The 72,089-nt window shown below is 39.3% G+C and overlaps 3 protein-coding genes across 5 annotated transcripts in view; 1 reads left to right on the forward strand and 2 right to left on the reverse strand.

The window, feature by feature from the left end:
• Positions 1–15,995: 15,995 nt before the first annotated feature.
• LOC105928353 (zinc finger protein 62 homolog) lies at positions 15,996–32,428 on the reverse strand. The gene is made up of 7 exons (XM_036143567.1): positions 32,168–32,428; positions 29,274–30,095; positions 26,883–27,720; positions 26,274–26,390; positions 20,831–20,985; positions 17,211–18,668; positions 15,996–17,119 (listed from the first exon to the last, which is right to left on the reverse strand). The coding sequence occupies exons 1-7, from the start codon at positions 32,337–32,339 to the stop codon at positions 16,089–16,091; spliced, it is 4,593 nt and encodes a 1,530-aa protein (XP_035999460.1). The 5' UTR covers positions 32,340–32,428; the 3' UTR covers positions 15,996–16,088.
• A 4,538-nt stretch (positions 32,429–36,966) lies between these two features.
• Positions 36,967–50,358, forward strand: naaladl1 (N-acetylated alpha-linked acidic dipeptidase like 1). Its single transcript, XM_036144030.1, is given in 19 exon segments — positions 36,967–37,300; positions 37,789–37,961; positions 38,091–38,212; positions 40,288–40,407; positions 41,742–41,934; positions 42,060–42,153; positions 42,232–42,336; positions 43,793–43,878; positions 43,961–44,080; positions 44,172–44,254; positions 44,257–44,335; positions 44,704–44,771; positions 44,889–44,980; positions 46,435–46,528; positions 47,420–47,501; positions 47,660–47,833; positions 48,093–48,180; positions 48,259–48,351; positions 48,863–50,358. Coding segments are annotated over 19 exon segments (2,244 nt in total). The 5' UTR covers positions 36,967–37,100; the 3' UTR covers positions 49,041–50,358.
• A 4,189-nt stretch (positions 50,359–54,547) lies between these two features.
• Positions 54,548–72,089, reverse strand: part of LOC105928374 (protein FAM214B) — a 35,693-nt gene continuing 18,151 nt past the window's right edge. For all 3 annotated transcript variants that reach the window (XM_036144033.1, XM_036144032.1, XM_036144031.1), the window contains 9 exons: positions 66,970–67,158; positions 66,633–66,805; positions 63,615–64,961; positions 60,199–60,257; positions 59,709–59,802; positions 57,569–57,727; positions 56,228–56,296; positions 55,827–56,032; positions 54,548–55,638 (listed from right to left, as the gene is read on the reverse strand). In XM_036144033.1, coding sequence (XP_035999926.1) covers positions 55,485–55,638; positions 55,827–56,032; positions 56,228–56,296; positions 57,569–57,727; positions 59,709–59,802; positions 60,199–60,257; positions 63,615–64,799 — 1,926 coding nt within the window. In that variant the 5' untranslated portion in view covers positions 64,800–64,961; positions 66,633–66,805; positions 66,970–67,158 and the 3' untranslated portion in view covers positions 54,548–55,484. The remainder of the gene's footprint in view (positions 55,639–55,826; positions 56,033–56,227; positions 56,297–57,568; positions 57,728–59,708; positions 59,803–60,198; positions 60,258–63,614; positions 64,962–66,632; positions 66,806–66,969; positions 67,159–72,089) is intronic.

The following is a 72,089-nucleotide window of genomic DNA, read 5'->3' on the forward strand; positions in this document are numbered from 1 at the left end:
CGCTAAAGATTAAGACGGATTCCTTACAGAATGGAAAACTGGGAATACATGGGTAAAGGCGTGCTCGCACAACAGAACTGCTTTCACAGCAAAAAGGAAAGTGGACTGAATTACCACCCATGGAACGAGTTGCATATGCAAACTTCAATGGTAAACGGACAGCAAATACAACACGGCGTCATAGCATCACTGTGCTCACGTGTCGATTTGAAACCAAAACATTTTTCATGAGATCTAATTACTTGTATCTAAGAGAGAAAGGAAAAAAAAATAAGTTAATAGACAAGAATCAACTGCTGAATCTAGTGTCGTTTTGCAGGGCTTATTGTCAGATCGTCACGTCTTTTAGCCATTCTGCTATTACACAAATTAATTTGACCAGTTTCGTGTTTTGTCGGATCGCAGAGATGTTGCTGATAGCTAATGTTTTAACTTTAGTTTTAAAACATAACCTAAATAGGTGGTTTTTCCTTAGTTTTCACACAGTTTTTTTTTTCCTTTGTTTATTTGGTTGGTTTGTGGCTTTGTTTGCAAGCACCAACACTCCCAAGGACACCCAAATTTCTAATTTCTGTAAGCAAGAGTCTTTTTTTCAGCCTGTTCATCAGCAAAAGATGGGAAAGGACGTTGTGTGGTACGTGGCAGGTTTTATTTTGGGTCATATTTTATATCATAATTATATCATAATTAAAAAAAAATATAGACTTTACCTGTAGGATTTTTTTTTTGTACGAGAATTTTTTTTGCAGTTTCTGAACCTCAACATTTTAAAACATCGGTACACCTTGTCAGCAATGTTTCATGACTACATCCTTGTCATTAAATCTTAACCTTTTGGAGAACAGCATTCTGCTCATGACATCTGGAGACAAAGAAATATTTGAGCATAAATAAAAAACAATAGTGGGTTGTTTGGTTTTTTTGCCAGACACCACAGAAAATATGTTCAGTTCCAAAGGTCTTATTAAAGATGTTTTTTACCCAATGTATCCTTTTGCACAGATTTCCACAATCTTTACAAAGCATCTTTGTATCTTCTAATAAACATCCATATAAAATATTAAAGACTTTAAAGAAGCACTCTCATAAGATGTCTGACATCTTTAAGATATCGTTTCATACTGTATTATATAATTTTATTGCTCCAACAGTGTGACTTATTATTTGTGTTCCCAAGTCGTATTTTCAGAGGTACAAGTTGGAAATTAAACAAGAATGTCCCCTGGAGGTGGAATTCCGACTGGGAAAGTCGGCCCTCTCCTGGTGCATTCGATTTTTCTCATTAGTTGGGGCGTTCTGCAGGGACCACATTTTATTCCCTGCAAAACAACATACCCTAGTTCTGTGAGAGCTGTGGAAAACTCAAACCACAGCTCGTCAGTTTCGCTTTTCTACAGCAAATAAAATATAATTTTTATTTGGAGAACTAATTTACTTGATTTTGAGGGTAAAATGTTCCAAAAACAAGCTGCGAATCAAACAACAGCAGCATTGAGAAGATGGACTTATGTGTTTATGATAAAGAAGAATATATATAAAAAATTACAAAAAGGCCTTGTAAATTTAACCAAATTCCAGTTTCGGCATGGATTGATGCTTTAAAGGTAAGAAAAAGTGGCGTAGACATAATTTCTTCTGGTCCACACACACACACACACACACACACACACACTTAAAACAGCTGGCCAGGCTAAGTGATGGCAACAAGAGTTCATTTGAAGACAGGGATAGTCTTTGATGTTGTGTCAGTTGGTCAGCCAGGCGACACCTTAGCGAGCCCAGAGATATTTACAAGCTCTCCAACTCACTTCTTCTTCCCCACACACACTCTAACAGAGATGTGTGGAATGCCAAGGATAAGGCATTTTTAAGTCAAAGCAAAAATGCATTTAATTATAGAATTCATAGACCCAATATCTGTGCAAAGTGAAAATTGTTCGCTTTGGTTTTTTTTTTTTTCTTGAGTAATTGGTTTAATCTAAACAAAAGACCAGAACTAATCTGTGCATCTATCTTTTGACGCTTTTTTTTTTTTTCTCTGAAACTATTTCTGAAAACTGAGTTTGAGGCATCATATGCTGATCAACTAGGGAACCGGTGCCCCCTGCTGGTAAACACAGCTCCCTGAGATCATTGTTTACAGAAAGAACGTGTTAGACTGTGATAGAGAATCTAAAATTTAAGTCTCAGTTCCTTTCTTGTTTTGTTTAGTGCTTAAATAATGACATTTTAATTAGAACTGTAATGAGTATAGAGGAGTTAGAGTCAGGGGCACACCTCTGATCCTCACAGGGGTCAAAACCTTACATAATAGGGCCAAATATAAGCACACACCTCAACATTTAGTCAAATGTCTCTTATTTTTTTTTTTTTTTATTTTTTTTTTTTTTTTGTCTCTTATTAATAAGTTGCATTTGTGATTTGTAGCCATTAAACAATCTTCTGACATAACTCTGGCTGGATATCGGACCCACTCCTCTCAGCAGAATCACAGTGAGTTTGTTATCTGGCACAGACCAGGTTTTTAACCATGGTCCTCAAACCATCGACACGCTCTAGGTCTGGTCTTTAGGTGGGCAGATCTGGAGCTTTATGCCGATTCATTCATCGTCTAAATCCGCTAATCCGTGCAGGGCCGTTGGGGGCTGGCGCCTAGCTCCAGTGGTCACTGAGCGAGAGGCGGGGTCCATCACATGGCAACACAGAGACACACATTACAAACAGCCATGCACACCTAAGTGCAATTTAGATAGACCGATTAACGAACCTAATAGTGGGAGGAAGCCAGAGTACCCAGAAAAAGCTGATTGTGTTGGAATCATCCGTCTGACCCAAGCTGTCTCCCTCAGATAAAAAAGGAATTGGTTAGGACGTCCAAGAAACAACACAAGACTCAAGCATGCCAGGCCCTGGAAACCGCTGGGCCGCCTGTGTCACAGTCCTGCTGTCACTGCCTGAGAGGGTGCTGGTGGAGGAAGAAGCTCCAGCTTTCCAAATCCATGCCTACAAGCTGGACTGTAACTGAGATTGTTCTGGAGAGCAGCTATAGTGAATCAAAAGAACTAAAGTAAATTATATTATATGAACCCCGGTTTTTAATTTGTCATCAGCCATTAAATTATGTAAAAATGTTGATTGAATTAAACACAAGTGAAGGTTATAGTGAACTTTACTGATTTTTTTAAAATATTTTCCATGATTGAATAAATATTTTTAGCTGATATAGATCTTAGCAAAGTGTTAAGAATTACATTTTCTTTATATTCATCTTATCTTAACAAGCTGGTTTTGGTATTCTTATCATGACATCTTTTTTTCATGTTTCCTCATCTCAATTAATTTCTTATTGTCTGGCAAATAACGTTGATTACAAGGTTCTGCTTTAAAATATGGCATAAAAATAATAATAATAATGATGATAAGATAAGATAAATATGCTTTAAACCAGACAATATACAGTACAACTCATATCTAATTTCCATCTGCAATCAAAGACACGCAAAAGATAACCACTGCACAATGAACACTACAGGAAACAACAGGCAACATAATACCAATTTACAATAAAAATTAATTTGAAAAAATCTAATAAAATAAATGAGACACATTTATTAACATTATCATCCTCATGGTGCATGGTGGCAAGATAAATATGGACAACACATATATAAATATTTTCAGTTATTAACGAACTGTGAAAAGCAATACAAATATGCCTTACCTGAATGGCATATTTTTCTTGTCTTTCTCATTTACGGAGTGGATAAATGAAACAAGCCTCCATGTCTTATTATTTTTTTAAATCAAAGGAAGAGGGAGTCTCGGTTATTAATTTCATCACTTTCAGATCAACTTTAAAAAGTGGAGTATACGTCAGGAAAAAGCTGCACTTACGTTTCCCTTGTTGGAACTGTCAGGGATACCAGTAATATTTGCGTCCAGTGAGTTTGTAAAAAAAAAAAAAAAGAGAAAAGAATAGAATTCTCTGATGTGGGAATTCAAATTAAATCTTGGATTTTCCCATCTTTCTTTTAAAGAGATTCTTTCTAAGGTTTCCACCTGATATTTCGTTCTGTCAAGCAACGGATAATCATGGGTGAATGTGAGGTGGAGCAAAAGATTAGATCATAACAGTGCTAATATTGTTAATTATTCTAAAAGGGAAAACAACCAAAACGTTAAAAGACCAGTGTTTGTTTGTTTTTTAAGTTATGACAGTTTAAGTTTGCGTTTTCTTAAATTCCAACTATCTTTCTTCAAATATGATTTGACATTTGTCTTATTAGAAAATTGACAGAGAAGAACCTCATTTTAGGAGAGAACGATAAGAAGCCTGATGGCGTTCACATCCATGACACAGGAAACAGAACATTGGACATCTCATCAAACAGTATGAAATGAATTTCTTTAAAGAGAAACAAGTTAGTCGTTAAACTCTCCAATAATTAGACTGCTTCACATGTTAAAACAAAACATTATTTTCAACTAGTGTTATCGCGCTGCACTAAAGCAAACACCCTGAAAGCAGCAGGCATTGGTATTCTTGACTAGTTGTCAAAGTAATGCCTCTTCTCTTTCTCTCTCCTCTCTGCAACGACAGCTTCCACTCAGGATTTAAGGGTCCGACGATATTCCTGTTGAAGTCTGTCTAAATTATTGCAGTGATTGAGCTGCAGTTGGAGTCCATTTTTTATGTTTGAGCTCAGCCAGCCAGGATGAATTAGGAGCACCTTCCTCCCACAGCTCTATGTCACTGTTATATACTTCTACCATTCCCACTCCTATAAGACCCACATGATCCCATAGAAATGATTGTGTCTTATTTTGGAGAAACTCACACCTATGTGCTCTCTCTCTCTCTCTCTCTCTCTCTCTCCTCGTACTCTATCTCCAATGCGAGAGAGAAATAGCTGAGGTCCCATGCGATTCTATGCCTAGAGCGTCAGCGTCAGCGCGCGCGCTCTCTCTCTCTCTCTTCGTCTCTCTCTCTCTCTCTCTCTCTCTCTCTCTCTCTCTCTCTCTCTCCCTTCCTTCCTTCCTTCCTACCTCCCGCCAACCTTCCTTCCTTCGTTATATACTAATAATGGGTTTTCCCTTCATTATCTATTCATGTTATTTGTTTTTTTTTCTAAATAATATTCTGTTTCATTTATTGGATGGCCATGCTCCTTATTTTCAAAGAGTTTTTTTTTTTTTTACTCTGATAATTTCATAACAATAATAGTAATGTCTTATTTGGCCTCTATGCTATTACAGTCTTTGATGTTGGCTTATAACTTCTGACCAAATGCTGCAAAATTGAGTTAATTGTATAATGGTAATGGAAACAATGATTTTTGTTATCCATTGTATTATTTTATTTTTACTATTATTTTATTCTCTTAGTTAGTTAGTGAGTAAGTTAGTTTGTTAGTTAGTTATTTGTTCCCAATGTTAATACAGATAATTTGTTAATACAAAATAAAAAAAAATAAAAAACTGTTGCCATTTATGTCAGACAGCATGAAAGAAAAAAATCTACAGTCAAAGCTAAATACTAAGAAACAGAAAAACCAAGGACGTGTTCTCATTGAAAACATCAGAACTTTGTACTTACACTGTACCAGATGCTTTGCTGCAGTTTGAATGCAGCGTTAACTTCAGACGCGGCCAACAAAGTCTGACCAAAGGTTTGAGGCGTACAAGTCCTCAAAGCCAATGGACATGATGCACCTGTCACACAAATGTAACATTTACCCCCCCCAAAAAAGTACCACATCTGTGAAAACGAAAGCTCGGTTTTAGAAAACCCGGATAGCTTCTCAGACAAAAAGCCAAGTAAACAAAGCCCAAACAAAACTGGTGCACCAAAATTGGTATGTTCCTAGCCATGAAATTATAAGGTAACTTCATAGTTTATACAGCTATAAAAACAAAACTGTGCCCTGCTGCTTCATGAATACTGTGGTTTTCAAAATTGGGTCCCTAAGAAAAGCTCAATACCTTTCTGTTAATTTGTGCCCCTTTGGAAAGCCTTTGATTAGGCCACTGTGGTGGCATGAACGTTTATAAATGGCTGGGTTGGTAACAGAGGGAGCGCAAGCGCGTTGGGCCAGAATGAGTGCGGTTTTGATTTGGAGAGCGTGCCAACGTTCCAGCCAATGCTAATCATCGGGAAAAGCTTGTGAAAACCACGATGGATTTCACAGACCCGATTTTTGAGCTTGGGGTTTCATCACAAATCCATTTAAGCTTTTATGCAATTTATTGAAACATAAAGATTCTTTTTTATCTTTTTATTTGTCCAGCTTGGATGAATAAACTTATGGGAAAGTATTATAGTATTATATATATATATAAATACTCTTCTTTTATGAACCTCAAACTGCACATGTGTGTGTTTTTTTAGAGACAGGATGAGTGTGGTGTATTGTTAAAAAATGTGTGTGGGGGGGGAGCTGCTGCTGCTGGCACCAGTAGGAGAGAGCAGCTCTGCATGCAATGCTCATCAGCGTACAGTCCGATTTGCTTGGTGTTAAAGAAAAAACAGAGAATTATGTAAGAAATGTAAGTTTGTCCTGCTCTCCTGAGCATTTATTGGAATTATCCTGAACCTCCACCAGGTCTTGTGTTTGGGTGTTACAAAGAATACCGGGTTCAGAACAGAATTTTTTTATTGCCTATTTGTCCTTTTAAAAAGTGCAGTTTAAATACCAAACATGATTTCCAATTTTCTGTGTTAAGTCCTTGCCACATACTGCAAGATTTTGCCATCTTTGTTTTCAAGATTTATCTTGAACTAGAAGAGCTGGCTCACAAAGTAGAGGGATCCATATTTCAGTAAGAGGCTGGCTGTTTTGACTTCTGACTTCCATAATTCATGTACCGGGATTTCCTGGCATATCCTGTTTTTGCCACTATCCAAACAGAGCATATAATCACAAGCTGTCATGTATGGTGGTGGAAGGCTGACTAAACGGGCTTGTCTTGCAACCACAGGACCTGAGTACCTTGCATTGACCATGATCTCCCCAGTGCACCAAAGTATTACAAAGTCAAATGTTAGCCCAGCTGTCTGACTGATAAAGCTTGACTGAAATTGAACGATCAAAGCAAAAATGTACAAAGTGTTGCATAAAAGCAGCAAAGAGCAGATGTGCGGAGTCGAGTCGTTTGACTTAAGATTCGACTCCGGTGACAAATTCATAGACTTTAAACTCAACTTGATGAAGTTATAAAAGTCTTCGGACTCGAATTGGAATTTTAAACCAGTGACTCGTGACTTTACTTCGACTGAACCCCGCTGACATGAACAGACCTGTTCTTTTTCCGTCTCTCTTTGCAGGTGAAGAAGCAGACTGAGGATGTATAGTTCTCTCCCTTTTCTCTCCTCTTTCTCGTTCACCTTTTCTCCTTTATTTTTTTTCTTCTACCTTCTTGCTTCAGTGTCCATATAACATGAAATATTCCCTGCATTACTTATAATAAAGCTTCCTGCGTGTATAAATCAAGCGGAGCACTATGGCGAATGCGGTAAGTCTCCGCTTGTGAAAGTAAAAACTGTTGGGCTCTTTTTGGCATTAAGACAACAATTCGTATTCTTACATTGCCAGACAGGACACTATTAAGAAAGAAAAAACAGACTTGAAAAGACCTGATATTTTACACCAAACACAAAGTGTGTTCCCAAGAAGAAGAAGAAGAAGAAAAAAAGCACCAGAAACGCAATTATGAAACTTTGTCAACCCTAGAAATGGTGAGGGGAGGCCTTCCAGCGCCTGTATCAACATTAAATACAGGAAGACCAAGGAACATTCTGAAATTCCTGATTCTGAATTATCATGGAAGCAGCCAACAGACCCTTGCTACCTCTGGAGGAGCTGCTGAGTTACCACTCAATTACATCTACACTATCATTTGGCAATTATGGAAATAAGAAAGCCAATGTTAAAAAAATGGCACGAGAAATCCCACATGTAGTTTGAAAGAAGGTGTTCTTGTGAGATAAGACCAAAGCTTTCTGGAACATGTGCAAAAAGACTGTGTGCGGGGGGAGAACGCTGAGTATGTTCACAAACGAAGCAAACCTCACTGTGAACCTCGCTGTGGCAGCTTCACGCTGCTTTTCTTTAGCAAGGACGGGTAAGCTGGTCAGAGATAATGGAAAACGTCATGGAGCTAAATTCAGGGCAAACCTGGAGGAAAACCTGGATTTAGTTTGAGCCTCTTTCAAGAGAACTGCTTTTCATAGATGCTGGACACATACCCCAAATAGACGTATTGATTCAGGGGAACTGAATACAAATACATGCCACAGAATTATTTTTTTTTATTGTTAAAAAAAATAAGAAAACAGTTTTGATTTTCCTTCTACATAAAAACGATGTCCCACTTTGTCTTGATCTTTTACCATAAATCCCAAGAGATAACGTTGATATTTAAAAAACAATCTGAAAATGTCCAAAGGGTATGAAGACTTTTGCAGGATGCTGCGTTTCGGCTGTCTTTTTCGTACTAGATCTTCGATCGTCTCTAAGCCACTGACGCATCTCCTCCAACAGCCTCATCCTTGATCTACAGGGTTATGGGCATTCAAGGTGATTCCAAACATTTGCCTGCTGGAAATTGATATGATGGCGGCGGTCCGAGTGGAAGGCTGCAGCCAGCTGCACAAACACAATCTAGGTGATTCATGAACCCACCTGGGAGCTGCTTGTAGTCCAAACTGACAAAGGACCCACTGCTGCTCTGGAGGCACGACTGGGTGATTAACCGCTGCAGCACAGCCTGATAAATAAAAGGAGAGAGGAAGGTGGGTGGTCTCACACACAGATAGCTGAGCAGTTTGGGCTACTTCTTCCACACAAACCCCCTCTTATCAGTTTGTATCACTTTGTATACGCGGTACTTTGAATGCTGTTTATATACAGCTAAAACTATGGGACAAAGATCCAGTAGCAACCTCCAAACTGGCAGCCACAAGTGTATGTTTCATTAGAACACAAATATAGCGCCTTGCAAAATCTATTTATAGCCAGCCCCATTTTATTTTATTTTTTTACTAATGCAACAATATTTGGCACCAAAACAACATATGCATTGAAAAAAGAAAACTGTGTGCCAGAAAAATGACAATGTGCCTGAAAACAGCATTGTCAAACATGGTGGTGGCAGCATCATGCTGTTGTTTTTTGTAGCAAGAGACAGGGAAGCTGCTCAGCGTCGTTGCACGGCAATCATGGAAGCATACATGAAGATGCAAAAGACTCGACACCACATCAGATGTTTAACCTTCGAGCAGAAATACAACCAGAGCTACAACTGAGCGGTTTAGAGTGGCCCAGTCAAAGCCCAGATGAGATCAAAATGGGAATCAGTAGCACTATCTTTCTCTGATACAGCTTGATCTATTTTGTAAAGAAGAATGGGCAAAGATTTCCACCTTTAGATGTTTAAAGATGGTAAAGACATGACCCAAGAGATCTGCAACTGGGATTGCAGCATAAGGAAGTTCTACTAAAGTCATTGACTCAAAGGGGCTGAAAAGATACTTCAAAACTATTTTCAGATTTTCATACCCAAAACATTTTGAAAACTATGGATCTTTAAAATAATTTTCTTGCCCCTTCTCAATCATGTGCTACTTTGAGTTGATTCATAATATAAAACCCCAATAAATCAATGATACTAATACTACTACTACTACTACTACTAATAATAATAATAATAATAATAATAATAATAATAATAATAATAATAATAATAATAGGGGGAATATTAAAAATGGAGTAAATCTTTTTTGGGAAATCATTCTTCAAAAAAAACTAATCTGCCCTTCTGGTGAGAATGAGACTGAGGCAAAATCCTTTGCAGTGATACCACACCAGCAGGCCAAAATTATGTTAGTGATACCTTTGGTGAAAAACCATGATTGTGATAAATACAATATTTGCTCTCACAATTACAAAGCAGGCATGTACTTCTTCAGCAAACTCGAGGGATACCATCTTCCGGAGGTTTTCTATCTTGGATTTCATGTCTGCAATTTAAACAGATTACAATGAATTGTATCCAGGCCAATAGTTCACAAAGCTAAAACCACACATTAATCTTTGCATACAGGTGTCACCCACAGACTAGTCTGGACCAAAACCGACATCCTTTAACTGTCTAAACATGTTGGGTCCTCACCAGGAATAAATACATGTTCAAATCATTTCATCTGGCAACTTTTTTCTGGAAAATATTGAAATGGGGATGAAAATTCTGTTCTTTATCACTTCATTTTCATTTCTGTAATTCTGATAGCAGTAAGAAAGTGATAAGTCCATGTTTTGACGTATATTTTGAAAGAAAACAGATATTATGGAACTTAAAATTGAGAATAGTTTGATCTTAAGAGTCCTATCTTGCTCAGTTATTTTAAAATTGTTACACAGCTCATTTCGTGTGGGGGTTAATTATCAATTTATTCACATATAAAATGAGCAGATGAGTTGAATGAAGACCGAAACTAAGACAGAAACTAAGCTGAAACTCATTATTTGTTTTTTTCCTAGGACCTTCTTTCTGGAAGAAATAGTGTTACAAACTTTGCCACTTGGCAGCCCTGAAAGCAACATCTAAAGCTGAATTCATTTAAAGTTATTGATCTTTACTTTGAATCAGTTAGCTGAGGTGCGTAAGTGTATGTGTGTTGGAGGGTGAAGCGGGATGTTCAGGACATCATTTTCCAAAGAAGGATTGTTACTTACTAAAATGAAGGATGTTCCAGTCAGCCGTGAGCATTCTCTTCATGAGAATGTCAAAGATCAATGTTTTCTGAAAGAGACTTCATCAGATCTGCTGAAATGGTGGTCGCTACAAATAATAAATTTACGTTCAATTTCTCTTAGGGAAATAACGTTTTTTTTTTCAATTTAACACCCCAAGCTGATATCTTTGCTATTTTTAGGGAGTTCAAGGCCCTGTAATTTGCACCGTTCTACACTACTTCTATTAGTTTTAGACAGGTTCTCAGAGGATCTTGACAACTCTCAAAACATTAACCAGTTTTTTAAAAAAAAAAAAAATAAGAATTGAGATAGTAAATCTAGTTTACTCTCACCAAGCCCATTAAGATTTGAAAAGCTTTTTTATTCTTTGTAGAAAAAAAAAAAAAAAGAGAAAAGGGTGCAACCTTATATAGAACCACATGGGGGCAGAATGGGGCCATGACTGATGCATCCTGCTTACCAGTCTGTTGTTAGGAAGAGCAGCACACTTTAAACACATTAGGGTCTGTAGTCTGCAGCATTTTATCATTTGACCCCACATGTAAAATTTCCTTTATAATGCAAATGTTTAAACAGTCCCTGAATTTAACTCGTATTTTGTATTGTATTTTTGCAGAGGCGTGGATAATTATGCTTATAGAAGCTAAATGTCTTGAAATGATCTGAATGTTTACGTCATTCTGCAAGCATAAAATTCTGCTACCATTATCATTTTATACTGAGGGTGTGGGTAAATTACTGCTTTTTTTTAAAGTGTTTCAAACCACTTTCAATGATGTTTCCTGTGCTGACAGTCAATCTGCTCACTACTTCCTGCACTGTGGAAACGAGCTCTTTACAGATCGACTTCCGCAAACCACCATCAACGCTTATTAAAAAGAAGAACTTGCATTTACTTATCCAAATACAAATGTATTTTTAGTCCTTCCAAAAAAGTGTTAGCCCCACACAAACAAGCTAACCTTATGAGGGTCACGTCGATCTCATCTCACAGAACTCTTAAAAAAAGAGGATATATAACTTGTCAAAACAAAGCGTTAGAATACGTTATCAACGGTGACGTATTATTTTTGAAATAACTGTTACATAAAAAAAAAAAATACCACACAGTTGTCAGAGACTTATTATGTTGCTGGCTGAACACAGACACACAAATGACTAGAGTCCTATAGGGTCTAAATTGATAACATCAACATAATTTAGGAGTTATGAGAAGTCCTAAAGCCAGTATAGGTTTAGGATTTCATATAAGCCATTCTGAAAGCATGCTAGGTTTTTAAATACATTTTACATAAATTTCATTACGGATGGTATTAAATAACATACTGCTCGCTCAAACAAATTGCTAGAACATGGTATATCAAAAATATTTTAATTTTTTTCCAAAAACTAGAATAAAGCAACATCTGAAAATAGACATTTTTTTCCCTAAGACAATCATTTCTGTGGATTCAAACATTTCTCATAAGCTTAAAAAGCACAAAAAATGAAACTGATTCCATCAACGTCTCCTCCTGTTTCTCTCCTCTGAGTGCAGAACTGATCCATCAGTCTCAACTTTTCAGTTGTTTAGTCCAACATTCTCTATTCAATACATTATTTGATGACAAAACCAAACATAAAGAGATCTGAGATCTTTGACAAAATCTCACACAAGGAAATTCATGAAAATCGTTCAATGTTAAAGCAGAGGTGGGTAGTAACCAGTTACATTTACTCAGTTACATTTACTTGAGTTCATTTTTTAACAAATATACTTCTGGAAGTAGTTTTACTGTACCATACTTCTTACTTTTACTTGAGTAAATATTATCACTACTCTTAGTTGAGTAAAATGTCTGGCTACTCTACCTACTTTGAGTAATTTTACTGAATAAAGAACAAACTTGTTTCAACCAAAAATGCACCAGAGACACATCTACAGTTTATATTAAGCTTAGACTTCTTGTATGTACACAGGATTTATTGTTTTAATGTAATCTGCTGAGGAAATTAATGTAATCTGCTGAGCTCCTAAAGCCATTTACAGGTCAAATCACCATAAAGCAAACATTAGATATTATTATTGGAAGTACTTTGCACTGTCCTAACTTCACTGTATATACATTAACTGCTTGGTTTCATAAGTTTTAAGTTGAAAAACATTGTTTAGAAAAGTGTTTCTGAGTTTGTCACTTTGTAATTGTTAGTTTGTAGATGTTTTATTAGTCGTTAAATTGCCAGAATTTGTACATGATTTAACTACATTACATTCATTAAATATCAAATCAGTCGTTAGAAGTATTTACTCAGCATTGAGTACCCTTCTTACCAAATATTTTCTTACTCAGACATTTTTTGGTTGGGTATGAGCTGAATATGTCGAAGTAGTGCTACTCTTACTTGAGTAACATGTCTGGTTACTCTACACACCTCCGGTCAAATGTGGTCACATTGTTAAAGTGCTGAACTGATATCTTACACAAGCATTGAAAAAACAAATACAACATGACACATACATGACGATGGGCCAAAAGCCAATGAAAAAACAGGAGTTTTCAGAGCACATTAAAGAACATAATCCATAAAGCTGGTTCGCTGACCTGAGTGAACGAGAGAGGCAATGTAATTGTAAAAGCCCAGAGAGGTAAGGCCATTTAAAGATTTAAAAACGGATAACAGAATCTCAATATGAACCCTAAAATGAAGCGCTGAGAGGCTAAGACGGGAGTTACATGCTTTCTCTTTTGTATACTAGTTAAAAGGCATGTCTTTGAGACACCAGGGTAAAGGAGTTACAGTAACCAAGGCATGTTCTGAAAAATGCATGTATTACTCTTTCAAAGTCCTGCTTTAAAAGAACATCTTTTATTTCAGTCGTCCCAGTTGATAAAAACTTGATTTTATCAATATAACTGGATAAAATTTATCAATATAACTGGATAAAAACTGGATTTCCATTGTCCATTTTCACCCCAAGGTTAATGACAATAGGTTTTATGCACTGAGCCTGAGGGCCAAGCTCTGCAGAGGACGACCCACTGGACACCTGGGACTAAAAAGCAAAGCCTCCGTCTTTCTGCCAAGTTAAGGCACCAACGATGACTGCATAGAGTGGGAGTCGTCTCGTTTAAGGGCAACATCAAACTGACAGTTGTCGGCATTAAAATGAAAGGCACATCTCTGCTTCTTAAAGATGTTGCCCAAGGGAAGCAGACGCAACAAAAAGCAGAGGGACCAGAACGGACACCTGCGGGACCTCGCAGTAAAGGGAAACTGAGGGAAGATTTAAAACTGCCCAGGCAGGTAGGACCTCAACCAGTCAACGGCAATGTCTAGAGTACCTTTAAAATGCTCTAAACAAGATAATAAAATGTTGTGATCCACAGTACCAGACGCTCAGGTTTGAAGTCCGATATAAAAAGGATCAAACAACTTGCCATAGCCTATAGTAAAAGGAATATCATTAAAATCCCTGAGCAGTGCAGATTCTGTGCTGTGAAGGGACTTAAAAATAAGCTGGAAGACCCCAGGAATATTATGTACAATTAAAAACTCCGTCTGTATATAAACTAGTTTCTCCAATATTTTTTTTTCTAAAGATAAGGCAGTTTGGAGGTTGGTCTAAGATTTGACAGCACGTTTGGATCCATGCTGGGCTTTCTAATCAAAGGCTGCACTGTGAGGATTTCATACTGGCCCATGCCTGGTCAGATTCTAGAAAGCTGACAAAAACTGAAGGAAACACCTTTAAAAAAAATAAAAATACAATCATTATTACATCAGCAACTGAGATGATAATCCGTTAAAGTAAGATTTGTTTCTCATTTTTGGTATCATTTTCTTTTAAAAGCTTCTCCAGGAGCAAAGCAAATAATTCTGTCACATCTTTGAGATAAACCATATAATTTAACATTTGAACAAGGTTCCTTAACATTTTTCATGTAAAAATTCAAAACCTTTCCAGACTCAAAATCACAGATTCTCAATCATTTATGTTCATTTAAAAAAAAAAAAAACCGCGATACTAAAGGTTCATTATGAACTTACAGCAGATATTTCTGCAGGCAGTAGCCTTTAAATATTTAAATACGGAACCTGGAAAAAACTAAAACTGTAAGAAAGAAACAAAGGAAAAGAAGGACGGGGTCACAAAAAAGGGAAGAGGGAAGGAAACAACGAAAGAAGGAAGGAAGAAGAGGCATATGGAAGGATATACAGAAAAGATGGGAAAATGGACACAAAGAAGCAAAAAAAAAAGGATACAATAAATGACAGCTGATGGAAAGAGGGTAACAAAAAGGACAGAAAGAAGAGAGGTGGAACACTAGGAGAGAGGTGAGAAGGACAATGAGGTACTAATAGACGAGGAAGCAAACAGACATGGAAACAGAGAATATTGTCTGGAAATACAAAGTTTCCCATAATCTTATTTTCTTTTTCAATACTTTGAATACCTGGAAAATTCTGAATGGGAGTTCTTACTTTTTGAGACTTTTCCAGACTGTAGGAATGTTGTTTCATAGCTGAACTGTTAACAAAATAATCCAATCCACCACTAAGCCTTAGCTGCCTGATATCTGGTGACTTGTCTCATGGTTTTCCAATTGCCATGTAGACATGTTTTAAAGGAGACATATCATGCTTTTCAGTTCTTCCTTTTCAGATAGAAAACATAGATGTGGTCTATATCAAGTGGAACTGCAATGCTTTGGTCTGAATCCCTCGTTAATTTACCCCCACGTTCCCCGTTTTTACCCCTTATCTGAGGTGCGTCTGAGAGCAACTCGTTTTGGTGCCGTCTCTTTAAATCTAAAGGAGGCACTTCCCGCCCCTCCCCCTCAAAGACGCAGAGCGTTTCCACTCCACATCATTCAAACATTTTCGTAGTATGCTGTGGAACAACGTAATGAACAACTGATGACTTATCCACCTGTAACTTCCGTATCCTTCAGCTTGCACTACAAAATAGTTCGGTTCCACAGTCAATACTGTGACGTAATTGGTAAAAAAAAAAAAAAAACGGAACTGAAAACTAAAACGGCTTGAATAAGATGACTCAAATAGAATATAAAGGTCTACGAAACCTCTGGACTGACTACATTCAACTTTTCTGCACTCCTGGAGACTGACTACACAACAAAACGCATTTAAGGGCTAAAAAGTGGATTTCGCATAAGTCTCCTTTAATTCTAAAAAAAAAAAAAGTAAAAAACAAAGCAACTGGACTTGTTTTTCGTAGTTGAAGACGTTTCGCTTCCTCTCCAGAAAGCTTTCTTACTTTTTTTTGGAATGACCATGACCTGGATGACTGAGAATCTTCACCAGCAAGTCCCCTTTAACAAATCCAACACGTTATTCAGTGGAGTCCTGCGCTTCACCCGAGTGGACGCGCTTGTGTTTGTTAAGCTTAGACCAGGAGGAGAACTCCTCTCCACAAGTAGAGCATTTATAAGGCTTCTCGCCCGTGTGCATCCTCATGTGGCCCTTCAGGTCGGTCCTGTGGCCGAAGTTTCGATCACAAACGGTGCACTTGTACGGCTTCTCGCCCGTGTGCGTTCTGATGTGTCTCTTCAACGTCGTCCTGGTGGCGAACTTCCGCTTGCAGTACGAACACTTGAAGGGCTTCTCCCCCGTGTGCACCCGCTGGTGGTTTTTGAACGCCGAGGAGTCGGCGAACTCCTTGCCGCAGTCCTTGCAGGTGTACGGCTTTTCGCCGGTGTGGATCCGCATGTGCTTCTTCATGTTGACGCAGGAGCTGAAGCTCTTGCCGCAGGTGTTGCACTGGTACGGTTTTTCCCCCGTGTGGACCCGCACGTGCAGGTCGAGGTTGTAGCGCCGGTTGAAGCCGTTCCCGCAGACGTCGCACTTGTAGGGCTTCTCGGCGGCGTGGATTACCGAGTGCTTGTTCAAGTCCCAGCTCTCTCGGAACATTTTCCCGCAAGTGTCGCATTTGTAGGTCTTGGCGACCGTGTGGGACTTCATGTGGAACTTGTAGTTCTTGAAGTTGGACATTACTTTGCCGCACCTGTCGCACTTGTAGGGGTTTTCCGCCTTCTCCTCGCCGTCGCTCGACCCGCTGTCGTCGGTGTTGGAAAGCGGCGGGTCGGGATCCTGGTTTGATGTCGTGTTCTCTTTGCTGTGTTTGTCGTGGTTTTTTGTGCGACTGCTCCTGGACGACGTGGAGCTTTCCTCTTTACGCAACCTTTTTTGCGGCGACTCGGAACCCTGACCATCTCTGTCGCTATTACTCGACGTTGCCTCTTTGCTTTGGGCGTCTTCACTGTAACATTTCCTAACGGTAGTTCCGCAGCTTGCTTCTTCCGGGGCTCCGATCACTTGATTTATGTTTGGGCTTAGAATGCGAGGCGGCCTTTTTCCCATCGCTTGATGGTTTACTTGCCACCGTTTCTGTTTTCTCACCGTTGTCATTCTGTGCCATCTCAGAATCTCCAGTAGAAGCTGCCTTGGCGTCACCATGTTCATCGTTCTGTGCCGAACTTAGTCTCCGATTGGATGATTCTTTCTCCTCCTGGGGTTGTATATTCGGCTCCTGATCTGTACTTTCGATAGGGGTGGCCTTCGCGCCGTCAGATCTCTGATTCTGCATCGGCTCAAGAGTTGAACAGGATGCGTCATCAATGGCTGCGGAGCTAAGAGTTTTATCCGTTACGGATCTTCCACTTTCCTGTCTGTGTTTCTTGTGCGGTCTTCCTTCAGAAGTTATTATCTTCCCATTTTTTGACTTCTTTTTTAGTGATGGATCTGTACTTCTATGCGACGAGGTCCTCTCCTCTTTCTGTTTTTTCTTTGACACGTGTTCCCTCCCATCAGCCGATGTCACTGACTCTTTGGTACTGCCCTGGCTTGATGCTTGTTCCGTGCTTTTGGTCGGTGATGCACTCATATCCTGTTTTTTCTTGTGTGACGTAGGCTCAACACTTTCCGTTGATGTCGATCTCTTGTCACCTCGATCGCTTGCGCTGAAAGCTCTCCTTCCATCTCCACCTTCTACCCTCTCAGCTGCGGCTGGTGTCTCGCCTTGACTTTCGTCATCTGGTCTTGGCGCAGTCAGGATGGGAGACGCCGGCCTCCAGTCAGGATTTTCCTCAGGTTGAGTGGCCTCAACACTTCTAGTTAACGCAGGATTTTCATCTAGAACCATATTCGCCTCTGGTTCACAGTTTCCTCGAGGTGCTGAGATATTATTGTCACCTGTACACGTCCTTGCTTGTGCGGACTCGTGGCTGGCAGTGGGTGCTGGGAACCCGGCGTCCATGGTTTGTGTTAGCTCAGGACTGCCGATCAACAGCGTGCTCTCAACGTTATCTTTCTCCAGCTGTGTTTGCTCTGTGATGCTGGCTGGTGTTACATTTAAATCATCAAAGCTCATATTTAGAGATGGTTCGGGGCTCATGCCGGAGAGTGCAAACGCACTTTCGTCAAAGATGTCCTCGTAATTTGCATCTAAAAAGGCATCATCGAATGTTTCCTCTGTTGTGGCTAATGCCTGGCTCCTCTCAGCTGAAGTTGGCTCTGTAGGTTCAGCTGGGGACGCCAACCTGTGGTCATTTAGGGTTTCAGCTCTACCTGAGTTTTGAGAGACTGGTTGCTCAGTCCCCGACCACGTCCCCTCCTTAGAGCCAGACTCTACTCCTGTGTTTGAGCTGTTAAATGAAGGATCTTTATTTGCACTGCTCTCTTTTTCAGGACCCGATGACTGGGACTGATCACCAGAGGCATTTGGATCAGAGGCTGAAGTCACCCTGGAGGCTGAGGCTTCTTGCTGCTTCGGAGGCTGCGGTCGTTCCTGGCTGATGCTTATTTCCTCAAGCTCATCTTTAATCTGCGCAGTATCTGGCGGGAACCTGAACGCTCCACCGTTACTGCCTTGCTGCTGCTGCTGCTGCTGCTGATTTAGGAGTGCCTTTATTTCTAAAAAGACAAAAGAAAAACATGAAAATAGAGAAAAACTGGAAATGTTTGATCCTATGTTTACTTAGGCTAAATGAAAGCTAAATGAAGCAGCATTATTTTATTTAAAAAAAAAAGGGATGAAAAAAAAAAGTTGGCCACATGAAAACTCAAAGGTTTTAGTCAGAAACTGAGCTTTGACTGGTCAGCAGTATATCCGGCTAATCCTAACGCTAGGACAGCACACAAAGTAATACATGGGTTGTAAATAAATATTATTTTGGCTGTATGAGTTTTCCAGTTCAACTCAGGATCAAGGGCCAAGGCATGCAATATTTTCTTTGTTATAAATGTAAAGTTTTGTAAAATAGTTATGCACTTATGGATCTCAACAATTTTGTTGTGCTTGTTTTTGTTCAATCCACTGGAAACCAATAAAAATAGAACAAATGCAAAGCAGAAAAGCAACTTTATGGGTGAGTCTTGGAAGGAGCCATTATCATTGTTATTATGTTACAAATTCAAGATGTTTTTTTTATTTATTGACTTTCTTCTAGTTAAATCCCAAAGGTTACTCTGATCACTCAGTTTCTCTTTATATTTCATATAAAAAGTTGGACCAAATACATTACTGAAAAACACGGTTTTGAAATTAAATAGTATGACGGCATTACCACAATTAAAAAAAAGATAAATATACAAAGTTCAGAAATAAAATTAAAATAAAAATAACAATAGAAATCAGTTGTCCTACCTGCTCTGGGAGCTTCTAACATTCTTATTTTAAAGATGTATTTACTACAAAATCAGACATACGCTTCACATCTAAAGAGCCTGTTTCTAATGAGAATGCTGAAAGCAAAATAAAACATTTCCGCTTTGGGATTTCTTTAACGGGGACAGGGAAGCTGGTCAGATGATGGATGGAGCAAAATACAACTCCATCCTGAAAGAAAACTTCCAGGACTTGAGGCTGGGGCAGACGCTCACCATCCTGGAGGACAAAAGCTTCAAAGATACAGCCAGAGCTACGATGTTCACATCTAATCATTTGTCAGAATGGATGGCTCAGTCAAAGTCCAGCCCTGAATCTAATGGAGAATTAGTGGCATGACTGTTGCTGTTTCCTGATGATCTTCATCCAATCTGGCTGAATTAAAGGTAGTTTGGAAATGTCTCTAGATGCACAAACCTCAGAGACGTATCCAAAAATGTATGCATCTGTAACAGCAGGGAAAGGTGGTTGGAAAAAGTATTGACTTAGGGGGGCTGAATGCATATACATGCTGTACTTTTCAGTATTTTCTAATAAAAAAAACAACAACACTTAAAATCTATCTCTGAGGTGCAGAGAAAGGGACAAAAGTCCATTGAGACCACCTAAGTTCTTGCCTGTGTTCTCACCTAATTAATAATTGTATAAAATCATGCATCCCATTTTCTTTTTTTTTTTTTTTGGACAGTTATTACTTTGTCACTGCTTTGAGTAAGTCACCTAAAACCCTAATACCAAAAATTTGGAAATTCGTGGTTGTGAGACGTAATAAAACATGAAAACGTTCAAGGGGTGTGAATACTTTACCAGGGCAAGGTAGTGGTTTTTTTTTTTTTGTTTGTTTTTTTTTTTTTTTTTTTTTTTTATAAAATACAATCCATAACCAGATAATACAAAAAGTGCCACCGGTCCGACTTAAGGTGTTTAACTATTTTTAGACTGTTAACTGTTTTTTTGCTCGCATAAGCCGGCGTTTAAAAATATTCTTTGTATGTCAAATAACTGAGGCGAATGTATTTTGATAAAATAAGGTAATCCAAAACACTATCTGTTAGATATTTAAATCTAATAACAATACTATTTTTTTAACATAAAGTTGTAGGACATAGCACTCAGATAAATGTGCTCTATGTTACTCTGTACTGGCGGAAAAAAAGGGATTCATCACTAAACTTCCGATTTCGAATATAATTAGCAAATACGTCATTTTAACGTAGAAAGCTTTTTATTTTAGCCCACACTCATAATTTCCTCCTAAGCCACGTGACGCGTCACACCTGTCCGACCGGTCTATCGGCGGCCAGGTGTCAGCGAGCACAGGAACATCAAGCACACCGTTTGATTGTCAGACGAATAAAACGCGTAGTTCCTTAGGAGGCAGCCGCTCTCGTCCCTTTTAAGAACTAACCTGCTCTCTGTAACTTTATCTCGGAAGAAAACGCCGTGTCCAACATCCTGCGCTGACGAGCCAGCTCCGCTTCGTACTCGTCGACCCGCTTCTCAAACGCTCCCAGGATCTCCTGAGCGGCCACCGTCAGGCGGTCGCACACAAACTTGCGCATACTTTGGACCGGATACATGGTCAAAACCGACATGATTCCAATTCATACAAGAAAACGGCCAGCAACCCGCAGGGCTGATCTGACACTGGTTTGCAGACTCCCGTGTGCTTCCGCGTTGGCAATGCAGGAACAAAAAAAAAAGTAAAAAAATAAATAACAGGCTTTAAGGGCGCCACCTACCGTCCAGGAATGGAAACGACAGTGTTAGATACTACACATTTGCTGCCTACATTTTTTAATCCTCACCTCAAAAGTTATTTTCCGTAAATTGATTTCATCACAATGCGTTTATTTATTTATTTTTTTAATAAAACACAGTTTAATGTCACCATTCCAGACTGTAGCACTGGATTAGTGCCTTGCAGAAAGAAGGTGCTGGGCTCAAATCCCTGCCTAGGGTCTTTCTGCATGGACTTTGCATAATCTCCCTCCGGGTTTCACCCATGGTGCGAACACATGGTTAATTGGTCTATCTAAATTACCATGAGATTTAAGTGTGTGTGTGTGTGTGGTTCTCTGTCCTGTGTGTCTCTGTGTTTGCCTGTGAACACATGGCGACCTGTTCAGGTGCCGCCGCCCCCCCTCCGTGACCTTTTTATCCTGAAGCAGTAGCTTCCATAGCAATAAAATACATTTATTGGCTTACCATTTGGGTACTTTTATGTAAAATCTTAAGCATGTTCCCATCCCTAAAAGCTTTTGAACTCTAACCATTTACCTAACAATCACAAAAAGGGCAATAGATTTAATTAAAAAAGAAAAAAAATGTTACTCATTACTTTTTTTCAGTTTTTAGCTAAGTAGAGCCTCTGTTTTTCCTTTTACTGAAGATGCAATTTGTGTGCGTGTGAGAGATAGCGAGAGCCCCTACTCTGACTTATGCGGGTATGATTTTCGACCAAAGTATAATTCAAGTCCCTAGAAAAATCAATGCAGCCCATTCTGTGAGAGGGCTGTCAGACAGAGTGATGTCCACCATCATAAAGCACTAATTGTGCTCGTGGGAATTATTTTATTTTTATTTTTTTTGTGTGCTTCAACTCAGCCCCCATGTATAACAGTCTTAGGACAGAAAAGGTTTTTGTATTTTGGCATCACTCTCAAACAACAAGTTGGTGCTTAAATAGTCTCTGAGGATAGGCGTAGAGATGGTGATCCTAAGCAGAAGCTCTTAGAGTGATTTTTTTTTTTTTTTTTTTTTTTTTTTCACTGCATTTTCCCCTTGCTCACTGTTTATGGTAAACAGACTGGTGTGGGTCCTTGTCCATCTTAGTAGCCAGTGGTTAAAGAACTTGCCTCTGTGTCACATCATTAAATACCAGGGAATCATGAAGTCATGGATTGATAAGTAGAAATTTATAGAAACCTTCAACCTTAAAATATAAAGTCCATAAAGCAACAATGAACTTATCAGAAAGGCAACAATATAAAAACAGAGTGGCCTAAATATTCCACGTTTATTATTTATTTAATATTCAAAACATGATGCTGCTGTTTGATGGTGGAGATGATACTTGTAAGGTTACTGGCAACACATGTTGCAAGTAGGCCAACAAGTTACATTTCTCATCTGAGCACTTTCTTCCATATTTTTCCGATGTCTCCTAGAAAACTTATAGCAAACTTTAAAATGCTTATTTGCAACAAACAAAAATCAATAAAATAAAAAAAATAACTTTGACAACTATGTCTCATTTACCTCCAACTTCACAATCATGTGCTACTTTTCACTGAAATGAAATAGAATAGAAATTCTCTATATTGTCCCTCAGTGGAGAAATTCTGGAGTCCCAGCAGCAAAAAGAATCATGAATGGAAGCATGTAGCTACACGCAAAGGTGGAAATATAAAACAAAAAATAACAGGAGAATGTACAGTAAGGGCAAATTTGTAACAACAAAAAAATACTGTACGATTATTAAATGAACAGCATAAAGAGAATTTAAAAAGTGTGGAACTGAGTAGGACGATTTTAATGCTCAAAACATGATGCTGCTGTTTGATGGTATGTATCTTTATGCAAAACACCAACGGTTTACAATAATGAAAAATGCTGCAACAAACAGCAGACATAATGAAAGCTACTAAAAGTTCTAAAAAAAAAAAAAAGCTTGTAGTTGTAACATAAAAAAAAAATGAAATATTGAAAGGGATGTGAATGATTCAGCACACCGTCACATATAAAAACAGTATTTCAGGGAATATATGATCAACCAACCTTTAAAGGGTTTAGCATTCTACTTTGGTTTGGTGGATTTGAAACGTTCTCATTTCTAAACCGCTTATTTTACTCAGCTGGTAATCTGTACTGGCTAATATTGCAAAATGTGGTTTGCATAAAATAAAGGGTGACATGTAAAGGAGCCAAGAACAGAAAACAGCACCCAGGGAATTCTATAGATTTAGATTTGTTTGAGTGCACCGTAGGAAAAACCTACTATTGCTGCACAAGCAAGAAACCCCAGAACATACAGCATATCCAGCTGCTGCAAGATGTCTGCTTGTACAGCACGTTAAACCAACAAACACCTAAAAGGTTTAGTCTTATTCTGCTTTGTTCAATAGAGTAGAAATCACAAGACTACTTACTTTTCACTGCACCTACTAGGTATGGTGCAGTGAAAAAAAGTCTAATATAGTGCAACGCTTAATTGGCAAATAATTGTTACAGAAAAGAATCATGACGCATTAGTTTGCCAGCTAGAACTAAAACACTGGGAGAATTTTTAAGTACTTAAAATCAGTTGGTTTGCTTGAAATCAAACATATTTTCATGAGGAGGTCTTAATCTAGCAATGCCAGTTTTGGTAATTTTACTTTTATAGTGTGTGTGTTTTTTTTTTGTGTTTTTTTTGACAGGCTAATACTTCAATGTGTTTTTCCCCTTTTCAAGTAGGCTTGCAAGGATGGCATATCCTTTCTGAGAGAGAGAGAATTAATATTACTGTGAAGGAATTCAATTGTTTCTGGTCTGGACTAGCCTCCTAATGTTTCTGAATCCTAACAGCTCCTCTGCTGAAAAAAATACCTCATATTTTATTCAGCCCTTTGGAGTCTGAACACTCTGTAGAAACATTGTTAGATGCAATCACAGCTGTCAAACTACTTGGTCAGCCTTGAAGCTCTGACTGGGTTAGGGTCAAATTGCCCTGTATTTAGATCCTTCCAGTTCCCCTGTCCTGGTTTAAACACTGCATCTCCAAAGCATGATGCTGTCACTGTCCTGGTGGCGCGTTTAGGGAGACATGCAGTCTTCATTTGGAGCTACAGGTGGCTAGGCATTGTACAAAAATGTAAGACCGTACTACAGGGATTAGAGTCAATCAGTAAAGACAACAGTTACGTGTTAAAATGTTCATGATGTAAAAAAAAAAATAAAATAAAAAATAAAAAAAAAGAGAAAAAACAGGATCACATTGTTCTCAAGTTTTATTCAGGCACCAGCACTCGTTTAACACTTTGGCACATGTTGCTTTTGATAACATCTAATCATAGCATGGTGTCATTGTAGACATCATCTTCTGAATAACAACACATCATAAGTCAAACTCAAAAGTAAAACTGTAACCAAAGCTGCAGACCACATAAATGACTCATATCCTCTATCTCACTTCTTAGTGTTCTTATTAAAAATGCAAAAAAAAAAAAAAAAACTAAAGATATAAAAAAAATCTATCAACATTTAATCAATTCTAAGGAGGTCAAACCTAAATCTTCACCATCAATGTCGGTGCATCAATGTTTCATGCAGCTTTTGAACCCTTTATAAACATTTAATCTTCATTTTTCCTCATAACATTCCTTCATTCTCTTTGATTTTGGCACATTACAAAACTTCACAAACTGGTTGGACAAAGAAGCAGCTCCGCCTTGAACTCCGTTTTAGACACCAGGGTCCTTGCGCCTTTCCAGGAAATGGTCCTGGAGACACAGGGACCGCATTTCTGGACGTCCACCCTTCAACCAGTCCATGCAAGCTTCATTTACACAGCTGGGGAACGCCACATCAGTCATTTTACTTCCCTTTAATCAAAGAAATTGCTCTGCTTTTACAACGAAAAATCCTCTAAAACATCATGTCATTGATTATATGCAGGTTGTGACAACAGAAGGTTAGAGGAAGAAATAAGTGCTGTCCTACTGGAGAAAGGCAAACCCACTAGAATATAAGGTTCAACCTTTCTAATTTGTTCAATGTCAGATCATGCCTCTGCAATATATATATATATATAAAAAATTTTTCATTTTCAAGCTTAGTACACATTTTTACCAGAGTTGCCAGCGCCTGATGCTGTGCCGGCCTCTTCTGTCGGTGATTTTGACCGAAGAGAAGAAAAACAAATGCAGGCGTTAGATTCGGGTAACGTCGGGATAAGAGTTCATGTCTGAAACTGAGCTCTTCCACTGCTGCTCGGACTTCATGCTTTATGTTTCAAGCTCAGCCTATTTGACCATGACTGTTTGGGATTTTCAAACATTACGCTCATAGTGTGTTAGTTGGTCTTCAAACCCACAACCCAACATAAGGCTGTATTGCTACTCTTGCACCAGTTATTTGAGAAAAACAAAGTACTTTAGGGGTTAAGAAATAAATAACTGGTTTAAAGTTAAACACAAGCCCCAAACCAGAGGTGGCACAACAATGGTGGACCCCCCCCCCTCCCCTTAATATACTTGCATTATACAAGAATAATATGCATATATGCTGTATAAATATAACCTACATACAATAAAGTAAACACAAACTGCAAGACACAGTTATAAGCGCACTTACAATCAGCATAATTACCATGACGTGCAAACCCTAGTCTATCTGTCTAAAACATCCAGCACACTAGTTTAGAAAATGAGGCGTAGCGTTAGCATTATATTAGCCCAGGAAAGCAATCATTTATCTACTTTGCGGGAGTTGCAACGCTTTGTAGCCCGACTTAAAAATGTGAGGCATGCGCCTGTGCTAAAATAACATCTTTGTAATAATTAAAGGAGCAATAAGAAATTTTTCACCACTAGGTGGGGCTTGAGCAGCGTCTGTATACCAAAACCAGATGTGTGACAAGCCGTGACTCTCTTTATCGTCATTCTAGCTGGCACCCGGCCGGCACCCATTTCTCCTCACTTCTCACCCGTCGCCTCGTACGCGCATATCCGTGAAGCATAAAAACACAAGGAAACAGCATCACCTCTCAGAAGAACGTGTCTAGTGAAGAAGTAACTCAAAACGTTCTCTTGCTGGCAGCATTATAAATTTCTGAGCCGCTGGGCGTCCTCTCCGCCATCTTGTGCTACGTAGCACTGCTCTGGCGGTGGCATTTTGTGGGCAGGGAGGGGCTAAGCCCTGAGTGGCAGCTGTTCACGTACACGTACACGTACACGTACACGTACGTGTGCGCGTGGCTGGCCCGGCTGTGTAAACAAGAGACTAGAGAATAGCACAGAGAGATGGTGTGTGACGTTTAAACATAGTGCATGTACTGTAAATATCGTAAAACTACTTTTTTAGTTCTTTCTATATGAAATAATGAAATTTCCCTTATTGCTCCTTTAAGCACTTAAGATTCCAACCTATACAGATTATCAAGCAAAAATAGAAAAAAAAAAAAAAAGAAAGAAAATTAGAGAGCAAAGCAGCAAAGACCCTAAACGTGCATGCTCACAATCTGCTGTTTACTGACACGGAAAACCTTTACTACATGCAAAAAGATATTTGTTATGCTACCGTGATCGCTGCAATACTTGTGCGAAAGCAGCTTTTTATATCTACACTGAAATGCCTAGAGACATATTTTCCAACTGTTGATTAATTAAGCTTCTCACCTCCTGCGGATTTTATTTTGATACCGAAACGCTCCCCCCCCCCAGGTTCGATAAACCTTTACCTGCTGACCTGTGTGGCTTCAAGTCTGAAATCTCTCCCACGTTTCACAGGAGTGGGACCTCTTGTCTGCGTGCATCTTCATGTGAACCAGCAGGCTAGACTGACTTCGGAGGCTTTTGCCGCACGTCTTGCAGGAATACGGCCTCTCGCCCGTGTGAGTCCGCACGTGGCCGTCCAGTATGGACTTCTGGTTGAACCTCTTGCCGCAGACTTGGCAGGAGTACGGCCTCTCGCCCGTGTGGATTCTCTTGTGCACGTTCAGTATGGATTTCTGGTTGAAGCGCTTGCCGCAGATGTCGCAGGAAAAGGGCCTCTCCCCGGTGTGGATCCGCTGATGGACCTGCAGGATGGACTTCTGGTTGAATCTCTTGCCGCAGATGTGACAGCAGAACGGCTTCACTCCCGTGTGGATTCGGAAGTGGCGTATCAGTCTGGACTTGAACTGAAACACTTTTCCACAGGTATCACATTTATACTCACACTTTCTGCCCATGTAAGGGCTGCGGGACGTCTTGAACAGGATGGGATTATACACATTACAGATTCTGTGATTCGTCTTCTCTGGTTGTTTGCCAGGTTTGCAATCCGATACGAACCCTATAGACTCTGCCACTGCCGGGTTCCCGTTGAAAGTCTGAGCTCCACTGTGGTCACCTTGGTCGTGAGGAAGACTCAGCATAAACGTGTCCATCTCCTGCTTCAGCACGAGTTGCTCCTTGTCCTGACCCAGACAGAAGTCCTCCTGTTCCTCTTTGATTTTTGGAAACCCCAGGTCCAAAGCAGAGTTACGGCCGTGGTCAAAGAGCTGCTGGTTGGAGAGAAAATGTTCCTCCCCAAAGAACAGCGGCTGTGGTATGTCTGGAATCAAAGGAAACAGCAGAACTAGGATATTAACATAATGGTCAGACACTGTCGCTTCATGCTTGCTCAGTATGAGGGATTGCTGCAAAGCCATGGACAATGCAGACGACTCTCCCTGTAGCTCTACGCTTCTTCAGGAGGAGTGAATGCTGCTTGTCAAGACTTTGATGCAATCAACTGGTTCCCTTATAAAGGAAAGTTTTTGACCAATCTGTATAATCTGTTTGAATTTGACTTTGGAAAGTGCCTTGAGATGACATGTTTCATGAATTGGCGCTATATAAATAAAATTTAATTGAACTTTGTGAAGGTCGTTTAAGATCCTTCAGTCCCATCAGATCTTCCAGAAAGGGTCAACTGTGGCCACCCAAAGAGAAAACTACAAGGTTCCTCCAAATTTTTCAAGATTTACCTCTTTTCCACTTTAAGAATTTCCAGATTTCTTGGTAATTTCTTTTTTTTTTTACCAACTTCTAATGAATATAAAATATTATTTAAGCTTCATATACATGCCCTATCTGGGTTTTCCAGGTCAGAAACCGGTTTAAAGGGGCAGTAGTTTTGAGTCCAACATAAAAATTACGGGCTTCCAAGATTAACTGCATGGATGACCAGAACCATTATCTGATGTTAAATCCACTGAAGAGAGTGCCGCAAACCTGTCAGTTGAGGTATTTGTAGACTGGGATTTTTAGGCTTGATTTATCTTTTCATTCATTTCTTCGTACATTTTTCTGTTTTAAGCTTTAGAATTTCAGTGTCTTCATAAATATTTATACTCAATTTCTGCGTTTCCTCACTGCAGGCTTACATTTCTTCAGCTCATCGTCCTCTATAATCCATTTGTTTAGTCCATCTAGTTAGTACTCCTACTCACTTAATTTGATAGTTCTTGCTATGCTTTTATGGCAGTTTTTTTTTATCTGTACAAAGCACTTAGTGTTAAACCCATTCGTACGAAAAGTGCTCGACAAACAAATAGATTGGTTTTTTTTGGGGGTTTTTTATCTCTGAATCCATGAGTCTCAAAATCGTCCCAGTTGTCAAGGTTTTGCAACAAATGCAGCACGTCATCGTGTACCCGTTTGGAACAGCCCAAGACGTCGCATCAGATCACAATTAACCAATTAGCCAAAGTCAAAATCAGTGTAACGTGATGTAATAAACTTTCATTACAGTCCACAGAAAGATTTTTTTTTACAAATACTGCGAGAAAAAGAGCAGTCTACCCAAGCTTCTCATTACCATTCACCTTTTTTTGTCTCTGCTTTACCTGAGTTAAATTGCTGTTTTCAATAAATTGTTTTCTTACAACGTTTGGTCTCTTGTTCCCATTTCTTCTTTTTGCATTTTGAAGCTCTACTTAGAAAATTCTTAAGACCCAACAGTTGAAAATGAGAATAATTAACATTTTTCAACTGGTCTTAAGATTTTGATCAGACCTCAGACAGAAAACTATTATTCACAGAACTTTGAAATCTCCATGTAAATCCGTTCTCCGACAATCCTTACCTTGGAAGATGTGCTAATTTTAGGATTACGGATCTCACCTGAGTGCCATATGACATGGGAGTCCAGTTTGGATTTCTGCTTGAATCTTCGGCCGCAGTAATCGCAGGAGTACGGCCGCTCGACGGAGTGGATCTTTTTATGAACGTTCAGTATCGACTTCTGGTTGAATCGCTTGCCGCAGATGTCGCAGGAGAACGGCCTCTCGCCCGTGTGGATCCTCTGGTGGACCTTCAGTATTGAGGTCTGGTTGAATCGCTTGCCGCAGGTGTGGCAACAAAACGGCTTCGCGCCCGTGTGGATGACCTGGTGGCGGGTCAACTTGGATTTGAACGGAAACGCTTTCCCACAGGAGTCGCACACAAACCTGCATGTTTTACCCTTGTGAGTGTACATAGGAGCCTTGAACGTGACTGGACCATGTTCGTTGATTCTGTAGTGTCTCCTCTGCAGTCTTGCCTCCTTGTGTCTGCTTAGGACTGAACCACCATCGGTGACTTCATTCTGAGCTTTGCTGACATCTTGACGATCGTTTGAGACAAGCTGATCATCAGCATTATGCTCTGTTACACTGGAACCTTTGCCAGATTCTGTGTTTATGGACTCGTCTTCCACTGGATTTGACAAAACACACCGATCTCCACTGCTGTCAACTTTATGACACGTAATAGTTGGGAAAAGAGTTTCAGCTTCCTCTTTCAGGACAACTTCTCCTTTGTCATGACCGATGAAGGTATCTTCACGAGTCTCTGGAATCTGCTCAAGCTTTCCGTCCTCTTGTTCCAAAATGGACTTCCTGTCCCGTTTCCTGAGCTGTAGCTCCCCCTGAATGCCCTTCACATGAATGAAATGTTGTGGGAGCTCTGGATGGAAAAGTGACACCAAAACAAGCCATTTAGATGATGACAAAAAATAATAACTATGCATATGCTCAGCCCCAAAATGCTTATTGAATCTATTAATCCCCGAATTAGTGTTTTAGATGCAAATATGGTGTCACATTACACCATTACAGAGATACTTCAATGTGTTTTAACCTGATTTTATGTAAAAACAACAACAAAAACAAGCACAATTGTTAAGTGAAAAGAAAAATTACAGAGTTTTAAAAAGTTCACATATAAATATCTAAAATCTGTGGCAAACATTTGCATTCAGTCCATTTTTCACCAACATCCCGAAAATAAACTAGTGAATTCACCTTAATCTGTTTACAGATAAAAAAATCTGGTGTTTTGTGTGGTGGGTATTCATATGACGCCCCCCTGAATCAACACTTTGTAAAACCATCTTTCAGCTGGAAGGCCTTCGATTTGTCTCCAGCTTCACTGGATTCTTTTTTGCAAAAATAGGTCAAGCTCAGGTAAATTGGACTGATTCATGTTAATCAGGTTTCAAATATTGTCCCAGATTCACAGCTTCGTTTGGGTCTGGATTTAAAATACGATGCATTTATAGCAGCAAACAGGCTTAAATCGGAGCCAACCGGGCTTTCGTTCAGTTCTTTCTGAAAACTTTTCAACACCTATCCAGGAGTCTTTGTCAGTTCTGGTGGCTCACACTTGAGCAACCTCCAGTTGGAGCACTGCTGTTTTTAAGCACATGGAGGCCCATCCTCCTGGGCGCATTCTGTTAGATGCAAATCAATGATCCACCCTGTCACTGTCCTGGGTCGTTAGAAGCTATTGCTTGGTGTGAGTGGAGTACTTGGTCACCTGAATCCTGATGAGACTGCTGATGTAGTCTCTTTGGAACGTGTTGGAGGACCGAGCTGTAAACACTGGGGAGTTGGAAGTGCCATACTTCCCCTCTGTTTAGTGATGGATTTTCTCTTTTGACCAAGATGGCTTCTTTCACGCCTCTTTCAAACTGTCTGTTCTCCCGGTCCAAATTTTGGACATCATTGTCATCAAAAGAGTGCCCTTTGTTCTTGAGGTGCAGGTGGACTGCTGAATGTTGTCCCAAGCTGCTGGCCCTCCTGTGCTGTGCCATGCATTTATGTACCTATTGTTTAGTTTCTACAGTGTAGAAGTCTGAGCAGTCCTTGCTGCATTGGACGGCATACACAATGCCGCTCAGCTGTGGTTTGGGTGTTCTGTCTTTGGGATGAACCAGTTTTTTTTTTTTTTTTTTCTCCATCTGACTTAGAATGCGCCCAGGAGGATGGGCCTCCATGTCTTTTAAAAACAGCAGCGCACCAACTGCAGGTTGCTCAAGTGCGAGTCGCCAGAATTGACAAAGACTCCTGGATAGATGCTGAAACGTTTTCAGAAAGAATTAAATGACAGTCCGGTTGCCTCCGATTTAAGCCTGTTTGCCGTTGCGATGACCCAGATAACTGAGAATTTGCACAAGCAGGATGCATTTATGTTGTTTTGAAATAAGCCACTCCATTGTCCCTCTGGCTGCATGGTGCTTTGCAGCCTCCAGCAGGTTTACTCCCAGCAATGCCCCGTATTTATTTAGCGTCCAGTCAACTCGTGCCTTCCGCCCTGCGCCTGCTGAAGAAAAAGCAACACCTGATGCTGCCAATACCATGTTTCACCAGGTCAATGTTGGGGTGTTCATCGTGTTTAACTATTTTTCATCACTGAAACAAAGGCTCGCTCTGCTGGCCACGAAAAATAAAGCTTCTAGATCGTTTTTTTCCGTCTTATTCTTGTAAACCAGGTTTCTAATAGTAAATGAATGCCGGGTAAATGAATGAGGTTTCCAACAGTGTCTTTAAATTCCCCCAAAATAGTTATGAATGATGCGGAAGAACAACTAAGTTACTGCAATATAAACACATCAGCTCTCCCGACTGCAGCGGGGCAAATGATTTCAGGGGGACCGAATTTCGCACAACACCACCACCTCTGCAAAATAAACCCACTTTATATCTCCACACTCCAGAGTACGTTAAAACATTAAGCTGCTGTATTTCAATACAAACCTGTCCTGTGTAACTTTACATGAGGTTTCCAGACGATGGTGAGCAGCCTGCGCTGACGGCTGATCTCTTCTTCGTAGTCGGCGATAGTTTTTTCAAACACGCTGACTATCTCCTCAGCCGCGGCCGTCAGTCGCTCGTTAACGAACTGCCTCAAACACTCAACGGAAGACATTATTGCCTAGTTAAAGGTGAATGGTTTTTTTTTCTGATCCAATCACGAAAACGCTATGTTTTGTTTTGGGTTTTTTTGTTAACTTCCGCTGTGTGTCACACTTTAAAGTTCCGGCTGCAGCCAGCAGTGCCGTTCCAGAGGTTTAAAGGTCTTTTCACCGCCCTTTATAAAACATTTTCAGCGTCTTTTTCTCTGAAGCATAAAATTTATTTAGCTTTTCTCTGCCTAAATGAAACGTCCTTCATATTTGAAAACTACTAATTGGGTTTGTAGAGGAACTAAAAGCAGCTAAATCCACTTTTGCCAAAGTAATGGCTTACCTGCCTCGACTCTCATACGACCTTCATCCCGTTCTTAGTGCATAGTAGGGTTGGTCAATCCTGTGCTGCTATACCCACTTAATTTATTCTGGGAAGGCTGTCCACAAGTTTCTGTTGTTAATGGGAGTTTTTCACCATTCTTTCAGAAGCGCATAAGGCTGTAGAACTATGTTGGACAAGAAGGCCTGGCTCTCAGTCTCCGCTTTAATTCATCCAAAAGGTTTTCTAATGGCTTGAGGTTCAGGACTCTGTGCAGGCCAGTCAAAGTAATCCCTACCAAATTATCTCATCCCTCTCTTTATGGACCTTGCTTTGTGCACTGGTGCACAGCCGTGTTGGAAGGGGAAGGAGCCATCTTCAGGAATTGTGCAAAATCTCTTGGTATTATGAAGCATTCAGAGTTCCTTTCACTGGAACTCATGGGCCAATCCCAGCTCCTGTGAAAACAACCCCACACCAGAATGCCCTTTCCACCAAACTTGGCACAATGCAGTCAGACAAGTGCCGTTCTTCTGGCAACCACCTGTCCCAGACTCATCCATCAGATTGGAGTGACAAATCAGGCATCTCCGTCTGGCAGAGAGCACACCTTCATTGCTCTTAGTTAATTTCTAAATTTTATCATTCATGAACAGTCAAAAAGTCACATCTTAGTATGATTAGCCTTTTAATTACACCTTTTGTTAATATCAAATAAAAATGGACGTTCAACTCAATTCAGTTTATTTGCAAAGTGTCAGATTTTAACAGATGTCCTCTTAAGGCCCTTTGCAAACATGTTCAATTCATAACTTGCAGTCATATAGAATCCAATTCAGACCAGATTCAGTTATTATACTTTCACTTTGTAACAATCCAATCCTGTAGGCACATTCAGGCCCACTGACGTACAGAACACTTCAATCCTAATTTCATTATGACACCGTCAAAGTCAGCTGATCATTTAACGCCAGCAGATATAAAGGGTATGTTTCTGAAGAAGCCTAGGTGATTGCATCAATTCAATGACTTTGCAGTGATCCCTCTTACTGAGCAAGAATGTGGCAACAATGGAGAGGTGCACTTCATCACAAGAATAGCGCTACCATTTATTTAAATTTCATTCATTACTTTTGCACCTAAGGTATGTATAAGTAGTTAAAGCACATAGATCTCTATTGCATTGTACAGCTATCCCAGATTCCCCAGCCCAGGTTTCATGTATAGATCAATAAAAAAAAAAAAAAAAAAAAATCATGAAACTTTTTTTCAGGAAGAACTACATTACCTTTGAGAATACACTATCACATCTTCTTTTATTTGGTTATTAGATTTTCTGCTTCCTCCACTAAAAGAGCTACACACAATATGTGATGATTTCATTTTTTATAATCTCAGACTTTATTTAGACTATTGAAAATGTGGCTGCTACTGTTAAATTTTACCTGGGCCTATTTGGTTTTGTTTAGTTTATTTATTTATTTTTATGGGGCACAAAAAGCAGACATGAACCACATATGATGCACAGTTCTTATTTTACTGAGAAGCATTGGGTTTTGGGCTTTAACCTAAGTTTTATGTTGAGCTTTACCAAACTATCTAAGCTAAATGTTTCTGCGCCATCCAGTTGAAATGACTCCTCACTTTTGATGCTCATCCCAGTTTAAAAGTTTTTCATTGTGGTCCCAAAGTAGCGTAGCAAAGTATCTAACTAAATATCATAACTGGCCGATTAATCTGTACAATTGTGTGAGACATTTGTTTTTTCTATAATTAATTCATGAAAAGCCGGTGTTATAGTATGTATTTACTCCAAAGTCTGACTCAGATGAGTAAGATTATATAAATAGTCCCCATATTGTAGTGAGTCATGCATTTGGAAAATGATTTCAGTGAAACAGCTGCAAAAAAATGGATTAGGTCAGTTTCATAAGTTAGAAAGAAAAACCAGACACCCACTAAAACACACATATAAAGAGATACTACATTAATTAGGTGATTTAACAAGGCTGTTTCTTAGGCCAATGCCTTTTAGCCTTTAAATAAAACTAGGTGGGTTTAAAAAGCAGGAAACAATCAGATTATCCTGTCTCCTTTCTTTTGTTAGTATTTATTTGCAGAAAGAAGTTAGAAAGGTTGTGTTTTTAAAGATTAAAATGATCAAAATAATACAACAGCTTTTTTTTTTCAAAGTGCCCCTGTTTAAACAGGCAAAGAGAAGCTCTGTGTCCTTCCTCTGTCTTTGTGTCCAACAGAGGAAGATGAGCTTAGCAGAGCCAACACATGGATGAAGCTCTGCACACACATCCTGATTGTTATGGAGCCTACAGAAACACACATGCCTACCTAAAAAAAAAAAAAAAAAAAAACATCTGGTGTCCAGCTTCTTTCATCCAGTCTGCCTATAACAAACAGACCAAACGTCAACAGAGATGAGACACAAAAGGTGTAAGTAGAACCTGGACAGAGGACGGTATTTTGGGTTAAACCTTCTCTATTTCAAGTTTATTCACTGTTGTTGTTAACACTTTCACTTTGTCTTTGCTTTTCTTCCTTGGGGAGCAACGGGCTGCCCCGGTACGCGACGTAAAGGGGCATATGGGGCAAAAGGTCTTTCTTGCTCAAGGACCCAGCGTAGCAGTCTGTGGGAGTCGAACCAGAAACCTTGCAGCCTCTTCAGGACTCAAGTGCCCTAGTCTCTACCCACTAGTGGTCTTTTTATTTGTTTATTTATTTTTGCTGTAAATTAAAATCTTTTGAGGTTTTCTGACACAACGGGAATATTTATGAATGGTCTTGAGCATTTATAACATTATAATTGTCAGACATAACTTTCAACCTAAAAGCAGACGATCAAACCTGCTTTTTTTGATACTGTCCACTAGGTGTCAGGCTCGTCCAGAGAATGACTCGCTCAAGCTTGTGAAGACTCAAGAAAGTGTTAGTTATAATACAAATGAATTATAGTTAAATTCTTTAGTTTCAGTAGATTTCACACCTCATTTGTTTCTGACAAAGTCATGATATTTTGTGACCTGGAGCCATCAAGGAAAGCAAGAATCGATGTAAAATGGTTTGAGTTGATTAACTGTTGATGAGATTTACTGTAATCATGAGAAATGATGGCCAGTTTTGGGTTTTCTGCTGTCCTTTTCTGTTAACTGTGAAGAGGTGTTTAAATATATCATGTATAAATTACACTTGATCATCTTGATAACAGTCCGCTGATGCAATGATCGACAAGAAAATCTGACCGATTACGCCTGCCGAGAATAACAAAGAGAATCTTTCAGAAATGTCCTTTTCTCCTGAAATCTTACAGAACAAAATTTTACCTCCCTGTGGTCAGGTAAGGTAAAACAACCAGGAAGAATATTCAATAAACAGACTCCTACAAGCTACAATTCATATTACCAACGTTAAATTACTTTAAAACAACTATATTATAAAGGTTTGTAGTTACATTTATATTGCTGCAAAGAAAGTTGATGCTTTTTTAAACTCAAAACCAAAACATGGGAAATAAACGTATTTAGCTTCTTTTAAATAAATTATCTGAGTTTACTGTGGCATGAAAAAATTAATTACCAAAAAAGAATTAAAGGAACCTATCCTGTGAAATATTACCTGTAAATAAAGAAAAACACAGAAAACAGAACAGAAGGTCAAGAAAGTTCATATTTTGTGAGTAAAAGTAAAAAAAAAACAACAACAACAACTAAAAAAAACAATTAAAGAGAGAAAGTCCCTCCACAATAGACTGGATTTTTCTCTTTTTAAGTGTTTTGTTTGCTGGATTATCAGAATGAACTCACTGAACCTGGAGGAAGATATCAAAGAGCACCCCGACCAAAATATTGATTGGGTTCATCTATTTAAACGTGTTTAGTTCAGCTTTAGTGGAGGTAAATCAGTAAGTTTCATCATAAAAGCCACAACAGCTTAATTGATGTACGGTTGGTTTTTCCTAATCATCCAAACAATTGTGTATCCATGTTTTTAAAAAAGAAATTCATTACGTTAAGCTTGTGTATTAAAAGGAATAACACATTCTTTAGTCTACTGAGCATTTTGGTAGCGTCTTGTTTTGGCATTTTCTTTTTTAAATACTATCTAGAGATGATTTTTGCTGCGAACTGATGCTATAGGAATGAACCAAACTGAATGGAGATCAAAAGTAAAATCGGAACATTGATGCAAAGGATGTTCACCGCCCTCCCGTGACCTCATCCACTCACATGCAAAGAGATAAAGTCCATCCAATTGGCAAACATTAATGAGTAAACTTTACAATGACTGTGCCTCATGAGTGGTGACTTCAGCGGCAGCATGTCTGCTGTACTTAGAAATACGAGGTGACATAAATCTGGATTTATCAGCAGCACTGAAAGCAACACAGCCCATCTCTTTGGGAAACTTTTTTTTTTTTGCATAGATCCAAAGAGGAGCTGAACTGTGGAAGATGATAAAGGAAGCCGTGATTGGGACTCTGTGTGGGCTTGTCGTATTAACGATAGGTATCCTAATCGGTCACTTTGGCATCGAAAAGAAATCAGAAGCCGTACCATCCTGGCTGAATGATGTGGCGAAGGATGTGGACGAGAAAATTATCCAGCAGTTCTTGTCCGAGGTGGATACGGTCCAAATCCAGGAGAACCTTAGGTGATATGATTCTTTTAGTCTTGATTTTACATATATATAAAATATATATATAATATATATCCAGATTACTGGATCAATGTTTGCTTCTGTGCTTTTTTGTCTCTCTTGTGTCTCTGCTCTGTCTTCTGTAACCCCCAGTCGGTCGAGGCAGATGACCGTTCATACTGAGCCTGGTTCTGCTGGAGATTTTTCATTCCCGCTAATGGGTGTTTTTTCTTTCCACTGTCGCTTCATGCTTGCTCAGTATGAGGGATTGCTGCATATATATATATATATATATATATATATATATATATATATATATATATATATATACATTGCCATGTATTTTATATGTTACTGCATCAAGAACCGAAAGAAGCACTGCATTTAGAATTTAAAATAGGTTTAAACCTTGGGGGTTAGTAAAGTCATTATCAAAAATGTGCAGATATTCAAAGCCAATGCGATTCAAACAAACCTTCCTTTATCCACATGTTTTTCCGTAGGGAGCTGACAAAAGTGCCTCATTTGGCCACATCGCCTGGGGATGAGCAGACGGTGCAGTTTGTGCTAAATAGATGGCAGGATGCCCAAACCGGTCTGGATAAAGCCTGGAGGCAGGAATATAAGGTCTACCTTTCTTTCCCTGACCCTAACAACCCAAACAAAGTCACTGTCGGTGAGTGAAACCGTGACACAGTGACCATCCTCAATGGGCAGTTCACTTGTTTAGCTTGTGATTTTATAATTATCTTCTGCTACTTTGCAATGAGTTTCAGCCCTGTAAATTATAGTTTATTTATTTTAGTAAACCAGGAGGATTCTGTGCTATTCTCTGTGAGAGAAAAGGAGGAGACATACTATCCAGAACAAGACGATCCTCAGGTGGTTCAGCCGTACGCTGCATACTCCCCAGCAGGACATGCAAGGGTAAAAAGACCTAAGACTTAGTCTGTCATAAGCAAAGTTTGACGTTCTCTACAAATTAATTGATTCCTTTGTTGTTCGTAAATAGAATTCATAAATAGATGCTTGCAAGGAAAAAATAGAAACAGTACTTAGTAAGCAGTGCTGACTATGACTCTTCTGTAGATAATAAGGAAATAAAAATATCCATTAAAAATTAGACACGTCACTTCTCCAGCAATAAATAAATAAATAAAATAATAGTCACACCCAGTGATTTACAGCATGTTATTTTGTTTCTGTTTTCCAGTATCATTGGTTGCGGGGCATGTAGATTCTGAAAATTATTGACTAAAACGGTAAAACTTTCTTGACGTTGATAACGCTGACTCGAAACAGGCTGGATTTGTCCTGCCATAAACCTGAACCTTTCTGATTTATATAATTACACTGTTTTTTAAAGGAATTTTATCAGGTGCAGAGCACGCCTTTATCTGCACCGAATACTGAGCGATCATAATGAGCTAAATAGAAAATCAAGAAAAGAAATTGCTTTAATCTATGCTTATCAACAGTGATAGTTTATGAGGTTTCAAGTTTATTCTTTTACTATTTTTCTTTTCATAAACTAGGAAACTTGATAAGGAGTGTAGATAAGAAATCAATTATTTGTTATTGCAACAAACCACAGGTAGACGTAGGTAGTAACTAGTTACAAGTTACATTTACTTTGTGCTGTCCTAATACACACACACACACACACACACACACACACACACACACACACACACACACACACACACACAGACCGACAGGTTATCTACTGCAAGTAGATAACCTGACATTTGGAAATGGGACTTTTTTCTGCCCAAATTTTGTATTTTTGTGATGAATTTAATTTTTTACACATTTTTTTGTACTCTAGTATTCTGAGTACCATAACCTGCACACAATTTTGTATATTTATCTGTAGAATTACATAATTTTCACAGATCAAATCAGATTAAACAGCACTATTCCAGTATTCAGTACCTAAGTAGTCCTTTTAACAATTACATTTTTACGCTTACTGTACTTCCGCAATTTTTCGATGACCATAGATGACTTCTACTTGAGTCAAAATATACCAAAGTAGTGCTACATTTACATGAGTACGATCTTTGGCTACTCTACCCATCTCTGATCATAGCATCGCCTTAAAATCCCCGTTATGTGTATTGGCTCTTTTTATCAAAAGTTATAAAAGAAAATAGATTGCTGAGAGTTATTCTTCTCATTAATTTTTTTTGTACTTATTAACTTTTTGACTATTAAGACAACGTGAACAGAAGGTTTTCTGGTGCACATTTACCAATGTTGTTGTTGAATTGTAAACTGCACCTTTGCATGTTCCAAAATAAAAATCTGCATATGAACATAGGTGTTTATAGGTGTTATGTGAGGGTCTACAACCTATTTCCTTAAATTTAGTTGTACCTTTGTTTGCTTTGTTTAAATTTGATTTTCCCATATCACAAGTTAGAAATTGCATGCACATTATCAGGTCTTACTTTTAAGCCTTTGCTGGATGGATGGATGGATGGATGGATGGATGGATGGATGATTGAATTGTTACTTCCACGACTGGATGAAATCAACAGACATAATTATTACATGACCAACCTCAACCATAAACTGGAAACAATCTTGGGCGAGAGCAAACCGTAATAAAGAAAAGACCCATGTTGCTTAATTATTGACAGGTTGTCAGTTAAAGGTTTTAACCACCGATTTACTGGAACCATAAACACATATTTTGTCACAGATAAGCATTTTGAAGGCCAAAGAACTATTACATTTCTTGTCATAGTTCATTATAAAATAGGGTCACTGAACCACGAAGAGATAATGTGCAATGACTCAGGGTGACCAGAGCATTTTGTGTTCCTTTATTTCTGGGTGGTAGAGCCACAATCAGGTGGTGTGAAATGGAGACGGTGACTATGAGTCAAATCTATATCATCACAGCTACCCGATTGGTCAGATGGATCATAACATGAAAGATCCGACTTGTATGATTCGTTAGGACATTTCACTGAGCTATTTCTTTATGGCTTTAGGGAAAACTGGTTTACGCCAATCAGGGGAAACCAAGTGACTACGAGCGTCTGAACCAGACGATCGACCTAAGAGGAACCATCGCGATCACCAGATATGGTGGAGAGGGGAGAGGAGCTAAAGTAAGTTTCTAATTATTGCTGAACTGCATTCATTGTTTTTTCTTCACATTAAAGTGCAACAATGCCCATAAAAAAGCCAGTTGATGCAGGCCTGTAATTGCTTTGCTTGGCAATTCAAGGTTATAACTTTAACCCCCCCCCCCCCTTTTTTTTTTTTAATTAACCCCCTCCCTGCATCAGTCTTTTCAGAAAACACATGGAGATGGCTAAAAGGCACCTTAATCCTACTTTGAAATGCTCTTTGAAAGGTCTCAAGAAACATTTTTACTCAGCGGTTTATCCATGCAATACACTTGGATCATAGGAAATTAAACTGCTGGACCTGACATGGTGGCAGCACCATTGTGTTGAGGGAATGCACTGTGTTCTGCATCTTAAAGATTTTGGAAAATTAATCAAATGATACCATGAAAATGACAACTGACGGTCAGCTGAGACTCTCACCCTCAAGTAAAAATATTATTTGTATGAAAAATTGCCAAAAAAAAATTACAAAACTGTAAATTTGGCTGAAAACGGCAAAACAGTCTTGTTTTCCTCAACCAGCAACATCCCAATTCTTTGAACACAAGTGGAAGATATGTGCTAAACAGTTAAAAATATTTCACAAATAAAAAAAACAACTGAAAAGTGTGACACACAATTGGATTCAGCCCACCTGAGTCAACACTGCAGAATCACCTCACTGCTGAATGCCTGCAAACGCTCTCTTATTAGCCTGTTCCTGTTGAAGAAAAGCAACCACAGCTTGATGCTGCCTCTGCCATGTGTCACCGTGGGAAAGGTGTGTTCAGGGTGCTGTGTTAGTTTTGCACAAAAAAAAAACCTTATTGCTTCAATTGTTTTTAGTGCATCACTAGTAATCTAAAAGTGTCAGGTAACAGAACCAAAACAGTACAAAAGAACGACTCGAAGATTGTATCAGAAATTAGCTTTTTAGAGTTTAGAATGATGAACATTGTTAGTTCTCTTCCGAACCTATTATTTCTCATGCGATCCCAAAGGCTTTTGCGAAAGTATTGCCTGATAACAGCGCCTCCTTCTACATGCTTGTGGTGTCCTCAAATGACTTGTTGCAAAGTTTAAAGGGGACATCATATTAGGTACTTTCAAAAATGGTTTTCTTGTTGCTGTTTTCTTTGTTGACTGCATGACTCACAGTCGTCCTCTGGCTCTCGTCGCCCAGTAAGTCATGCCAAAGTTTGTTGTGATATGACAAAATATGGAAACGTTTCAGGGGTTTGCGTACTTTGCCAGGCACTGACTTCACTGAATGTGCAGATAATGTCAACATAACCCGGTTGCTCACCAGCTGCGGTGTGTGTCCGACGCAGGCCATCAATGCAGCGGCCTACGGTGTTGTTGGTGTGCTGGTGTACACGGACCCTCTGGACATCAATGATGGTCTCATGTCAGACACCAATGAGACGTACCCCCACTCCTGGTACCTTCCACCCTCTGGTGTGGAAAGAGGTGCTTATAGCAAAGACTTCGGGGATTTGCTCACACCGTACTTGGCTGCCAAAGGTAAAATCAGTTGATTAAATCACACACACCCCCACCACCATAGCTTCATGCCAACTCTGCCACAATATAACGATTGATAACTGCCATACGTGCTGTTAATGATGATTTCCTTTTTTATTCCCCAGAGGAAACCTACAGAATCCCACCTGAAGACATATCTGGGATCCCGCCCATTCCAACACAACCGATTGGATTTGAGGATGCGAGGAGTCTAATTTGGTCTGTGGAAAACCGCTTGCGGAATAGTTAGACCTCGAACATCAAATAACGCTGGATTTCTTTGATTGGTTGTTTCAGTGAGTTGGCGGGAGACCCGGCTCCAAGTGAATGGCAGGGAGGATTCGATTGTACCTACAACTATGGCGGTCCAGGATTTAAACCTACATCTCCATTCAACAGCAGGTTGTCAAGATTTCAGAAGATAGTGTGCCTTTCCACAAGTTAGCTACTCACTACAAAAACACTAATAATAGTCTTTTTTTGAAGAGTTACGTTTGATCTAATAAACTATAGGGTACTTTGTCTTGTGCAAAAACTTGACTAACTGCATGGAAAGAAATAGATTACGAACACAATGGGAAGGATGACAAACCAGGCAAAGCTGTGGAGAAATCCATGGAGTGTAAAGAAGAGTTACAAACAAAGCTTCTCTTGGATGATTGGACCACGTTCGACAGCACATGCAGTCAATTCCAAACTGAAAACTTCTTAAAGGGGTGGTGTTTCCCCAATCTGTCCAACAAGCTCAACTTTTGTTAACTTTAAGCCCAATCATACTCAGAAAAATGCAGTTATCTTGAACTTAAAAAAGCAACATGAAAAATTAAGCTGTGTGTATTTGAAAGTTCTGAAAATTACTTAATTACCTAACGTTGAACGGGACGGTCTTTAGATCATTCAGTATCGTTTCCGCTAGTATCTCTAGTAGCACTGTCTCAAGACATTCAAGCACATGCGAGTGAGTTGTAGTTCTTGTGGTGTAAATCTGTCTTTCAGCCAGCAGAAAAAGGAAGATATGTGTCCAGAAATAACTAAAGATATAACCACTGATGGCCTTATTAGGTACATCTTCTTAGTACTAGGTTGGAACCCATTTCGCCTTCAGAACTACCTCATTTCGTCATGGCATGCGTTCAACACGGTATCAGAAACATTCCCTAGATATTTTGGTCCATGTTGATATCAGAGCATCATGCAGTGTCTGCAAAACTGTTCACAAGGAACATCTTTGATGCAAATCCATTGTTCTACCACATCCCACAGATGCTCTATTCATAGTTTGAATTGCGGTGACTGTGGAGGACGTTGATGAACTCATCATCACGCTCAAGAGACCTGTTGAGATGATTTGAGCTTTGTGACTTGATGTGTTATCCTGCTGGAAATGACCATCATAAGATGGTTTACACTGTGGTCATAAAGGTAAAGACATGGTCAGCAACTTTTTGTTCAACTGGCACTAAGAGACCCAAAATGTGCCCCCAAAAAAACCAGCACCTACCCTATTATGCTACCAGCAGAGCAGCAGCGGGCTAAAATGTTGCTACAAAGAAAGATGGACCCATGCTTTCATGTCAAGCTAGGAGTCAAATCTACCCATCCTAGCTTGTGACGGCTGCAGCTCAGACTCATCAGACTAAAGCAACAGTTTTCTGTCCAGTTCTGAAGAGCCAGTGTGAACTGTAACCCTGGTTTTCTGCTCTTAGCTGAAAGGGGTGGCACGTGTGTTCTGCGATGGTCTTAAACTTCTTGAAATACATTGAGTTAATTTAGCATTGATAGAGGCCTATCAATACCAACAGAGCTGCCTTTCTGCTCTTTGTAAATGAAAAATGATCAATTTGTGTCTCTGTTACAGCGATGTAAAACTGGACATCTTCAATCAAGAAAAGATAATAAACTCCTCCAATGTGATGGGCGTCATCACGGGAAGCGTTGAGCCAGGTGAGACTGGCGGCGAAATACAAATTAGAGATCGGCCCTCCCTCGTAATGTCTCTGAAACCATTTTGCACGTGCGAGCACAGACAGGTACGTGATCTACGGGAACCACAGGGACAGCTGGGTGCACGGCGCCATCGACCCAAGCAGCGGAACGTCGGTCATGCTGGAAATCACCAGAGTGCTGGGCGGAATGGTCAAACAGGGTGGGCAGAGATTTTTACTTGACGCAGGGGAGAGATGGTCGTAGAATGGTTTTAAATGATGAGAACTAATCTCTGAGCCTGTTTGTGGCAGGAAAATGGAGACCTCGTAGGTCCATCATCTTTGGAAGCTGGGGAGCATATATTTACAAAGGGATGAAAAGAAACCGACTGTATTTTTGTTTTTCCTGCAGGAATACTTCACCAAGCTCAGTGAGCGGACTGTTGGTTATATAAATGTGGACATAGCAGTTTTTGGTAAGAAGCAGTATATTTTAGATAAATCCATCTGTGTGATTAAAATAAAACTTTTTGGAACAAAACAAATAGAATAATAGTTTCCATGTAGTTTTTTATATATATATATATATATATATATATATATATATATATAATTACAGTTACATAGAACACTCATTATCTGCACCAAACCCGAATTAATTTGAGTAATTTGCTATCGGGGGGGGGGGGGGGGGGGGGTTGTACTATTTAACTTAGTAGTTGTATTTGAATTCATACATTTGAATGTGTGCCATGTTTTTGTTTGTTCTTAAAGGAGTATTCCTGTGAATTAGAGGTGTAACCACCCTCCAGTCTTACTCATTTCTTTGCCTTTGATTCTGCAGCGAATGCCACGCTACGAGCTTCAGCAATGCCATCGATGCAAAGTGTCATCTTTCAAGCTTCACGGCAGGTTAGCTTTTTAATAAATCAACTCGGGTGTGTTCAGGTCTTTCTTATAAGTACTTTAAATTGGATAAAACCAATTTACACTCTTAAGCTTTCATATTAAAGCACATTTGCTCAACAGGTCAATGCTGCTGGATTTGATTCCACGTCTGTGTACGACAACTGGATCCGTTACTCCAACAGAACAAGTCCAACCCATGGAGTCATTCCAAGGTACGTACACCATTTAATTCATCCACTTCTTTCAGACTTTTATGAGATTTTATGTCTAAATTGTCTTAATATTTACAAAGTTGCATTTTGACTTTACCTGTTCAGACCAAGAAACCTCTCTAATCCTAATTTAGCGGTTTGAACATTTGAAGGCTTTCTCAGTTGATTTGCTGTTGAAACGTCTCACAAATATCTGACAGTCAATATCAGGAAAAGTTAAAGAAATAAAAAGTTAATCTGAGAATATCTGGGACATTTCCGGTCAGAACCGCACATGCCGTCATGGTGGGCATGAGTGTCTTATCGTTGGGCTTTATGCAACCCAATTGAAACCGATGTCGAACCAGAAGCATTAATCTGCCGTGTCCCAAAACACGCTCCAATGTGTGTTCCTGATTATATACTCACGCTGGAATGTTAAAAAAATACTTCCAAGCATGTGCAGCTGGCCAATTCTCCAGAAGCCGAAAGCCTGGTCCTTTGCCGCATGTCTCTTCCCCTCTTCCACCCCCTTCCTGTCAGCCTACTTTCATAAAAGCAAGCCACTAGAGCTGTGAAAGAGACAAAGCTGTTAAGCTGTATTGCCACAATGACAACTAGAATATGTGGAGGAGTCAAGGAGAGACTGTCAAATCTAACAACACCGCCCTAACTGACAAGCATTGTGTTGCTTTTGTCACGCTGAGGGTCTGTTTCACTGCTAGGGGTACTGGTGCGTTGCACATTGTGAGGAATTTTCCAAATTCTGTAATTTAATTTTCAATCAAGACCTAGATGGTTGAAACTAAAACATAGTTTGGTGCTTAAATGATAACGACCCCAAATATACATTAGTTTTTGTTTTGTACCATATGTAGGAGGTTACATTAGCTCCAAGCAATTTAAATAAGCTTACCAATTCAAGAGTAGTGGTCAGATATGTTGCAGGGAGTAAGACCTGTATGGTGCGGTGCAACCTGTTTGAGGATATTTCAACAAATATTAGTGGGCGTGGATGAACCTATTTAGTCTGTATTTGCAGGTTATCCTTGGCGAATGAGAGGAAATATACAATAAATTCAAAGTTGAGCAGAGCTATTTTATTATGTAGCCAACCCCCATCCCAAAAAACAACAACAGTTTAAACAAATCATACATGCAAATTATACTGCCGACTTCTGACCAGAACTTATGCAGAAAGCGTTATCGGTAACTGCTGGTATGCTGAGTGACAGATTCAATTTGTTCATGTTAAATAAAATCGGCATCAGGCAGTTAAAATTGAAAAAATGTAACTGCCTTTAAAAAGTTAATAGTTACAATTCTTCTGTTTCCCAAAAATTAAGCAAACATCATTAAACTCCGGTTTATGTAATTTTCTATATTAAGTTATAAAGATATCTACATGGAAAATTTGTCTATGTTTAATTACACATTAATCACGTTGCTTTGTGCTTCTTGCACTCTGTCCACAGGGTGGGATATTTGAATGGAGCAGGGAGTGATTACGCTGCCTTTGTCCATTACCTGGGAATTGCTTCCATAGATATGTCGTACACATATGACCGGGTATGAAAAGATATTTTCCTCAGAAATTGTTTGAAGTGGCATGATGATTTTTCTGAGCTTTTTAGCCAGAAATGCTGAGTGCAGTAGACAGACAGACGGATCTATAAAGCTGTGTGAGAACAACACTCAATGACAACAGTGTGTACAGAAATAGTGCACAAATACTACACTGTTTAGCATAAAATTATTCCCACATCTGGTAGACTTATATTTAAAGGGATTTCTGTTCAACCAAGAAGTCAGTTTCTGATTCAGAAATCTATCAAAAAGTTAAGCAATGTGAAAGGAGTTTCAATTAGAAGTTTTTTTTCTTTTTTTGTTATGCCAAAGCTCTATTGGCATTAGAGCAATTTGACCCTCCTTATAATTGCTGACCAACTTTTTTGCATGTTTCCACTGGTATTTTAATGATTTTTCTTTGGTAAAAAGCTTAAAGTCCTTGAGATAGAAAGGCCTCCCTGGCATCAATCTAATATTTATCCCCCTCCATAGATTTCCTTTGAGATTCAAGCGGAGGCTAATGTTTTTTTTTTATTATTGTTTTTAGTCAGTAGAAACATGTTGGTAAAATTAAAAGATCACTTTAACCCTAAATGTACCATTGTGGATGAATAATTTTGTATTCTCAAAACAAAAGAGACACTGGTACAAAAAAAACGACTTTTCTAAACTAGCAATACTACGGAGAAAAAGAACAAAAACAGAAAATGTAAATCACAGCAATAATAAACAATCTGTACCCCTTTAAAGTGGAGTGAAATGTATATTCAGCAAAATGGTGACTGGCAGGGATGATTTCCTAATTGCAATAAAGTGGTATCCTCCTAAATGACTGCAGCCTCACTCCTGTATGTCGCCCGCATATTTCAACATGCGTTCTTGCTTGTACAGAGTAAAACAAACGCTCGGATTTACCCTGCATACCACACTGCATACGACACTTTTCACTACGCTTCAAACTTCATCGACCCCGGTGAGCGCTTTCACTTCAATGCGAGATGATTACGCTTACACTCTTTTTTTTTTTATTCTGGTGGTGGGATCATTCTGCTACATCTGCTGTCAGATTTGAGAAACGAGAAAAAGCTATTACATTTTCCTCTTTTTCCTGCTCCCCCCCCCCCCCTGTAGGATTCGTTGGTCACCAAGCTGTCGGCAGGACTGCGGGAAACATCCTCATCCGACTGGCCGACAGTCTGCTCCTGCCTTTTAACTGCAGCGACTACGCTGAGAGTCTGGAGGATTACCTGAACACGGCTGTGACCTCTTACCAGACACAACTTCAAGCTGAAGGCATCTCAATGGGTAACGCTGAAACATCCTGCAGATGTAGTATATCGTTTTCTCATTGTCAGGCTAATTTCTCTAGATCGCATCAATACTAGGTCATGTTTATGGATTTGATCTTGCGCTGTCCAGATAATATGGACGGCAACCTGAATTAAAAGCCCAGTCAATAATAAAGCCATAGTATGTTTCCAGCCTCTTTTTATTTTAACCACAAAGCACTGTGGGAAATTAAGGCTTTCTGCAAAAGACTGAAGTGATTTCTGCTTCATTTCAGAACCACTCAAACATGCTGTGGCCAACTTTCGCAGAGCAGCAGAACAGCTGGACAAAGTGATTCAGAGCTCAGACCTGGCAAAGGAAACGTAGGCGCACGCTCACATATAGATGCAGGCATGTTAACGCGATCAATCTACAGCTCTCTCTTTCTTTTTTTTTTCCAGGCCGCTAAAGGTCAGAAAGATCAACGATCAGCTCATGCTGATGGACCGAGCCTTCTTGAATCCTCTGGCCTTCCCAGATGAATACGGATTCAGGTAAAGCAAACATGTTTTATTTGCATGGTGCCTTGAAATATACCAGGATGTGTGTGATGCAAACCAAACATGTAGCTGTTTTAGTGTTTTCTGTGTGGACTGGCAGACATCATAAATGCTCCATAAAGAGAGGTAGTAATGGTGGTTCAGCAGCATCCTCCTGTTTAATTTGAATCTTTAATGGTTTAATCAGGAATATTATCATATTGACCTCTGCCGGACCTCAGTTGGTTAAAAAATTATGCCAACGCCTGGAAAATACAACCACTCTATTTACTAAACCAGACATTTATTTGCACATAAAATGACAGCAATGAACCCAGATCTCTCTTAGGGACAACACTAAGCGCAGAGCAGTGGAACACTCTATGCTGCAACACAAGTCAGCTAAAACTTTATCTTACCGTTTTAACACGATTACATTAGGCGCCTGAGATACGAGGCGATGAGAGGATTTCCTTAATGTTTCACTTCTTTGTAATGTTGCACTCTTTGTCTCAACGTCCCACAGACATGTAATCTGGGCTTCCAGCAGTTCCGGGAAGCCTACCTTCCCAGGGTTAGCGGATGCCTTTGCCCGAGCGGAGTCATCAGGTTCGTCCAGCGACTGGCAAAAAGTGCACTACCACCTGTCCGTAGTGAGCCAAGCCATCGAAGGGGCTGCTGACATGCTGAATGAAGTTATATAGGCAGATCTCCATGCAGAACACTCCATAACAGTCTTTATTTATTATAGTGCTGATAAAGATTTGGAAATCGGTGTAGAACACACTCATTTGGGGAAAGTGTTTAAAGGATTGCAAATAAATGTAGTTTTTCCCTTCTAAATGCTGTTTTTAATAGTGTGTTATTTCTGCTAAAGCCAAACAGTCCTAATACCAAAGAAGGCCTAAATCAGTGATGTTGTGTTTTAGACAAGGGAAGGTTGTCAGCGCGCTCTGAAATTCATCAAATGATTCAATTTAGAGGATGTGAAATGAAAGATTGTATTCCATGATACAAATTAATGAAAAAAGTGCAGTTTTTGTAATAAAGGTTCTAATTAAACTTCTATTTGTTGTCTTTGATTATTCAAGTTTTCTTTTTGTGTTGGACTATTTTAAATCGGATTTTGTGTTGGAACTGATGGTTCTGAAAGTTTTTTGGTTGGAAAACCACCGGTGTTTTGGCTAACAGCACATAGACACAGCATAGGAAAAAAAAAGTCGTATAGTCCAAAGACACTTAAACGTATGCATGACTGAAAAAAAATAAAAAAACGAATGAAACAGTACACTAGCCACAGTCTATTGCTTAAGAAAGGAAACAGTTTGCTATATGCCAGAACCAAGCTGTTTAAAGAATACTGTCTGTGTCTGAAATAAATCCACACCCAGTAGATCATGAAGACACGACTGTTGCCTAAATAGATCTGTGTGCTGAAGTCATATGTCAAGCATCGTTTATATTTGGACTGTAAATCTTATTTTTTTTTTCTCCAGTGTTGCTTTATCCTCAAAATACATCGGATCAAAGAATCATGAATCCGAAAGTTACCAGGTCTCGATCATCTTTAAAGAGCATCAGCTGAAGCCGATATGAGATTGTCTAGTGGTTCTCAAACCTTTCACAACATGCACTACCTCGGTAAACTCCGAGTTTTCCAAGTGCAGCCTCCCTTACATGCATGATAAACAGCAGAATAACAGAATTCAGTCTCTCTCAAGTTATCATGCCATGTAATTGAAACAAACAAGAAGAAAGAAAGAAAAAATGTCATCCAGAATTTCTGCACAATAGGCTGAACGTTAGAGTTTCATTTAGTGTTCATTTTAGTCAGAAGGTAAAAAAAATATCATGTTCCAAGTTGGAAAAGTTACAGGAAAGGTACATAGGCTGAAGAAAGGGTCCTGGGGATGAAATGAAAAGTGGGAAAGTTTGTTTTCTCACTAACAATTACCTGAAAATCCATTGTGATGGCTTTGTATAAGGAAAACCTAGTGACAGCTATGGTAAAAAAAAAAAAAATGTTAATGTTCACATTTTTGCAAATTTTATGTCATCCAATCCTTCTCCACACATAACAAATCAATCTTTCTTGAACATGTTGTTGCTACAGTGTTTGATATAACAAAACACAGATAAATAAATTGCTATCAGCTTTTAGCTAACAGCAGTGAGCCTCATCAGAGAAAATACTCATTTACCAATCCCACTGGTTTTTATCCATGGAACAAGGACACAGTGAACGGTATGGTGGGTTTCCCAGATTTAACTGCTGTCTTTTCTGGTAAATGGAGCACAGCATAGCCACCAGCATGTTTCCCTGCTTCACTCTGCTTTAGTGCATGCTGGGAGTTCTCCAAAATGGTCTCCACTGAACTTCTTCAAAAAGGAAATGACTGATGCCAAAACTGAACTCCACTAAAATGCACCAGCGGTTCTCATAACGCAGTTTAAGAAAGCATAAAGTGCAAGATGGATACAAGTCAGCTATTTTTGATGCGGAGCAAACAAGGCCCCCCACATAAAAGGACATCAGCTCCTCAAACGTGTTTAATTTTGCTTCATTAGAGATTTTCTAAAATGAAAGCACAATGGGGCAAAATGACTCTTTTAAAAACAAATGGAAACTGATAATAGTGAGCAGGAATACGTGCTTTTTTTCTTGCCGTTTCAATTTTCCTTTAATGTCAGTAATTAGATCTGGGAATGACATCCTATCTAACTTAAGTATGATTTGCCTGAAATGCAGCTGGATTTGCTAACTCATATGCAATGTGACCACTGTTAGGAATAAAGCACAGTACACTGAATTTTGTACTTTAAAACACTGTGGCAGCAGGTTCAATGCACAGAGCAGTGTGGTACTGTGTGTATGTATGTATGTGTGTGAAAGATTTAGTGAGATACAAAGTGTCAGCTGAACTAGGTTTTATGCAAGATGGCCATGATGGATCCTGAAATCAGGGTTGATAAGAAAAGTCTGACATTTCTGCTTGGAATTCAAACTTCCTGGGCCATCTCTCTTCATTTTTCCAACTAGGATCTTTCAATTTATGAGTGAAAATGGAATGTTTAATTAATAGTGCCAGCTGATAAGAACAAAAAAATTATAACCCCTGTTCTTTCTTCTGCTGTACTATTGTTAAAAAAAAACAAAAAAAAAAAAAAAACAACTGGCAATATGGCGGAATAGTCGAAATCCTTTGGCTGTACTTGTTCTAAAAACCTTGACAACCACTGGTATATAGTAAAAGACTATTAGCAGCATATGCTAATTTAAAGGATATCAAGAACCACGGGCTACATATACTTAAATATGTTTGTCCTGAAAAAGCCAGCTAAATTTTAATTAAGAAAATACCCTAAAAAGCAACATTTCCATCCTCCATGTTTTATCAATTATGAAAAGATGCATCTCATTAAATATCTTTGCCAATATGCTTTGGCCAACTGAACCAAAACAGGTCTTTATGTGGAGCTGGAGTACTGCCTTCTGCCTCCAGGGGGCAGAAAATGCCTTATAACTAGAAACTAGACAATAATAGTAGCATGGTTTATAAATAGGAAAGGGCAAAACAGCAGTTTACTGATGAACAAAGTGAACATTCAGAACCGCTCTGGAAAAAAACAAAACTCAAAAGAATAACACTTATACACCTGTGTTTCTGTTTGGAACCAGAAACTTTAATACTATCGCTGCTCAGGGATGAAAATGGATATGCTGTATATTAAGATAAGGTATACTGAGGGCTATTTTTAAATCACTTTGTATTATGCAAGGAGTTACATGTCATTAATCTGAACTGTAAGGTTAAAACTAGAGCTATATTGGCAGAAGGAAAGCCACATGTCAGTATTATTAACAGTGTGTAATTTACAAGTTATTCATTTCTGGATCAGTACATCTTTTCCTCTCATCTTGGTCGGTGTAGTTCAGTGAAGAATGACCGTGAGTTAAATATGAAAACGTACCTCTGTATTTTTAGTTGGACAGATAAACAAACCATGATGTTGTTTTTTTTCCTCAGCAACTCTGCTTGAATAATTTCACCTTGGACGGGGGTTGGCCTTCATATTTGCAGAATCCAGAGTGGCCAAAGATGGTCTTTTTCAGCCACTGTGTGGGATCCACTGAGGGGAGAAAGCCCACTGAAACTTTCTCTCATTCAGATTCGTAAATGCTGCCAAGGCCTCGCCTCTATTGGGCTTGAATTTATGTCTACAGCTTCACACCATAGCTGAGACACTGTCAAACGTTCATACTAAATTTGCTCTGAACAAACAGCTGATATAGATGAACATAAAGGTCTTTTGTTACAACTTATCACCGTTCTTATGGAATGAATGCAGAATACCTAAATATGCTTTATCCCAAATATACTCTAGACATGAAAAATTATGACAGTATCAAATAAGAAATATATTAGAAGCTCTAAAAAGAGTCAAAGCCATTATTAGATTAGCTTCTTTTCTTTTTTATATCACCAGACTAACATTTACATGTTAGTTGTAAACAAATTATGAAGGTAGATGTTAAAATCTCTCCAAACCAAAATTTCAAAACAGACTTTTTCTACCCATTTGGTCTCATCTTGCTGGCATTTCTCAGCTTTTTGACGTGTTCTAGGTTTTTAAAAAGTTTTTTTTGTGGAAAAGCAGTATACTTTACAGTGTCCTGTTTAATGTCACCTGTTTTGACGTATTCTGAGGCAGAATAGTTTTGGATGTAAGCTGCAGGTTTTACTGAACGTTTCATAACACAAGAGAAATGGAAGAACACAAGGAGGGAGGGATGGAAAAACAGAACCAAGCAGAGGGAAGAAAGAAGGCAGGAAGCAACTTTTTGATAATAGGAGAAAGACTGAAGTCTGCAAATAGTTATCCATATTCTTATTTACTTTTTCTATATTTCTCCAGACCTGGAGGATAGTGAAACAAAATTCAATGTTTTTAGATTGCTTTAGAACCCTACCGACTGTATCCATAGCTAACAGTCTTAATGTTTAAAACTGTTAAATGTATATTTGGGAACAAAATGCTGTTAATTAAATTAGAGATTTTTCTCTTTACAAATATTTTCAATGTTATTATAGGATTGTTAAAAAGTCACATTTCCACAACAGCTCACAATCAGAAGAACAAAAACGTATGGTTTAACACACCAGTCTCAGTTTATTATTTTAAATATACATTGACTCCCCCCCCCCCCCCCATGTTAAATACCCCACCATCCTTCCACCCCCTCCCCTCTCAATCTTTTGTCATCTTTTAACCCCCCCAACAAAAAGCATGTCCAGGCTGAAAAACACACTATTTTGTGCAGCATATTGCTTATTAAGACTTTTTTTTGAAAACATAAATTAAAAATACTACAGGTTGTATTTTTTCCACTCCTGCATGTTTATGTAACTGGATTTTCTCATCAGAAAACAGTAATGGAAAATTAAAACAAACAAAACGGTAATTTGATTTGTTTAAAAATACATAATACTAAATCAAAAGGACAAACAGTTTTTTTCTTTTTTTGTGGACAAAAATAGGCGAGCGCAAATTTTTATTTGGTTTGATTTTCTTTTCCTGTTTAAAATATTAAAAGCATGAAATTCCCTGACACCTATACTTGTCGTTGTACCAAATTTCTATATTTGTTTATTTGTTCTTGCTCGTTTGTACTTGTTCAGTGGTTCAAAAGAGAGAAAAAGACCAAACTTGTGAGTGGTGCAGAAGAAGCAGCGCTTCCTAAAGTTACATTGCATACTGCGACTATATATATATATATATATATATATATATATATATATATATATATATATATATATATATATATATATATATATATATATATATATATATATATATATATATATACACATACACATATTTTAATATTCCTGTTTGCCAGCGGTTATATTATTGTAAATATGAAAAACAAAATCTAAAAATAAAACATTTTCTCATCCATTTTGACTATGAAAAACTATAAGTGATTGATATTCAAATGGATAATTAAAATGGTCGTTTGTTTCGGTTTTGTTTTTTTCATCACTGACTTCTGATGAGAACACCCAGTTACCTGAACATGCCAAGACCACTTCCCCTCAATATCTGAGCTAACATCCAGATGTTCTCAACACAATCTAGAAAATAAAAAAAAATATATAGAAAACAACACAATGTCCCTCAGTCTGGCTACATATGAGAAAAGGATTCCTTTTTTTTTTTTTTTTTTAAATGACAGTGTGTACGCAGTGGTCTGTACCTTGAACGGTTAAACAGCAACAAGAGGTTTTTTTTCTTCATTTCTCAAAAGAAATCCTGAGTTTGAACAAATGAAGTCAATGCGGTTTTAAATCAATTTCAATATTAAAGCGAGCCTTTTTCTATTACAGCTCTTGCCTTAACTAGTGTTTGTCTCTCTACCACCTCCCCGCCATCAGAGAGGTGTAAAGGTGCTTCACATCCAACAGTTGCAGATGTGTTTCTCATTTAGGGCCGTTATCTTTTTTATCTTTTTTTTTTTTTGTTCCAAACCAGACTTGCAGAGCTAAAATTGCTGAAATGTCCAATGAGGAGTCTGTCGTTGCAGGCAGAGTGAAGGACAGTGTGAAACGGCACTAAAGGAAAAACTCAGGTGATTAAGTCACGAGGCATGCATGTTAACACTCAACTCAGAGAGTTGCCACCAAAAGTTTGTAAGTCTGTGATATGCATCAGTCCGTTTTGGTGTGTGCGCGTCGGAATCTGTTCGTCTCTTTTGTTGTACAGATAAAAAGGCAATGGAAAAGTTCCGCTTTTGCTTGTATGCTTGCTCGTCAGTCCCTACGCTGATTTCCAAGGTGTTAAATATTTAAATATAAGTGACCAGATGGCAAGAAGGTCAGCCATGTTTACTGAAGCGACATTTTCAGACTCTCTAAGAGACTACAGTGATGAAATATCGTAGGAGAAAGAAAAAAAAAAGAGGGACTTTTCCAAATAGCATCGGTGTGTGCATCTCAGCGTGCCTTGCGGAGCGTTTCATCCAGTTTTCGTCTAGTTTTGTCTCCATCATTCTTGCAGTCAGTCATTTTTGAGGAAACAACGGAGGGGCTCCTTTTTTTTTTTTTTTTTTATTATTCAGGGTAACTTCAAAAGGTCGGGCTGGGGGGTCACATACGGGGAGAGTATTTAGGGTTTCTTGGCACCTCGGTGAATGATTTCAGCTCATACGGGATCCCTGTATCCACTTCAATGGATTTACGGGAAAATAGCAGCCGGATATCATTGTGCAAGTAAATTTTTCCAGATTTGGAGCTCTGGAATCTAAAATGAGAAGAGGCAAAAAAGAGAAATAGTATGTTAGTCAAATACTTTTTTTTAAAAAAAAAGGTACTGAAACAGTTTGCTGATATTCCTTTTTAACATGTCTGATCGTACGATGCATGTCTGAAATAACTTGTTAGACGTCATTAAGAAGAATATGGAAGTGTAAAAAAAAAAAAATGCAGTACCTGAGATGTATCAAGTAGCAGAGAACCCTCTTCCTGTCGAGCGATCCCCCTCCTTGAGCCGCCTCGTCTTTACCCTCGGCGCCCTCCTCCACGGGCGCCAGGAAGATGCGGTGACGCAGGAAGGTCATGTGATTGACTGGCATGTCTCCAAAGTTGTACGTCACCAGGAACATCTTCACCACAGTTTTATTGGGATTAAATAAGGTCTGAGGAGATGCACAACACCAGAGGTTACGCTTCAGAAATGAGACACTCAATGGAACTGATAGTTTTTTCCGACTGAAGCCACAACAGAAGAAATTTTAAGCTATGAAAAATAAACATGTTTGGTCGGTAATTGCTGAAATAGCACAGATCAGATCTTTCAGAACTAAAGTTCTCTATTCAGAGGACAAACTCACCACTTGTATGGTCCCTGCTTTGGGTATGCTGTATCCTTTTTTTCCAAGAGGCTCGAGTGATATCACACCCTGTTGGAGAGAAGCACGTGTCCAAAAAAACCCTCAATGAAAAACAATCCATAAATATATATATGAAAAAAAAAAAAAAAAAAAAAAAAGAAAAAAAAAACTCATTCTTGTGCATTTTTAGTAGCGTGAGCCTTCCACAAGACAATCTGAATGACCAGAGATGGGAAGGTTGGACTTCCTTATTCATATAGTGGCTATTTAATGAAGAAAAAAAAAAAAACAACTCAATAAAAATACACAAGGAAAATAAAATTAACAATATTTACATCAGGGCGCAATAATGAAATGGACCGTGATGGTCTTATTTTAAAATAAAATAATTTAATATCACAAATCACAAATGTCAAGCCAAATTTCTAAATTTCTGAAAAACAAACAAGCAGGAGTTTCACTCACTTTTTGTATTTAAAATTAACAGGAGGCATGAATTTAAGAAAGTGGAAACAGTTTGTGTCTAAAAAGCAGTTAATCAGTTTTGGCAGGCATGATTTAAGCTGCTCATTACCTAAAATGATCTACTGCTTTTGCAAACAAACTTACTGCTTCATTCGTTTGGCAAAGAATACAAAGTATTTAACAGAGATGCACCTGAAATTGGGTGGTGACTGGAATCTGACTATTTTGCGCTTGCTGAGCCCTGATCATTGACGACCTGGTCAGAGACCGAAATAATTAACTTTTTACCCAGTCAGTGAATGCACCATACTAAGAGGCTACAAGGCCACGCTGAAAAGAATACTTTCAGGTTTGGTATTTGTGTTGCTGGAGGCTATTTTCAGTATTAGCAAGGAGCTTAAAACTTAAAAACATTTTATTTTTTTTAAAGGAATCTTTATTTTCCAGAAACATGCTGAGAGATGTCAGTAATTAATAAACGTTTGGAATGGCGAGGCTTACAAAAGGTAACAGTAAGGCTGAATGGAGGGAAACTCTCTGTTTTATCCCATTGAGCTTTTAACCTCAGTCTCTCATTGAACACAAAGGACTTGGAAATGATGGAAGCCTTTTTGGAAATCTTAGAGTTAAGATGAGGGTCTACATTCAGACGGGTACACACCTAAATTTCTGTACTAACCATGCTAACTGCTAATACAAGATGCTTAAGCGAGTTTAAAATGGGGACTCCGCAACCATTTTATCTTGGTTCTAAATGTTATACTTCCTCTAAATAGAAATCTGAATCTGCTAAAATTGGAACAAGCAGAAGACGGTTTTACAAAAACCAGAGATTGGTTCTAGCAGGAAAACAATCAGAGAAGCACACAGACTGACCAGGAAGGGTGAGGGCGCGCTGTGCTCCGAGATGTCGTAGTACGTAACCTGCACAGGCAGTGTGACGTGCTTCGGGCAGTAGGAGCCGCTGGCACCAATCTCTGCCGTGAAGCCTTCAATCTGCCCAGATGGGGAGAATCTGCCCTTCAGTATGGACTCCTGCAGTACAAACAAAAGGCTTTGGTCATATAACTCTTATTTACACGCAGGGTGTGGAAATGACAGCTTTTACTGATGTAGCTGCAGAAGCAGCTGGTGATTAATCTGAAATATATTGATTTCAACCGAACCCCAAGAAATATTTAACACGAGGTAGAAATATTAATATGTTAGCCAGCTATTTAGCTTTGTGTCACATCATATTTATACCTGAAGAAAACAGAGTTTAATTAATCAGTCATTAAATGACACTATGATCACTTTAGGTCTGGATGATATTTCAATAACAATATATATCGATGGATAGATGTATATCAATAAGAAATAAAAAAAGGGTTGATTTAAAAGTTAAATAGAAAAACAGCTTTCCTTCCTTTTGTATTCTAGCCTATCATGTAGGTTAATACTACAGTCATTCCATCCTCCCAACCAATCACAAACATAGACCCAGGAATGCTCCATCACCAAGCTCCGCCCCCTTCAAAGAGTTCAGAAAGCACACATTCTTTTAAATTTTTAAAAAACTTGCAATTTTGCTAAAAAAAATTGGTTGAATAAAGGGTTGACTTTGAATTCATTGTTTGTGTGTCTGTATCTAAAAATAGGTCACTAAGCAACAGCATAAAATAGACAAATTTTCAATTTGTTGATAATTATCGATATCGAGTAATATGATTTATATTTCATCAATATGCTTTTTTTTTTCTATATCGCCCAGCCTTAAACAATTTAAACAAAAAAAAAATTAAAGAACAAAAAATTTATTTGGTTACATTCATTTCATGGATTCGTTATGGTGCCCCTAATTGTGGTATTTCAGGTTGTATTTAAAAAAAAAAAAAAAAAAAAAGCTATATTTTTCTCACACTGAATAAATGCCCTCAACTTAAAGTTTGTGTTTTTCTTACATATCCAAGTTGGAGATTTAGCTACTGCAGTAAATGATTCATTTATGTGAAGGTTAAGTACACACTATTTTCAGGGGTGTCAACAAGTATGAAGGGGGCTCTTAAAAGCATGGAACATTTCTTTCCACAAGATTTCCCACAGACGGATGCTGCAGAAAATAATACTACAGCTCTGATGTGCCAGAACATGTATGTGTGCAACTCTGGATACTGACTTCCTTTTGCTTGAGGATCTCATTGGATAAATCGATGGTTCAGGACTGTGTTATTTGATGAAGAGCCAGAACTCTTAATAGGCAAGGAAAAAAAAACATCCATGTCTTTGCTTTTGACTCTGACAACGTTACAAAAGGCATTACCCTGCTTCATGTGATAATGAACAAATAACCAACTAGCCAATCTGTGCCCAAGTATTGGATCTCAATCAAGGAAACTAGATTACAGTGTGCACATTATCATATTCGCCAAAAAACAGTTAGGCTATCCCCTCATACGCTAGGCATTTGTTACACCCTTTAAAAAAGGTTCACAGCGTTAAAAAAAAAAAAAAAAAAAAAAAAGAGTGTATGGGCGATATGAGCTGCTCTGCCCGCTGCGCTAAAGCATCTCAGCCAGCTGTGGGTGTGAGGGAAAAGCTGAGCAGAACGCAGCTGAAACTCAGGTCATTCAATTTTACAACGTTCAAAGGAAAGTGTTACATTTATGAAGCAGGACAGTTCTGTCCATCCACAAATAACTTTAAATTCACCCCGTTATTATTTTAAAGCTATATATTTTCTCAAACATATACACAGTACTGACTTTATTAACTCTAAGGTAGTACCGGACTGGGATTCTATACCAGCAAATGCCTTAAATGAGCTCTGTAAGAATCAGGGATAAGACAATCCTGAATAGTAAATCCCAACATCTAGCAATGCTTATCTTCCATTTCATAATCCTTGATTTAAAAAAAAATAGAAAGAAAAGCTCTACATGGGTTAAAGGAAATGTTTGCTTATGGAGGACCACTAAAACTACCTGATTTGTGCCTGTACTGGTAAAAGTTTAGAATTCGTAACACACTGGAGTACCTCAAAGTTGCCGAGCAGCGATCTGCTGATGGAAGACGAGGACCAACGTGCGGCTCGGCCGGTGTCGGTCTGCCTGCCGCTGCGCAGCTGGCGACTGCATGGATACGGCCACAAACACACACACACACACACACGCAAAACCAAAAAAAAAACACCAGTGGTTAGTGGCTGAGATTACAATAATCTTACCTTAACCAATATGTTACACGCCTGCGAGTGTGTCTGCAAACTAAAGTCCAGACAGGAAAGCCTTTAATTTAGAATACGAGGAAGCATACTTTACACTCACCACCCCCGTTTCCTGTGTTGATTTGGCTAAAATCTGAGAACCCTAAATCATACTTTTACTCCCACTAATGCATGGAAACTGTAATCTAGAATCCCTGGTAAAATTGAAATCTGAAAGCCCTCATCCAGTCGCACTAGCTTTTGTATGCTTTTGATGATAAATGTTATAATTAGAGGCCGACAAAAATGATAGATGACTCACCTTTTTAAGCGCAACCCAGTCTTTAGTCGTCTCCCGGATCGGGTGCAGTCTACAGCAGTCTGAGGGGAAAAAAAGAATACAGGGAAAAAAAGGAAAATATTATTTGTTTTTGACTGATTATATCTTAATTTATCACTTAGCAAGCAAGCATTAGAATTAAACTGAAATACTGAGACAAACTGGAGCTCTTCGTGTTTTCCTTTTGGAGCAGTGTATCTGTGGATGAGTACGCTGGTTGTCCTTTTACTTACTGAGCACTGACTTCTAGACACAAGAATATTTTCCATTCCCAGGCTTGCGTTCACACAAAAGGCCGCCCGTTGGTCAGATGCATCGTCGCCAGCAAAACTCACGCCGTCCACCGAATCTTCGCTCGTGGCAAATTTCTCACTCATCGTTTGGATACCCATAATTCAACGGCCTTTAAAACCTCTGTCAGCTTTTCGCCTCATCTTCACATAGAATCAAAGCCACATTAGGCATCGTTTAGTTATCCTGAGGAGCAGTGGCCTTTTTCTAACTTATTTACTGAAACATCAGCTTGGTCGCCGTTCTTTAACCCTTTCTGCTTTGCTGCACTTTTTACCATGTCTTTTCCTCCCTTTTTCGTGTGTTTTAGTCAGATATCTACTCCTCCTTTTCTTTCCTCCCTCATATGCTGAACACTTGCTGAAACTGAACCAGAGAACCCTGTCAGGACTGTCCGCGTCAAAACTGACTGAATTAGCTCTTTCTGGCCACCCAGAGTTTAAAAAAAAAAAAAAAAAAAGTCCAATTCACTTCCAGAAAGAGTCTGAGTAAAATGGATCTATACATGCATGTGTGTATGCTCACACATCAGCATAAGGGACACCCCACGCTCATGTTAAGGAACAATAGCCCTTCCCTCAATGGGTTTTATTCTGGAGCTGCTCTCTGCTCTGTTCCAGCATACAGTGATGATGAACCAGCCGTCGCTTCATGTTTTAACTTAGGGCTGGACGATAATTTAATAACGATATATATCGACCGATAGACGGATATCGATGATAAAAAAAAAATTGCAATAGATTAGAAGTTTTCCTTCCTTATGCATTCTAGCCATGTAGGTTAATATCACGGTCATTACGTCCTCAAACACAGATCCAGGAACGCTTCGTCACCAAGCTCCGCCCCCTTCAAAGAGTTCAGAGAGCACACGCTCTTTTTTTCTTTTTTTAAAATGTGCAGTTTTGGTAAAAAGTTAGTTAAATAAAGCTTTTGAGTTTAAATTCATTGTTTGTGTGTCTGTATCTAAAAAGCGGTTGCTAAGCATCAGCATAAAATGGCCAGGGCTGCACTTAAAATATACGTTTTGAGTTTGTTGATAATTAACGATAACGATCAATATGATTTCTATTTTAATCGATATGCTTTTTTCCTACATTGCCCAGCCCTACTTTAACTTTTTACTTGTTCTCAGAGTTTGTGGTTTTTTTTTTCCCCTTATGGCCAGCCATCATTCCAAGGACCAACGAGGCCAGCAGATGTTTTCCCCTTCAGCAATTCCTCCCATGTTGTTTGGAATATATTCTTAAACAAACCAATGGTGTACCCATGTCACTATCCGCTGAGCAACACATCGTTTCTCTTGCTAGTCAAGTATGCAAATGAATCAAGAACTGAAGTAATCGTAAATGCTTACATTTGTGTAATTTAATTGCATATTGTTTTCTTAAGGATTTAAACTACACCTTATTTGACATGTGAGTATATTTGTGCTCATTATAATAATATTCATATTGTAAAATAGTTCCTAGTGGACTATAAGTAGATTACAGCCAACTTAAAGCATCATTTGTCCAAGGAGAAACAAACATGAGTGAGTAAAAACCAATAATGAGTCTGAAACATCACATGCCTTTTTACACCTGAAGTAGCTGGCTCCTAAACAACAGGCTAGATGAACAGGATCCATGGCAGCGCCCTGCCTTGTTCTGTATTCAAAGGCTAAAGGGAAAGCACAGCAGGGGCACCGCGATGCGTCAGCTGGAGCTTTTAACAGCTGGATGAGGCATTACGCTGAACTGCACCAAGAGAAGAATAAAAGAAGAAATAGTAGCTGGACTTCGGCTGAGGTTCGTTTTATCATCAGTCCTGATGCTAAGTTGGCTGTAAACAATAAGGAGCAGATATCATAGTTTAATAAAAAAACAACAGGGGCGCTGCCTGTGTGCTTGCCCTTTGAGGCCAAAAATGTTATGCGGCTAAAAAATATACCTAGAAATGTGGGCTTTGAGATCTTTTGAAAGTATCCAACATCAATGGTTCATTATAAGGCCGGAATTTGTCACCTACTTTTTGTGTGAATTGTTTTAGCTTAGTCACATTCTTTGTACCTACTAAAATTCTCCTTATTGCTTATACTGCATTTCTCTCAACAGCAGCACTGAGCACAGCCATTAGGACCCCTGGTGAAGATGCGTACAAAAGCTTTAAATAAACAATCGCCACGGAGACCTGGCGATCCCAAGATGCCACTGTTCGACAGCGTTCTCCAAAGTTGAGCTTTAGAGATGTTTTTGACCTTCTTTTTTCATTCTCTACTTTGTGTTTGGTGAGGAGATAAACTTGGTTCCTTGTTTGTCACAGCTCCAGCCTTTATCATTGCTCTGACTGTAAAACGGATTGGTTTAAAGGAATAGCTATTTTTCAACAGCCACCCTGATTCTTTAAGGCCAGCACACCTTACTTCTACGAAATGTCCTCTGGTCTTACCCCTTTTGAAGAGCTGCTAAGACTAATAGGTCTCTGTCTCATCAAATGTTTACCTCAGTGAAACATGAAGTCATGAATTTTTAATTATCTCATGGCATCCGCAGACACTTATATTAACGCAACAAAGGAGTGACATAAATGTGTGGTGCGTTAATTGGTTGTTTTTTTCCCCTTCTTTTGGGGTTTTCTTTCTCACTACCTAAAAGAGCTCAAATAGGTTTACAGTTTTTAGATAAATGTACTGTAATAAAAAGATATATTTATTTGGGGATTTTTTTAATACATCTTCATTAGCAAAGCATACCTTTGTGGAATGTGCCGTAAGATGCTTTGCCCAATAAATCTTTGACTGGCTTTATTACCTCATACAGTATGCAGAAGACTAAGTAATTTTAACTTTAATAAAAGAAAACTTAACCTTAAAATTAAACAGCTCTGTTCCCTATGGTTGCATAGCTGGTAAAACTTACTTTGTTACCCTAAGGGCCTAAAAGCATTCAACCAGAAAAAAAGCAAAACACTATGGAATTTCTTTGTTTTCAAAAACTGCATAATCCTGTGTAAATGGTGCTAATAGTCATTCTAAATTGTCCTATTTCTCTTGTTCAGTCCTCTATTAGTTGAACAGAAACCTAGAATAAGGGTGCAGTGTGTGTGTGAATGTGTGTGTGGATGCTGACCTTGTGTCGGTCTCGGGTATAGGGCAGCAGGTGGTTCCAGTACGGGGCAGCTTTAGCGTCCGTGCTGCGACACGAGACCAGACCCACTCCTGAAGTTAGCAAAGACAGCCTGCTTCTCTTAGATGTAGAGGGCCCCTCGTCTTCAGAGCACGAGTCTGCCGTGTCGCTTGGGGAAAGCAGTCTCTTTTTGGCCGGCCAGTGGCCTCCAGATAACAGACGGTGACCGTTACTGCTTGGGGTTTTCTCCCAGGAAGCCAGGCCGTTTGACAAAGTTGCCTGTTGGGTAGCGCTTCGCTCGGGTGGAGAAGATTCCAGACCGATGTCCCATTCGGTAGCTTCCCCTGGTTCCTGCATCTCTGTGTGGTGTGGAGGGGAGAAAGGGCCAGGCGGACTCGTGGGGCTGGCAGGATTAGGAGTTTCATATGTGGACATTTCATATAAGAGGGGACTGAGCTGGCCTCCGGATGAGCCATTACTACAGCCATCGTGTCCAGGGCTACCTAACAAATGGGTTGGTGTGCGGACCCCGTTAGTAGTTTCTGTCCTTGCTGAGCTTCCGTTGGAGTGTCCCTGGTCACAGATATGTCCATGTGGGTCACACATTGGGGGCGATTTGGGGGAGAGTGGAGCAAATGCATCAGGGATGGGTCTATCGTGATTGTGCTGAGCTGGTCGCCGGGATGGAGTTTGGCTTGGGGAGAGCGGTGGTGACCTAGGCGACAGTCCACCTTCAGAGTCCCTATGCTCCAAATGCATAAAGGAGTAGGGAGAAACAGGCCCGCCAGGCCCGATTACAGACCCGTTCCCAGTGGCTTGAGCTGGAGCCAACCCGCATATTACACCTCCCTCTATCGCCTCATTGTCTGATGTGTCCTCCAGGTTGGAACGCTTATGAGTCAGCTGAGGCTCTTCTAATCCTCTTTTACAACCTGCCCGACATGGTCTTTGTTGGGCATCAGCGTGGGATCCAGTGGAGGTGGAAAATCCTCCCATTTGAGAGAACACAGACAGCTGGTAAACCTTTTGGAGACGCAGCTCCTCTTGGTCAAAGCGCCTGGGAGCCCCTGCTTTGAGGCCAGGATCTAGTCCCACTGTCAGGGGTGCAGACGGAGGCAGGTCCCCCTCCTGTGCTGGAAGCTCTAGTTGAGCCTTTTTCTGGGCCAACTCCACGTGAATGTGCCGCATGGTTCTGCCGCTGCAAGAGTCTTGACTTTTGAGCAACAAGGTCAAGGAGGTCCTCACGAATACCAGGAGACAGAACCAGATGTTCCACGGGAAAGGCGATCTCCTATAGGTATGACTGATGACATCAAAGTGTGTCAAACAAGAAGATGAGCCACACGGCACCTGAGAGGAACAGAATTCTGTATTACTACATTGTTTATGAAAATAATACTAGCAAACGGTATCAGTGGTGGATAACTTGTATATACACAAGTCCTATAAATAAGAACATGAAGGTATTTAGTAGAAATGCACCAACAAATCAGCTGGTTGCTGTAGTTTGCCCATTTTATTGCATGATTGGCCCAAACCTGGTGATCTGCCAGACGTAAATAAATAAATCTTTTTATAACCAGCGAATGCATCATACTACTTGCCACTAGGTCAACATGACAACACGTTTCGGTGCGGGGCTATTTCTGAGACAAGAAAACTCAATGTTAGCCAGTTTTAGAATCAGTAAGATGTTTCAAATTAAATCAGAGTAAACACAGAGATGTAAAACAAAACAACTAAGACTGATGCCTTTGCTAATTCTAGCCATGCTAACTGTTTAAACCGCTTTCGTAAAATTCGAAAATCAGTCTAAAAGGTCAAATCCATAATTTATATTTAAGGGAACAGTAAAACCCTGTTTTCGAGTAACTGCAGTCTCACATCGCCTCAACTTTTAATGCCAATTAATGACTGCTCACGGCAGAAATGCTGAAACATATGCACAAATTTTCCATGCCACTAGCATTTTCTTACATTATAGTGTACAAAGAGAAAGCAAGATCAGATAAAATCTATTGAGTCAAAGCTTTACAAAAAGTACAGATTTATTTTTATGGACAGAATTGTGATGTTCTATCAATAGAAGAGCACAACATGACTGCCACTAAAAGCTAGGGTTGAAAGGTCTGCTGTTATATTTATGTTGTAAGCTGCGTACTTTTTGGACTGGAGGCTTTAAATGTTCCTGTTCTTATACTTAGCTCCTATTTTCCATGGCAACTCTTTGTTTATTGAATATTTGCAATTACTGTTGCCATTACCTTTCTGTTCCGTCTTCCTTTGTGTATAAAGTACACCCATCCTCAAAGGTTCACCTCTGTCTCTTTTCCTGAGTAGAGCCAATGTCACAGCTATCACTGCCAATTATGATTGTACATTCTCTTTGCTTTTGGTCTTTCATAGAAAGTGTTCCTGGTTCAGTGTTTGTCTCCTTTGAGTCCAGTTAGACATGCCAGACGGCCTGATTCTGCTGGAGGCATTTCCTGTTATAAGGGAGTGCTTTCTCTCCACTCTTGCCAAGTACTTGCTCAGCATGAGGAATTGCTACCAAGTTAACGTCTTGATGCAACTGTCTGGGCTGCCAGACCTGACATCATATGTTCAGCTGAATGTGTTTGTATTGTATTAGAATTTGGACTGAACAAAACTGAATCTTGAGTGATTAAACTGGAATGAACCGGACTGATCTGACTTTGGACAAGTTCGGACTGAGTGTCTTGTAAACTGCCTTGAGGTGAAGCTTGGTGTGAGTTCAGCTATATCAACAAACCAGATTGAACTGAAAGGTTTAGCAAACCCTCATGGCAGACTGCCACCCCCTGACTTCATTATTGTATAATCTGAATAAGACATAAGCATAACCTATTTTGCCCTAAAAAACAATTTACAACACGAAACAAAAATGGCCAGCACACAGGTGCAACGGGTACAACACAAACTGTAAATACTATACTTATTATTTCCCTCAATATTCTTCTGAATAGTATATTGAGGACAATGAGAAGATTAACATCTCACCTTTGCGTAGCGGTGTTGGTGGGTCGTCTCTGGCACAACATCAGAAAGATGTGTCTAAATTAGCTATTCGTGGAATTTATCCATCTTTCCAGAAGCCGGCATAAACGATGCCAACATCACAGAGCAGATAATCAGGAAGCAGGATCGAAGGTGAATGGCACAAGCACTCACACCTATGAAAATTAGAACACAAGTCAACTACAGGTAATCACATATCATGATCAAAAAATATTACATTGGTAAGAGCAGAGATTAGAAGATTTTTTAACATACAATTTCAAAATGATCTGTACAAACTGAGGAATATCATATTCAGATGCTGAGAAATGACTCATACCAGCCCGAGTCGGAGCGTCAGTACAACAGAGGACTCTTAAAAGGAAAGGTCTCTGAATCCAAGTTGGCAGTAATTCTGTTGCCGCTCTCTCTATGATCGGCTGACAGCCAGGTGAACCGTCCTTGGTTACCTGGGTGTGAGGTGGGACACGGCTGTGGCATCATGGCTGGGTCATTCCACCCAGAGTTCCTGAAGAAGCAAACATACATCAAAACTAATTATAAGAATATCGACGGATCTCCCTGAAATCTAACAGGTGAAATCATGAACACTTAAAGCTGCAGTAGGGAGTTTTTAGAAAACAGTGGACTTAGTCTGACAGTTTGAAGAAGCACACCTTACAGGTCCCTCCCCCTTGCCCTCTGCTGCGCTACATCCCTCTAGCCACAGCTCCTGCTCTTTTCTGATCAGATGCCACTCAAGAAATTGGCACTTTTCCCGTATAGCAGGCTGTTTCTCCACCATTTATCCACACAGGTGCAGCTCATCAGCAATAAGGAGCTTGTATGACAGTAGCGCTGTACGGGGGAGGGGTGTGAGTGTTGCATACGCAAGATCGTCCGACAATCAGAATGAGACATTGGCTCTGATTGGTTGTTTCTGACCGGGAGTAATGCATTTTTACAAATGGCAGTAGGACCACTGGGTGGAGCCAGAGGAGCTTTTAATTAATAAAAAATTATATAAAAAATATAAATCCTATTTTACTGTCCGGATATAGTGAAGGTTTTAACCAATTTGTAAAAATATAAAAATTTTACAATAGTTATCTACTACGGTTTCAAGACAGAAAGGTAGTTGAAGAAACAGCAAGGTTAAATAAAATACAGAAATGATTGATTGGAAACCTAAAAAGACAATCCATGAAGAGCTGCCCTTATTATTACCCTCTCCATGAAGAAAACCCCCATTTTAAATACGAAGGCCCCAAACTCTTTGAGCTGATAATCGCACATGAAGGAGTCACTTTATGAAGTGAACTTGGCACCACACGGCGCTGAACCAAAAGAAGTAGGCTGTTCCCCATCCTACTTGGACCTGAATTTGGGAATGTTGGGCGAAGGAAGAGAAGAGAATGGGGAGGGGGGGGGACGAGCCATCTCCATGGCAACACGTAGCCCAAGGATAACGACTCCTTTATACTTGGCCACAAAGAGGGAGAAAGAGAAGTAGAGCTACAGAGTGTTTGAGGAGGTTGATAGTTGTAGGGATCATGTCGGGGTGGGGTGTGTGCGGGTTGGTGAGGGGGTTGAAGAAGCTTCTTTAGAAAGTAAATACATAAATAAACACACATAGCAACGTGTTTGTCTCCGTATGAGGTGTATGGTTAAAGAGAAGAATTTCAACCAGCCGTAATAAAAAAAAAAAAACTGAAAGCGAACCCCTCCACACACAAGAAAACAAACACAAAAAATTTATTCCCACTACAGCTCACTTAAAAAAAGAAAGAGATGAACTTTCTATACATTAGTGAACAAAGAGGGTTTTTGTACACGCAAATTCTTCTACGACTGAATCACAAAATAATCCATCTACATGGCTAAGCTGTTCTTCCTATAATAAATGACCACACTAGCTGCACTCTGGGTGACCTGGGGTTGGTATATTAAATGAGCTTACTGACAAATATTGTTTCAGTAAATCATCACATAACACATCTGTACATTTTTATTGTTCTTCCTTAGACAAAACTCTACAGCTCATGAGCAAACCACATCTTCAACAGGAAGAAGAAAGCAGACAGAGCCAAAAAAAGAAAAAGGGGAAACACTAAACCTACTTACAGTGATCATGCATCCCATCATGACCATCTGCCTAATAGGGCCAACCTTGGCTGCCATACAGCCCTGACCAGTTAAGGCATGGGCGTTATGAAACTGTGCTGTGGTACTGCGGATCAAGCAAGGAGCTAGGATGAAACTTGTCCGCCCAGCACACCCACAGACTCTTGATTGGACTGAGATCTTGAGAATGTGGAGGCCAAGCCCAGAACTGAAACCCTGTTGTGCTCCAGTCCCCTCCATTCCTGAGCTGTTTTTTTTATTTTCTAGCAAGGCTCATTATTCTGCTTAAAGACAGCTTGGCCGTTAGGAAATTTCGTTTCTACAAAAGGGTGTCCATTGGTTGCAGCAGTGATTAGGAAGATGGCTAGCGTCAAATTAAAATCCACATAAATGGTAGGACACAATGTTTTACTGCAAAACATTGCAAAAACATTGTGAAAGCGTGACTCTGCCTCCCCTGGCTTGCCTGCTTCCCGCTGTAAACCATAGAGTCATGTCTTCCCCAGGTAAGGGACAATCCTGCACGTGATTCACCAGACCAGGCCACCGTCTTCCATTGCTCCATTGCTTAGCAGTCTAGATCCAATCTTAGACCGTCCACTGCCATTGCTGCTCTCTGGCAGCTTTGAAGACAACATCTTTACTTGCTGCATAAAATAGCCCCACGTCGCAATGAAAACAGTATTATTTATTCAACCCCCCCCCCCCCCCGTGCTCATAACGGTATGCCTAAACAGTGTATACAGTCATGGCTTACCCTAAGGTATTTCTGTACTCCAACTGCTGCCTACAAAGAATCACATGGTTTGGAATGAAGTCTCCGTCACCTATATATAGCCACCTAACATATGGTTATACACTGCCTAAGGCAAATCTGAGGTTGCTTGTAAATGCATGCTTCCTTCCAAAATGTGTTCAAAAGTATTCTAAAAATAGGAGCACAATAAAATCAAATAAATCAGACCCTTAGCAAACCAATAGGGTTCTGATTTAAACTTTTTTTTTTTAAAACTAAAAAAAGGTTTATGTTTTTCGCATGCAGCGAGTTTCAATTTTTAAACCTAATGCAAAGCAATATCATCATTTTTCTATGAGGAATAAGAGGAAGACTGGCCAAATCTCTATTAAGTTCAACAGGGATCGCTGGTTCAATACCAAGTAAACTAACAAATAAAAGGTAACACTGCACTACAAAAAGGGAAGAAGTTTACTAAACCCTATAAGTATTTATAGTTACTATCCAAATGTTAAGTTCCAGTTCCTGTCTAATTTCTGACCATATTCTGAAGAAGCAGAGGGTTGGTAGAGGCTGCCCAGCCCTTCTATGGCTCGATCAGGCTGCCAGCAGGGGAGAGGAAACACTCCTCTGGCTTCACCCCAAGAGGTTGCTGGGTGTGTGCACTGTTTAAGGAACTTAGGAAATTTACAGCTGCATTGCTGAACTTTGTGACTATGCTTTAATATTTGCATTTAAAGCTTCTACTGTAGGATTTGAGGTGCAGAAACGGTGCATGAATCTACTTTGTTCTCCTAAGAGGTTTTACTCTGAACGTTACAGAATATTTACCAAACCTCTGACATTAGTATCAGTTTGCACATCAAAAAAGTGCCAGAGGGAGTGTTCAGTTCTGCAGGTGTGGCATTAACATTTGATCTACAAACTCAGGGGAAGCCAACTCAGCTCAGTAACGACCCCAGAAGTCAACCAGAACCAGCAGAAACTTCCCGAGAGTTGGGAAAACACAAAGCTATTAATCACCCGAAGCCTGCAACTTACAAGTAATACACAAAGTTTTTTTTCCCCCTAGCAGCTGAACCAAGAGTCATAAGCACACATCAGATCAACTCTATATTCTAAATTAGATATAAGAATAGACTTTTTCCATCTACTTACACTCAGAAATGTTATTTTTTTCACCCCGAGGAGTGTTATTTGTTTTGTGTTAACAGTTTGTATTTACACGGGAGCCAAACTATTACAGAAGTGTCCTGTTAACGCTTAGATTATGTGTAAATATCTGAAGACTTTGTCAGACGGTTGGAAAAAAGAAAAAACAAACAAACTCAGTATCGATGTTGTTTTTCGCACTCGGATAGCGTAGCAAGCTGAAGAAAATGACAACCCACCAACAGACCACATTGTTTCCTCTGGGTGCCAGGCTTTGGGCCCCCGATGCCATTTTTACACCGCCGCACCTTTGGTCACCCTGTACCGATCCTTTCCTCCATTGGACAGTTTATGCTGACTATACATCAATTTGTACATATGTTCAGGACATTTTTTGTCTGCTTTGGCCCATGACAATTTTATGTTTCTTATATAATCTACTCATTGTTTATTTCAAAACTAAAATATTATTGATTTCAGTCATTTATCAAAACACTTAACTACCAGAAGGAAACAATTGCACATATGCAACTGGGATTTATTTTTTTTAATAATTAGCAACAATAACCACTTTACATTATCTTTGCACTTGAGGTGTATTTTGATTAAATACTTGACCAATACGCACTCACTATGCAATGAATTGAGCAGTGGAAAGTTAAGTTAATGGGACTGGAGGATTTATACTAACTTGTCCAAAATTAACCCTGTTCACTTAACCTTTCTTTTTAAATGACTAGTTTAATATTTAAGGGGAAAAGTTGCTTGTCGTTTTGGGATTTTTTGGGAAATCATTGTGTGTTAAGAGATTTCATCCTCTGTGGTTGAATCCAAAACTATTTTAGATCATTTTTGAAACGCTGCTGGAAAACCTCCAAGCATAAAATGATTAGGAACGTGCCTTAAGAAGACTGGAAATAGTTGGATGACAAAGGAAGGTGGGAAATCACCTGACAGCAACTACCATTCAAAAGGGAGTGAGGACAGAAGATGATGGACATGCGGTGAAACTTCACCCCAGATAAAGACCTTGAGAAATGTATTAATAGACCAGAAGCATGAGGAGCTCCCTCGCCAACATCAGCGCCAACCTATGGTGTTCATGGATACAGCTGCTACGCGACGCGTTAGCTCACAGCCTACAAGCTAAACTCAAAACAACTGGGACTCACATTGCTAATTAGCAAAGTAAGCAGAACCATCCTGTCACAATGATTTTTTCCCCCAAAATTACCCATCAAACATAAATAGCTCAACAAAACAAGGTACTCAAGGTTGAAAAGCTAAAAGTGCATAACCTTCAACAAGATGCAAGCACCATAACGTGCCTCTAATGAGTCTATATTAGGTGTGCTACAAAAGCAGGGACTGAAGACAGAGATGTTTACTAGTAAGTTTATCCAAGTCACCTCCCCAGCATTTGGGGGGGCAAATCTAAAGCCTCCATC

The sequence above is a fragment of the Fundulus heteroclitus genome, chromosome 12 (genome assembly GCF_011125445.2).
Source record: "Fundulus heteroclitus isolate FHET01 chromosome 12, MU-UCD_Fhet_4.1, whole genome shotgun sequence".
Classification (NCBI taxonomy): domain Eukaryota; kingdom Metazoa; phylum Chordata; class Actinopteri; order Cyprinodontiformes; family Fundulidae; genus Fundulus; species Fundulus heteroclitus.

Bases quoted from the DNA above. Each gene is read 5' to 3' on its own strand.
- LOC105928353 (XM_036143567.1), bottom strand. From the start codon at position 32,339: ATGTCTTCCGTTGAGTGTTTGAGGCAGTTCGTTAACGAGCGACTGACG. The intron at 27,721-29,273 runs GTGAGATCCGTA...CTTTGATTCCAG, and splicing joins CCATGTCATATGGCACTCAG to ACATACCACAGCCGCTGTTC. The intron at 18,669-20,830 runs GTTAGTTCTTAA...TTGTCTTTTTAG, and splicing joins GATAAAGTTACAGAGAGCAG to AAATAAAGGCACTCCTAAAT.